Here is a 69333-nt window from a genome sequence, read left to right as displayed (position 1 = left end):
TGGCTGTGGCCAGGACCAGAGAGCAGGAGATGGGGGGGGGAAAAATCATGTTTATAAAGGTCAGTGTGGCGTTCCAGCACGGCTTGCTGTCTGCCCTATTGTGCTATGATGGGATCTGTAAAGTAGCAGGTTTGCTCTTACCAACATGCTGCCTGAGCCTTTCTGGGTGGGTGATGGTTCTCCGGTGATGCGGGTTGAGCTTTTGTAGGGCTCGGGCCGGATTTTAGGTTGAGTTTGCAAACTTCTCCCTGCTGGCCATGGAGCTCTGGATAAGCGGAGCCATGCTGAGTTATGTCTCATCTTGCTCTCCTCCAGCTCACAGTGTGGAGATGCTGCTGAGAGCAGCCTTGAGCTTTGCCCATGGGTTGTACAGCAAAATACTTGGCTCTTCTGAAATCTGTCTCAAACAGCAGCTTACAGGCAGGGCAGATGCCAAGTTAGGACTAGCTGGGAGCAGGGCAGGTCCCCCAGTTGTGTTTGTCAAGAGCTGTGCGCCGCGCAACTCCATCTTTGTGAAGATGCTGAAGTTGCGTCGCACAGCTAAGATCATCTGCTCCTGGAAATGGCCCAACTCGGATCAGGTTTTACTTTAAGGCAACAGCTCTCCTGGGCGAGGTGCAGGGTACGTACCGGCCCCGAGCAGCCCGTCAAGCCAGTGCTCCTCCATCACATGCATAGTCATCAGGATAACGGCCCTGGAGGGAAGAGCGAGGGCCGTTCTTGTGCATAGGGTGGGTCAAACTCATCAGAAACTTGATGGCTTCTGGTGTATTGTCTTTATGAGCTCCCCTGTTGAGAATGGTCTTTATTGAGGAGGATGGAAAGATGCTGTCAGCACTGCGCTGCGGTTGGCATCGGCAGTCGAGCGCGTGTACGGCAGCACATCTGGAGGGCTTTCACGGAGAGCCACCGCTGGCAGCAAGACATCCAAAGTATCAGCTCTAGACCTTCCCTCTAAACCCATCCCTCTCCCAAGCGTGGGGTACCTCTCCAAGCAGCGCAGGCTCAGTGGCTGGAGAGCAGGCTCTTTGGCCAGCAGGTCTACCCGGGTGATTTTTTTTATCCTGTTAATGGACATTTGAATTTTAATGAATTTTCTCATTAAATCTGTGATTCTGTGAATTTTAATGAATTTTCTCCTGCTGGGCCCAAACCAGGAGCTGTAACTACGGCAGGGGGATGGATAAGCCGGGACGCTGCCCTGGCAGCATGTGTGGCCCTGTTTGAGCAGGCAGCCTGATGGGGAGGATGAAACCGTCCCTTGGCGTTCTTCATGCTTTCAGCTCAAACCTGGATGAAAGGCTGGGATTTTCAAAGGCGTTGAATAGAGACCGCTGCAGAGCTTCATTGCTCTTGATTTCCAGCAGACTAGGGTAATGCCCTTTGAAAACCCCAGCTTAACCCAAGACAAACCACAGCTTGCTTTATTTTTTTAATTAGTGCTTTATCCATTTTCTATTTTAAATTGGAGGAAAAGTGAAAAATCTAAGGAGCAGCTGCGATGGTGTGGGTTGGGCAGGTGGGAAGGGGGGGCCAGCACCCCACCGACCCGGGCAGCTGCGGGGATGCACACCTCCGGCCTGGCATCAGACCGACGGGGACCCTTGAACAGGTGAACAGAGAACAGGTTTAATGGAAATACATCACCTAATTTTTCAGAGGATTATCCTTTATAATCGCCTTTTAAAATAATTTGGGTGAAAGCAATGCTGCTTTGTGATTTTTTTTTTTTAATTTATTTTTTTACCTTCCCTGCTTTTGGAAAATAACAAAAGGTGCTGTTCTTCTCTGAGAAGGTGAATCTAATTAATTGCCTTTAGCAGGGCCTGGAGAGCTTTTGATGAGAGATGAAGTGTGAATACAAGGGACATGGGTTTGATCCGTGGCTGCTGCTGCGTCGTCTTTAGATACTCGTCTGGATTTCAAATCAGCTTTATCCTCCATAGCTGGTTCAGTTTTCCACCATGGCAGTGGCCCATCCCCGTGTCGTATCTGCATGGTATATATGACAATTGCTTCTTTGCATGGATTTAGCAGCTCATGAGGAACAGTAAAGGGAAGGTGGCACCATCCTGGTACCCTGCATCCTCAGGTCCCACCGGTGATGGGGAAATGGGATGATTTCTGTGCTCCCACGGGGGCTCTCGGGGCCAGGGCTTGTCCATGAAGAGCCAGAAGGTTTGTACCTTGCTGAGCAAAACGTGTTTCATGCAGCAATGAAAGCTCTCGCCAGTCACAGTCACCCATGAACTCATCTGGTTGGGAAAACAAATTGCTCTCCATCCGAATAGCTACGGCCTCCTGCTGCCACGTCAGGTTCCTCCCCTGAAGGAAAGATGAGGACAAAATGCTTTTTCTCCAGCTGGAGAATACTCTCAGCTTGCTTTTGGTGGGAGTAAGTGATGAGGAAGCAAGTGGAAGTAATTCTCGACTGTCTTAAAGTTATGGACTTTGCAATGATGCTGTGATGATGATTATTTTTTAGTTAGGGATGAGAGAGGTGCGATCTGAGCTGACTGCAGATCCGTGTCTTCCAAGGGCCTGTTTGCCAGCCTGTCTTTAACCATTCCCGTCGTTAGGGCTTTACTTGCTTTTCCATTTTCCTTTTCTTTTTCTTTTTTTACAGGAAATCTCCCCCCCACCTTCAACTAAACTAAAATGATCTTTAAAATTGAATTGGTAAATGCCTAATTAATTGCACAGATTAATACAGTGAGCTGGAGGAAGCTTTATGTATAGAAGACATGATTTACATTGAAGGAGACTGTTGGTGTGAGTTTGTTGTTCAGGGTCTGTGATAAATCTCCAGCAGGAGAGAAGGGGGTAGGAGAGATCACTGGGAAGCACTGGAAGTTTCCGAAAGGGATCGGTGGACGGAGATGTGGCTCATCTGGTCTCTGCCTTGTGTCCCACTGGGTCCAAACGCAGAGGGACGAGGGCTAATGGGAAGGATGCTCCTGCTTTTGGGAATCGAGACCCTCCGCTTCACGGGGTGGTCCAGCACTGGGCACACCCCACGTGCCGCCTCTCCGTCCCCTCAAGGAGCCGGTTTCTGGCCAGTCTCACGTGGCTTTCTGCTCCAGTGCCACATCCTCTGCTTGGACTTGCTGTATTGCAGCGTTCAGGTCAACTTGTCCTCGGGAGCATGCCTCCGGTGAAAGCCGAGCACGTAAATGCAGCAGTGGTGGAGCCAACAGCGTATTTATGGGTAATTGCAGTGAGAGCGCTTGGATGGAGACCCGTAATGTGCATCCTTCAGTGCCCTCCCAGTGTCTGAGTCATCTCTGGAGGCCTCATCTAACCAAGCTCTTCTCGCACCCTTGCTCTGGAGCCTCCGTGTCTCTGAGCATCAGAGCGGGTGCCTGATGTGACACGTGTCCTTCATGTTCCTCTCTCCTGTTTTTGCCTGAAGGAGGAGGAGAGGGAAGCGGGGGAGGACCACCGACAGCCGCAGCATCTCCTCCAGAGGTGAACTGGAGGGTGATGTCCGAGTGTAAATCTCCCCAGGGAGGAGTGATGAGAGCATTTGGGCTTCACGAGCAGGCTGGCTGTGGCTGTAGCGGTTCGGGAGCACGGTGGGGAGAAGATGTGTTCCTGAGCCATCAGGAGGTACTGGCCTCGGGTTGTCGCTAACGGGCTTGTTGATGTGCAGAAATCAATCCCAGTTTGCGACAGGTCTCTGGGACAGGACTCGGTGTCTGGGCAGAGCTGGGGAGGGACGATGCGAGGATGGGGGTGCATTGCCATGGGGGTGCTGATGGGTCCTTGCTGCTCCCAGGACCTCGCACAGCGCAGGGGGCAGCGGATGCTCTAGGGCCCCAAAATCGAAGGTACCAGCTGAGCTTTCAGGATTAATTCCTCCTTCTGTCACAACGCCTTCCAGACAAGAGCGCTGATGAGCCGCAGCACGGTGGCCACCCCCTGTCCTCCTCTCCAAAGAGGTGACATTTGCAGCAGCCGCCTGGCTCAGGCTGTCCTATTATCCCTGCCCAAAGGTAAAGGAGCACTCAGGCTGGGTACAAAAGGGCTCATCAGCGTCAGGAGGAGTGTTTGCTTCTCCACCTGCGCCTGTTCAGAGACGTGAAGGTTTTGCAGAGGAGCAGAGGCTGGGGAGGAAGGTGCCTCTGCATGCCCAGAAGCACAGACCTGCTTTTTTGCTCCCTGCGATGCTGCTCGCAGGCTTGCAGGGGCAAATGCAGAGCAGAAGCTGGTTGCCCCATTATGCTGGTGCCTTTGGAAGAAAACCTTCTCCCAGGGGGGTATAAAGGCACCAGATTTCGAATGGATGCCGGGGCTCAGCCGGGGGCTCGCCCCTCTGCGCTAATACCCGGCTGCTGCCTGGCTGCTCCCTGCAGCTCCCCGCTCCTGTCCTTCCTCCTGCCACCCCCAAACCTCCTTGTCACCTTCAGCCACCATGAGGCCAGGCAGGACAGTGGCCTTTCTGTCCGCCCCCTGCCACCCGGGTCCTCCCGGCAGCCCTTGCATGTGGCTCGTGTGGCTTTTGTCCTGGGGCTGGTGCAAAATCCTCCTGCTTCTCCCCCCAGCTCTGAGGCTCTGGCCATGCTTTTGTCCCTGTCCTGCTGTTTTTCACCCCAAAGACGTCTCCAGGCCAGCCGTACGGCCACCACTCTCCTCCCCCTCTGCGGCTGAGAGCGGCAGCCGGAGCTTTTCATGCATCAACTGCGCTGAGCAGAACGATGCCTTTCACCCCCCCGGTGAAGGTTGTAAAGCATCAAAAGGGACTTTGCAAGGAGATGGGGGTGGCAGCCGGCCAGTACAGTGGCTCTGGGCTTCAGCATGTCCTTCCCTGGAGATGCTGTTGGAGGCGAGGGTGCAGAAGGCTCCCTGCAGTAATTAGCAATGAGGGAGAGTGACCTAAGCCAGGGCATCTCCTGTGTAGGGCAGCGACCGCTTCGGGCTGCGGTGGGTCTGTAGCTTGGGCTGGGACCGTGGTCATGGCATCCCCAGGGAGCGATGTCCCCAAGCCCGGAGCCTGGTAGCCCTGGGAAACCTCCATGCACGGGGAGGAGGCGTTGTAATACCTACGGTTTAGGTAAAAAAGAAGGGCGAGCTGGCCCTGGTGCGGCGGTGGGGCTGGGCGAGCCCCGTGCCCTCTCCAGGAGGGGAAACACGTTGGGACCAAAATGTCAGGGGCCAAACCCAGCAGTGCCCAGACGTGGGCAGCGCGGCTCTGCCACGTCCTGCCTTGCTCCCGCTGCCGCAGGGCGAGAAATGCCCCGTTCCCAGTGCAGGGTTTACATGTAACCTGTGTGTTGTCCAACCAGCACGTGGCAACTACCAAAAAAACCCCAAAAAAGCCCAGGTCTGTTGATGGCCTCTTGTTTTGCTGTAGTTCAACCTCTGTTTCCCACGCTGGGTGTCATTGGCAGCGTCTCTGCTGCCCCGTGTCTGCGCTGCCCTCGCTCAAAGCCTTGCGTGCATTTGGCTTTCAGATGAGGCAGGCAGCCCGATTTCCAGCACTTTCCTTTTCTGATTGTCCCAATAAGTAATTTTTTTGTTTTGTTTTGGCTTTGTTGCCTGTTGCAGAGCTTTCTACTAATTTCCCAGGAGAGGAATAAAAGCTGGAGCGCAAATACAGCATGGAAAATAACCATCAGCGGGCATATTCCCTGCGCTGAGGATGGAGCCCTGTTTGAAGCCTCAGCAACACGGGATGTGCGTGTGCATCCAGGCAGGGAGGGAGGCGAGAGAAACCCCTACGCTATTTTCACCAGATGTTTCCCCTTTCCCCAGCCCTCTGTATTAATGGCTTTTAAGGCCAGGAGGAATCTTTTAGCCTGAGCTTTGGTATTACCCCGGCTGTAAAACTGCTTTCCCTGCCTTCATTATTAGCCCTCGTTATTTAGTGACTCGTCAGCCGGCAGAGCGTCCCTGTCAGTGGCGATTCCTTCCTTTGCCTGACATTTGGGCAGCTGTGTCTTAACCAACTGTTTAGAGATTTAACAGGTTCTGTGTTGATTCCTATATTGTTCCAGCTTCTTCATCAAAATGTCACCCGCGGCTGAATCAAACACCCCGTCGTGTCGGTAAACTCATTTTGGAATCTCATAAAAAGCTCAGGTTGGTTTAATGAAATCTGCTTTTCATAAATATGTGCTGATTGGCACTAATTAAATTTCACTTCTTCATTAAGTGAGTCCTGTTTCAGCTCTTCTTTTGTTTTGCCCGGCTTCAATGTCAGACCAACAATTTGGAAGACTATGTGGATTGTTTTAATGTACAAGGAAATAAACGCCACTGTAACTTAAAGTACACTTTTAAAAATGACTTAAAAAGCAAAAAAATAAAAAAAAAAATCTAGAAATAACTCCTTGGCCAGCTCTTTAAAACCTCTTTGATTCAATTGCTCCAGATCTTGCTGATTTTGAAAAAGTTTGGCATTAATAATCTCTATTTATTGGTTTATTTTAGTTCGTGTTGCAATACAAAGTGTCTCATTGTACTATGGCATGAATACATCATCTAATTCTTCTTCTCCCGTATTAAATAAACCCAATTTCTCTGCATTATCGTCAGCAGTTCCACCCCGTCTGTTCATTATGGGGCTGACACCCCTGCTTGGGTTTCTCCGTGCCTAACCTGATTGGGCTCGACAGGGGGGACTGGGGGTTTCTTCCGAGCGCCGCTTGCTCTCGTTGCTTTTGCGCGCTTTCTAATTTAGCTGCTAGCAACTATCTAGTCCTATATATTGTATTTTTGGAAAAAAAAAAACTTTTGAAGCCTGATTATGCTTGCCTTCTGAGCGAGGCTTTTATGAATTTCTTTCTCTGCAGCTTTTTAAATAATTGAGTAAACAACTGTAAGCAGTGTCCAATTCTCTCTTTTCTTCACTAAATTCTTCTCCTAGCTGACTGGGCTCACCAGCATCTCCAGCTTTTATGTTATTAGTCCTTTTAAAGCGGGGTGTGTGTGCGTGAGACTTTGCCAGTTCAGATTTTATTGTGCCCGAGTACAACTTGAAAAGCCGATGCACAAACCAGCATCCCTTCAGACAGCTGCGGAAAGGCTTCGAGTACCTGTCGGCTGCTTTATTTGCCTTGAGAGAGACGAGAAAACCGAGCGATCGTTAGCTTAACTTGGTCTTAAAATGTAAATGGTGCCTCTTTGCTGCTCGTCGTTTCTCTCTCTGCTTTCCTTGGTTTAAATCTGCTTTTTGGATCTGCTTTGGTTTTCAGGGGCTGCGTTTGCTGGGAGCAGCCCTGGGGGGAGGCGCTGGGGGCTGGCGGTGCTGGACCGAGGGCTGGACCTCGGGGTCCCTTTGGACCGCTTGGAAAGCTGGCGGCTGTGCAAATTTTGGGAGGGAGAACAGCACAAGAATCCAACCTCACCTCCAGAGGTTTTGGGGGGCACCCACAGCCCCATCACCATCCCTGACCCCTCCGTGGGCGACTGCCCCGGTGCAGGGTGCGAGCGTGCAGGGGGTGCGAGCACCCCGGTGTGCGGGCACAGCAGGGGAGCTGTTGACAAACACATCCTACAGAATCTGCCTCTGGCAAGTGTTTTTATGCCTTTAGATTATTCTCATGTGGTGCATTTGGAGAGCTGCTAGTGGATCGTTTTATGGGGGGGGAAAAAACCCATCTCCTTTGAGAGGATGTGTTACATTTCTTAAACTGCGCCGGGAGAGTTTTAAGCGCGCTTTTAAAGTGATTTGCTCTGAAATATGCACTTGGTTTGTTCCCCTCTTATTTTTCTTTTCTTTTGGGGTGGAAGAAGAAAGAAGAGGAGGAAGAAATGCTTCAGCCTCGCGGGGCCATTTAGCTGGGAGAAAGGTACATAGTCCGTGACAGTCCTTCAAGGTTTTGACATCCTTTAAATTTCTTTTTCCATCCTCTCCCACAACTCTGCTATGACCTTTATACCCCCGTTTGATGGCTGTACGGCATGAGAGGTGTCCTGGCTCGCTGGGAGATGTGACTTCTGCTCCCTGAGGGCTGGGGACGAGCTGCCCCATTAGTTTGCAAAGTGCCGGTGCCCAACGCGTGTCCCCAAAATAACACTGACACGGCCTGGTGGCAAAGGAGAGCTGTCCCCTGTGACGTCCTGTTCAAAGGGAGCCGACTCTATCCGGCATTAAGAGTCGAGGAATATTTTTCCTTGTCCTCAGGTTGATGAGGCAATAAATAACCACATCTGCTGCGTTCAGCTTCTTTGCGGGAGCTGCTCGTCGATGGCTACTGGGAGGAAAGGTGGGTGGTAGCACAGGCTGGGAAAAAGAGAAAGAAAAGAAAGAAAGAAAAAAGAGAAGGAAAAATGAAAATCAAACAGCAGAAGAACCCAATTTGCTTTCCCGTCTTGTCTGTTGTCTCTTCTTTCTTGATTCTGGAATATTTAGCAGCTTCTTCTGGAATGTGTTTTTGGACTCAATGGGAATTAGGGAAAAAAGAGGGGAAAATCCCCAGGATCTCTCCTTCCGCCACGTGTTTTGACTGGACGACGTGCAGCTCAGGTGGGTGCCTATTCTCTATTGATCAGCGAGTCAAGGACGAGCACTTTGCTGATCTCGGTACCCGCCTGTGATGAATCCCACAGAGATGGGGTATCCAAAAGGATAACGCTCAAAGCAACGGTGCCGGAAGCAAACACAGCCAGACGCTTTGCTGCACTGGGATATATTTCTCTCTTGCCCACCTCCGAGCAGCCCCAGCCGGGCGAGGGCATGGGGCAGCCGGTTCCCATCGTGGCATGAGGAGCGTGTCCGTGGGGCCATGCCCCTCTCCCCGTCCCAGCAGTGCAGGACCCCGGGAGCAGCCTGTTGAGCTCAGCTCCATGCACAGCGGCTTGGCCGGCTGTAGCTGCCGGCTGGGTGGTGGGGAAGGTCCTTCCCACCCAGCGGGGAATGGTCCCCACTCCGACAGCTTCATTTCGAAGTGCAGCCCTGCCCGAGGGATGCTCTAGCAGACAAGTGGCCACTTGTCCTCTCCATCTCCTTGCCTTTAATCGAGGCAGCGTCCACCCCTGCCAGCCCGGACCTGCGTGTCTCCCTCCTTGGGGGACACCGGGAAGAGGGACAGGGGTTTCTTCCAGCTTATGGGAGGGTTTCTCCCACCCCGGGAGCACCGTCTGCCCTGGCAGGAGAGGAGTACCGGTGCCTGCCGAAGCCGTCTGCAAGAGGGATCGCTGCGTCACCGCGTCTTGATTTACTACAGCCCTGCTCCCGCTGCACTGCAGAGCAGATGGAGACATTCGGTCCTTCTGTCTTCGGGGCTTTGCAGAATTCCACAAACATGCTTTTTTTGGGGGGGGGGTCTTAAATCCTTTTGAGCGGGGAAGCTTCAATGAATTTTAAACAAGCTCTTGAAGCTGTGCATTAAAACCTAACGAGCCAGGATATCAATTATGCTGATGTAAATGAGGAGTAGCTCCAGGGAAGTGGTGGCTTTGGGTTGACACTGGTGTCAAGAGATCGGGACCCAGCTGGGCGACGGGGGTAGAATTAAACCCACTTTCTTCTTCTTCTTCTGATCGTCAGGGTCACGGCTGTGCAGAGGGAGCCTTAACAGTTAAACCCTGAAGGTGAAGAGAGTGAGGACCTGGCAGGAGATGCGGGAGGTCTCTGATCTCCTGGGCTGGGAAAGCCGAGGCTGTTGCATGCTGAGCATCGCCCTGCTCTGGGGCGCAGGCAGAGCCATTGTCTGCTTAGACCTGCATTGCTCGGTCCTTGCTGGCACCTTCGTGCTCTCTAACTTGTCTCGCTGCTTTGTCTTCGGATGCCTCAGTCCGTGCTAGTCCCTCTATGGAAGAGGAGTGGATCTGGCTGGGTCTCTGTCCTGCAGGCTGATGCACCAAAATCCTGATCTTCTCTGCAAAGTCCCTGTCTGCTCTGGCTCGTCCCCATCAACTCTGATTAGAAAAAAGGAGCCACCATTTTTCCTTGCAAGAATCCTGCCTCTTGCCAGCTTGATGGAGGTTATTAATGTTATATCTGTCCCGGCCTATCCCGTTGTTTTCATTTGAGCTTGATTTTCTCTCTATTAAGCTTACTAATGCTTGCTGTTTTCTTTCACATAGCAATTAAACTCCCCAAATGCAAATGTAGGTGCAGGTTGGCCAAAGGCTATGCCCAGCACTGTTGGCTCCAGCGTTTGCAGGCTCTGCCCCGAGCACCACGGTGCACCTCTGGTTTGGGGGTTACTGGTCACCATTTTAATGAATTTTTTACAGTTCTTGAAAGGAAACATCTTTTATAAGCCAGCTTTGATAGCGCAGAACTAAATCACTGGAAGAGATTGAATCTGGATGGCTGATGAGCTTGTGTTTAACCTCTTGGCTCGGCTCAGCCGGCAGCGGGAGGGCTGTGCTTGGCGGGTCTGGTGGCAGCCTGGGGCTGCCAAACGTCGCAGGATGGTGCCAAGATCCTCTCTGATTCAGCTGTGCTTCTCGGTCCTTCTTTGGTGCTGGATCCCTCTGGGATCTGTGCAGTGGGTGCAGGGCACGAAGCAGGAGTTGTCACCTGGGTGTGATGCTGATGCAAACCCTCTGTGTCCAAGGGAAGCAGTGACGTGTCCAAAACTGTCCTTGCTTTCTGCCGGTTTGATTTACGGAGCAGAGCATCTCTGTCACGGGAAGAGCCCTTGGGAACAGCTCTGGCACTTCACAGCAGCACCTGCCCAGGGTGTCATCATGCTTTCGGCTTTCCGCTTGCTAAGTGGACCAGACAAGCATCCTTCAGAGCTGTCCTCCGGGGACATGCCCCAGTGTGGTCCTGCCCCCCTCTCCAGGGGACTCCCAGGGATGGGGACCGTGTGTGCTGGCACCTTAAAGCCTTTTCCCCCGGGGTCTTGCTGCACCCAGAGTCCGCTGTGCCATAGGCTGCATCTCGCCTCGTCCGCAGTGATGTTTCTCCAAAAATCCTGATGCTGTGAGGAAGCCACTGAGACACGTGGTGTGCATCGGCCGGGGAGAGCACTGCGGGAGCAAGCAGAGAGATCAAATCCTGCAGAGAAAACCTGGAAGGAGGGGAGAAGGTCTAAACAACCGGCATTAATCCCGAGGCTGACACACGATGTGCGTCGTGTTAGAGAGGAACATGCTGTTCGCAGGGAGGAGACGGCAGCTTTTATCTTCTCCATGTAAACCTTTTTCCTTCACTCTCGAAGCGTGCATGACTTTTCCTGGGGCGCCCAATTTGGCGAGTGCAGGGCTGGGTTTTGACTTTGCGCTGAGACTCTGAGGAGCCCGGAAAATCCCCTTTTTTCATTGAAATCCACTGCTTATTGGCATTGGGTGGATATAACTTTGCATCACGGTTCTCTGCTGCTTGGCACGTGGGTTGGGAATACTCCTGGGGAAGGACGATGTCGCGGAAGGAGTGAGCGTGCACTTCACTCGTAAGAGAGAAGTAAAAATATAGTTTATTGATACAGAATAGGGAGTTAACAAAGTTCAATGCGACAGTGTTTTAACAAGATTCGATGGCGAGGCACACTTGATTATTTACTGCATAGAGGACAGGGTCAGACAAAACTGTCAGGGAGACCCTCCCGTTGAGTCATGAGGTTCGGAAGGATCCCCTTGCTTTCTAAACTCCTTCTCAGAGAGGAGTCTAGGTGCGGCTAGATCCAGTCCTAGTCCCAGACTTGGTCAACGGTTTATATCTAAAGGATTATATATGCGCAATCAATCCTTTATATCACTTAGCTAAGATTTCAAAGTTTAGCATGCTATTAGTCACTTACCGAGGATCTGTTGCGGCAAGGAATCTCTCAACCTCGAGGAGTAACCTTGAGAGGCGTCCCTGCTCAAGGGGAGATCCTGGCGTGCAGCCCGCTGCCGTGCAGGAGAGCTCAAAGGGCTCTTGGGCTGCTCACTATTTATGGGGATAAGATGATTGACCCATAGTCATATTTACATGCCGACCACAGGTTTTAATTTCTTCGGTGGGCGCGTTGCACAATAGCCCTAGGCTATTGTGTTGTTATCTGTCTCCTGAATTCACTTTGAGCTGATGCAGCCATCGTGACCAGATGCATCCATTACAATCACCGCTGGTGGTTATCACCTAAGCAGGGTTACAGGAGATAAAGGTCGGGGGCAGGGGGAAGCACACCGTCACACTCCACCCCGTGACTATAGTCAATTCATCTTATTCTCACAGAGTGGTGGTACGGTCACCTCTTGCCTCTGTGCCATAAATAGTATATTGATAATTTATGCACTTATAGATCCACAGTAAGTAGACAGTGAAACACTGCTATTTGTTATGCGTTAATTTGTATGTTTTGGGTGGTTGAAGTTGGGTTATTTGTTTTATCATGTGCCAAACCTTTATATACAATATAATTATAAGCAATAGACACACTAATGTTAGAGTTAGTAAAATAACAACTGGGTGAAGCATAAGATTAAACACTCCCGTTGCTGTCGGTGACCATCCAAGAAGAGTCTCCCACCAATGGTGTTCTCCATCCTTCTTTACTCTTTCCAAGACATGGTGTATCTCTTCTGCATCATGATGAACGGTGATCAGAGTTTTGTGTCCATTGTTTCGTATGCGTTCTAGCAGTTGACACAGGTCATCGTGTTGTAGTAGTTTCTTCACCAATGTAAGATTCATTCCGATGGGGGTAGGCAATAAATCTCGACTCAATGTATAGTTAGATTGTAACAATTGATAAGACGTAACAGGAGCTGAATAATTGAAGTCACATCCCACAATTTTAGTAAAGTTACAAACACAAATATTTGAGCGATTGCTTGTATCTACAGTAACGTTATCTACAAATATAACATCACAAAGGGTTCTCATACAAACACATCCTTTTCCAGTATACACAAGTACAGTTTCAGGGGCTTCATCAGGTCGTATTTCAAAATGACAAACATTTTGTTCAGTGTCAAGACAAATGTCTTGGGCTTTGAGGGTGTTACTCTCACAAATAAATCCTTGTTGTTCCCGTACAACGCATGCATTAACATCAACAGTTTGCCATTTGTTTCCATTTCGGTGGGCCCATACTCTATGTTCTAATGGATAGAGTACAGTTCCATTGTGATTCAATCCCAGCGCAATGATTGGGTATATGGTGTATACCGAAGCATTGTGAATTGTTAAGACAAAAGCTGTGGCCTTATTGCTAATGGGGTCATAAGTGAAATTGACTAAATACCACCAGGACTGGAATTCTTTCTCAAATTTAGTTGCATTATCCCAAATTACCTTTCGAATTTCAGTGGGTAAGGTGCCCTCTTCACCTTCTCTTATAATTGCTGCTACCATAGATTGCATCCACAGTTGAGCTTGGATACAACTAAGAGCTAGAGAAACATTGGTTTGGGCTACACCAAGTGCATCCACAATCAGTTGGTGGTCCCTTTCATTAATTCTTTTCCACTGAGGTAATATATCAGATAAGAGCCATTGGTTAGTTCCCAATGCTAATAGAGAAGACCGTAATGGGTGTTCTAATTTGTTCAAATCACTTGTTGTTGTGCTCAGTTTGTTTACGAGTACTTCGGCATCGATACTATTTAAGACTCCCAATCCTGTCCCTATGATACCGGTCACATCTCTCCTTGTTCGTCTTGGAGAGGTGAGGGTTCGCCCATGTAACCATGCTAACCATCCTGCATAGGACGTACCTAGGAATGGTGAACAGGTCGGTTTGATTGCAGACATATTAATTTGCATCAGTAGTTCTACTCGTTTAAGAGACCATGATGGATTAAATAACACTTGTTGTTGGCCTGTATTTTTGATCACATATGGTCCAACTTCAGAAACTTGTGGGGATAGAATTGTCTCATCCTTTACAGTCAGGGCGGATGTTGTGCTAGGCTTAATAATGTCTATTTTAAATTTAAAGGATAATCCCACACGATGGTGAGCCCAGAGGCAGACTACAAAAACAGGTTGTACTAAGGTAAAATTGTACCAACAGTCCAGTTTTTCAAAGGCGCAAAGTTTCGTATCTTTGGCTATTGGTTTTGATGTAATGTTGTACACAGAAATCTGAGATGCCTTCTCATGGGTAGACCCATTGATCATCCGGCATCCTATTTTAATTTCTTTCCCTGCTGTTCCTCGGAGCCGGGGAACTTTATCATCTTTATCCCAGCTCCATTCATTTTCTAAGTATGTTTCAGTTCCGTGCATGACCACGGTGGAAAGCTTTAAATCCCCTTACTAGAGTGTATTCCCATACTTCCAGTGTACTTAACACGAGCTTGGGACCATGGCCATTCTAGGGTTCTTTGACCACAGGCTAAGAAGAGCAGCATTGTTAGGGTTTGGAATAGTAACATGAACACAGCATTTCCATCTGCCATCTTGTGGGGTGCTGTAAGAGAAAATAGAGACTTGTTTCGGTGGGGAGAGTCCGAACAGGTTACCCCATTAAGAAGAAGGAAAAATCCATCGTGAACTAATTCTGTGTTTTGCACCACTGCTATCAGTAGCTTCCCAGGCAAGTGGGCCACGAGGTTTAGTTAAAGTCATAGGGACAGTACCGATAGATGGTAAATTAACCATCACAGGCTGTCCTGGCTGTAATGTCATTGGATATTCTCTTTTCCTAGTAGGTGGAGCGCTAAGCTCAGTTTTTGCAAAGAATGCTCGGCTTACAGGGCTTCCAGTAGGCCCATACCGATTGTTTAATTGATGGAGTACTTTGGGAAGTCTCGTATCCCATTGAGCTTCCTGTGGTTTGAGACTCCTTTTCAACAAGCCATTAGCTCTTTCTACCATCCCATTTGATTGAGGGTAGTATGGGGTGTGGAAAACCCATCTAATTCCCTCTTGTTTTGCCCAATCTTGCACTTCCTTACAAGAAAAGTGTGAGCCATTATCACTCTGGATAACATCAGGAGTAGGTAGATTTGAGAACCAAAATGGTAGCCCTCGCACTGTATTTCGCCCATCGGCTTTCCGACATTTAGTCGCCATAAGCAAGCCGGAGACTACTTCCACTCCTGTAAGGATGTATCGATATCCTGCAGAGGATTTGAATGGTCCGATATAATCAATTTGCCATGTAGACCATAAAGTTTTCCCTTCATTGATATGTAAAGGTGGTGCTTTAGCAGGATGATCTGCTTGTAATTTCAGTCTACACTGAGGACATTCTGTAAGAATAGTTTCACAAGTTTTTCTATTTATAGGCCAGCCTTTACTCTGTGCAGCAAAGTAAAGTGCTTCTTTACCTGTGTGGCCTAGGTTTTGATGTAACCATTCTCCCAGTCGATACCACTCAGGATTTAAGGTGATTTTCCTAATTTTAGTTAGCTCATCTACCTTTTGATTCCACTTTGTGGCTGGTTGATTATCTTTAGCATGAGCTTTTACCCATCCCATCTTGAAAGGTGTTTTCCTGGCTATATCTAGTAATAATTGCCAATCTTTGTTTCTCCAAACTGGGGATCTATTTACTTCCCAATTCAAGGTTTCCCATTGACAGAGCCACTGTGTGGCACCGGCCCACACAGCATAGGAGTCTACATATATGATTTTTGCTCCATTCTGTGCTGCCAAAACAACTGCTCTTATTTCTCCTACTTGTGCACTGCCTTCACCTTCTTCTACTACTTGTTTGCCGGTGGTAATGTCTAATGCAACAGCCTTATATTGCCATTTACCATTTACCCTTTTTGCTGAAGCATCTGTAAACCAAATGTTTTCTGTTGGTGTACCCTCAGTGAGGGGTGGTGCATCCAGAATGGGTGAAGGTTTAAAAGGTTGTTGTAAAGCTAAAGGGTCTGTGTTTATGGGCATCTGCAATTTGGAAAGCTTAGTGTGTCCTTCAGTTAGTTGCATATTTTCTGCAACTCCTGTTAGGTAGGCATACCATTTTCGGACAGTGGGTTTTTGTGCAACTCCTTCTGGGGAGCAGTCCCCTTTAGGATTGCTTCTAGTAAATTAAATGGTCCTCTAGTTTGCACAGGTTGTCCCTGATGTATTTTCTCAACTTGTTTAACTGCTCGGACTAAAGATAAAAGTCCCTTTTCCCATTCAGAGTATCGTTGTTCTGTTTCTTTAAATGCAGTTGAGCTAAACAATAAAGGTCTTTGGCCCATCGGGCCCAGTTTGGAACAGGTTACAGTAAGTAGCATGTTCGGCGAAACCCCATTCAGCTATAATAGGGTTATGGGGTGCACTGGTCCCAGTGACTGATATGTTTTTAACTCTTCAGTTAGAGTTTTGACTGCCTCTTTATGTTCTAATTTCCACTCCCAGGGTTTGCCTTTCCTTAAGAGTGAGTATAAGGGACGGGAAATGATAGAAAATCCAGGCACATGTTTCCTCCAATATCCTAAAGTTCCCATTAATTGTTGTAACTCCTTCCTTGATTGGGGCATTTGCAGCTCTTCAATTTTTCTTAAGGTATCTGGAGGAATCACTGCACTGCCTGCTATCCACCAAGTACCTAAAAATTTTACTTCTTTGCTTGGTCCCTGACATTTTCCGGGTGAAATCTCAATTTTTGCTTTATTTAGTGCTTGCCATACTGCTGCTGCCGCTTCTCCAACCTTTTCAGGGGAAGTTCCTCCAATCAGAATATCATCTATATATTGGTACAGTTTCACTTCTTGGGGGAGTGAGACTGTCTGTAAAAGTTCAGCAAGCGCAGCATGAGCAATCGTGGGTGAATGTTTATACCCCTGTGGGAGTCTGTTAAAGGTGTATTGTATTCCCTCCCAAGTGAAAGCAAACTTCTCTTTATCCTCCTCCTTTAAGGGAACCATAAAGAACATATCTTTTACATCTAGGGCTGCCATCCATGGGTGTGCAGCTGCTTGCAAAGTAGCTGTTAAGTTGGCAATGTTTGGCACAGCAGCTGTGAGTGGGGCTGTATTGGCGTTCAGGCGCCGATAATCGACTGTTAAACGCCACCTCCCGTCTGGTTTCCGGACGGGCCAGACAGGTGAGTTATATGGGGAGTGCGTTCTGGAGATAATTTGTCGTTTCTCCAAATCAGCTATGACTTCAGAAATTCCATTTCGTGCCGCAGCAGACATGGGATATTGCGGTACGTTAGTGATTTTTGACTCGGGGAGCGCAGGGGCTGCGCGCAGTGCCCGCACTGCAGCCTCCCGGCTTCTGCTGGGGTCGGGATCGATGTTCGAGCCGAAGGACCACACGCTGCCGTTCGGCAGGCGCCAGGTTCGTCCGTTTAAAACATCGAAACCTAAAATATTTTCATGGTGAGCTTTAATTGCAAAGCGAGTACTCGACATGCGCTTCTCGCCCGGGAGCCATAAATTGACCTTGGCAGTTTGGCACTGAACACTCACTCCGTTCACGCCGGTAATTTTAACTCTTTGCCGTCTGGGTCGTACACCCAGCTTCTCGGCATCTTGTTGTGTTAATAGTGAAATTTGTGCTCCCGTATCTATTAAAAACTTTACCAATTGTCTTTGAGGACCAACTGGAATTAAAATGTATGGGCCGTTATCACTCATCCACTGATAAGCCTCCACTTTCCGGACAGGCAGGCCCAATTGCCTTCCGGACACTACTCGTTTTTTGACTTCATGCCCTGCAATTCCTCCCTAAGGGGAGGAAGGGGTTGTCTCCCCTTCTGGGGTGTGGCGCAGGAGGAGTTGAGATACGCTCCTTCCTTTCACCGTTATCTCGTTTTTGAAATGCTTCAATTAGACTCAAAATTATGCCAGTAGGCTGACCTTGAATTGCAGCTCTGGGAATGCCTAAAGCTAATGCATTCCTCCACAACTCATTCCTCTGTTCTTGAGATTCCGTTTGGGGGTTTTTAAATTTGTTTCCCTTCGATCTAGTTTCTGTTCCCCGTTTTATGGGTCTTACTTTGTGATCTCCTCCCCGGGGCTTCAGGTTTTGTTTTTCAGCTGGTGCATCGTCCCAGCCCATCTCACGGCTGTAGTTAACAATGCCGTGCATCAGTTCTGCCCAGGTAGGGAGCTGCTTGTGGGCATTTTGAGCGTTATCACCTAGTCCCTCATTGTGCTCTGTGTCTTTCTTGATCTCATCTCGTTTTGCAACTAAATGGGATTTAAGAATTGCCGGGGCTCCTCTAATCAGTGGTTTTAACATTGCAAAATCTACTGTAGCAGACAGTGGGACATCATGGGACCCTCGTTTGTGCATGGCTTGTATACAGGCGGCTTTTGTGATGGCTGTAGAGAGCTCACTTAAAGATTTAATGGGAATTATGGAGGGTTCACCTCGCTCCATGCTGTCTATTCCTCCAGCCCAATAAGCTACTCGGCTGGTGATAGAATGAGGTGTATTTGTCGGGTCAGGTCCTAAATTTAAGAAAACTCCCGGACCCCAATAGCCACTTGCTTCATCCTCAGTCAACATTATTCGGTCACCGCCACTGAGGCATACTCGCCACAAGTATTCCGTTTCAGTTTCACCTGGTTTTCTGCTATATCTCTCTTGCAAATTTGTCAATTGCAACGGATCCCAGGGGATGGTTCGCGTAGTATGTCGCGGATGACCACCCCGAGGACCCACAGTTCTTTCTGTTTTAACAATGGGTCTGGCTTCATACTCAGGAGGATTTGTGGGGAACAAAGGGTCGTCATCTTCTGGCTCGCTATCATCGGGATCACCCCAGATGTCTCCATCCCAGTCTTCAGGGGATACTATTAGTTTCCTAATCTGTACGATGTCGGGGGGGCGGGGAGCCTGTATAAGCATCATCTCGACCTTTTCTCCCAACTTTTGTCTTTTTTCCTTTTCCTCCTGTAACTGTTTCTGCAGTTGTTCAATTTTTAAAGATAGTAATAACTCAGTTGCCTTTCTACCTTCTATTTCTTTCTCTAGGTCCTGCTCCTTTTTATTTCTGTTGTCTCTTTCCTGATGTGCAGCTTCTAAACAGGCACCTAGCATCTTGCAGATAATTCCTTTCCCTTTTCCATCTTTTGTGTGGCCTCTAGTTACTTTTAGGTGTTCTTCAATGGCTTCCCAATTATGCCAATTGTCACGAGTCCATTCTGCTGAGAATTTGGGACTCGGATTCACTCCATGCCTCCGTAAATAATCAGTGATACTACTTGCTATCCTGCCGACTACGCCAATTTGTCGCGGAAGGAGTGAGCGTGCACTTCACTCGTAAGAGAGAAGTAAAAATATAGTTTATTGATACAGAATAGGGAGTTAACAAAGTTCAATGCGACAGTGTTTTAACAAGATTCGATGGCGAGGCACACTTGATTATTTACTGCATAGAGGACAGGGTCAGACAAAACTGTCAGGGAGACCCTCCCGTTGAGTCATGAGGTTCGGAAGGATCCCCTTGCTTTCTAAACTCCTTCTCAGAGAGGAGTCTAGGTGCGGCTAGATCCAGTCCTAGTCCCAGACTTGGTCAACGGTTTATATCTAAAGGATTATATATGCGCAATCAATCCTTTATATCACTTAGCTAAGATTTCAAAGTTTAGCATGCTATTAGTCACTTACCGAGGATCTGTTGCGGCAAGGAATCTCTCAACCTCGAGGAGTAACCTTGAGAGGCGTCCCTGCTCAAGGGGAGATCCTGGCGTGCAGCCCGCTGCCGTGCAGGAGAGCTCAAAGGGCTCTTGGGCTGCTCACTATTTATGGGGATAAGATGATTGACCCATAGTCATATTTACATGCCGACCACAGGTTTTAATTTCTTCGGTGGGCGCGTTGCACAATAGCCCTAGGCTATTGTGTTGTTATCTGTCTCCTGAATTCACTTTGAGCTGATGCAGCCATCGTGACCAGATGCATCCATTACAATCACCGCTGGTGGTTATCACCTAAGCAGGGTTACAGGAGATAAAGGTCGGGGGCAGGGGAAGCACACCGTCACACACGATCAACATGTGCTGGCAACGGGCTGGGCTCCAGGGAGAGAGCTGGGTTGTGGTGGCAATGACAAGCATTGCTGGGGGTCCCGGGATGCTCTCTGGACAGCGGGGTGTGGGGCGAGCCAGCGCTGTTTGCCACAGCCTCGCTGGGTGCGGTCTCTGACTCCAGCTTCACCCCTGCAAGCCAAACCGAGCGGGGATGAGCTGATATCTGAAAACGGACGAAGTGTGTCCGTCTGGGATTCACTGTGGTCTGGCAGGACTGGGGTTAGTTACCTGAACCATCAGTGTCTGCAGCCCTGCTGTGGCATTGCTACGGGAATGGCCCCGGGATGCTTAACCCTCCCGAGTGTCAGCCCCGGGCACCTGCAGAGCATCTTTCCTGAGCCTGCTTTCCCCAAAAACGCAGGCTCGCGTGACCGCTCTGCCACCTTGTCCCCGTTCCTCAGCATGATGTGACCTGTCGGGCCACTGGAAAAAGCATGAAGGTTTCAAAGGTAATTAAATTCCTAGAAGTTGGTGTGCTTAAACAGCAAGGCAGAGATAAAACACATCCACCGGAAAGAAGTTGGAGTGGGTGCTCAGTCTTTATTGGACACTAGAGAATCTACTTGGGACCCCACAGAAATGGCGGGGGCGGGGGGGAAGTCTGCAGTGCCACGTGGTCTCCGGGGGAACCCCAAGATTAGGAGGGCTAGGGGGACCCCGACCTGCGGGGAATCGCTCCTGGAGCTGTTGCATGGGGTCTGCACGGGGCAAACCCAGCTGGGAGGGAGGAAAGAAAAGCAAAATGTGTATTTAATCCATTTTGGGGGAAACCGAAGCTGACTGATACTGTAAGGAGGAATGAATGGAGGCAGGAGAAGTGGGATGTGGGTGGGAGAGGGCCGGCGCACATCTCGGGTGTTATAAAATTGCCGTTTCCAAAACATCCTGAACTTTTGTATTTGTTAATTTAGTGGCTGACTCTGCAGCAGATAAATCCAGGGCAGGTTTGTAAATGCTGCATTGCTGGCAGCCAAAACACAAATACAACCTGAACGGCTGCCAAACAGTAAAAAGCAGGAAAAAAAGCTCTGTGTCAGGATTTACAGCCCTAGAAAAGAAAAGGCTACAGCAGCCTGCTCGGGCGGGCTGGGAAGGGGCTGGCCTGGCCCCAAACTTCCCTCCTGAGGGCAGATATTGGGAGGAGAGAAAAAGAAGCTGTTTTCAGGCTACCTGCAGCACCAGGGGGTTACTGGGAGGGGATCTGGGCATTTCTTGGGTCTCTGGGATGCTGCAGGCTCAGAGAAAGCCACGTTTGGGAAAGTGGATGGGTACAAAAATATGTAAAAATCTCTTTGTGGTTGCAGGTTTGGTGATTCCCATCCTGGCCGGAGCATCACCGCCGCCCGCCCGGGCACAGGCATCCCGCTCGGCCACCGCCACTGCTTCTGCCTGACTTCGGCAGCCCTTGAAGCACACCCAGAGCCCAATTTTTCTTGTGGTTGGGGTTGGTTGTGCTGCTCGCTGCTCGAGCTGCCTGGCTTTTCCTATGATAGGACCTCGGTTTTCAGCTGTTTGCCACTTTTTTGCCAAAACTATTGAGGCTGAAACTGTAGCACTCTTTCCAAGAATAAAGGGAAAGAGGAAGGTGAGCTCTCACCTTGCAGGTTGTTGCAAACAGGCAGGAGTCATCAGCGCCAGCCCCTGCCTTTTGCTCCCCTTCCACAGAAATGGGAAAACGACCTCGTGTTTAATTAATGCCGCACATCACGAAGTATCACTGCTTGTCTGTGCAAAGCTCCCTGCTCGCAGCTGGATAAGCACCGAAACACGGTATTGCTGCTGCTGCAGTGGTTCTTTGCCCACGGTCATGCACTCTTTCCTTCCTCTTTCCTTCCTCTTTCCTTCCTCTTTCCTTCCTCTTTCCTTCCTCTTTCCTTCCTCTTTCCTTCCTCTTTCCCCCTTCTTTCTTTTCTTTTATTCTTTTTTCTTTTTCTTTCCTTCCATTTTTTCCCAGCAGGTAGGTTTTACACTCCTTGAGTGTCTGCTGTCTGGTTGGAGCGGGGACCTGCCCGGTGCCTCCCATCTGTCTCCAACAGCTTGGGTGACCCCATGGGTTTCTTGTGGCTGAGTCAACGTCCAAGGATGGGCTGGGTTGGACCTTCCCCCAGCTGGCAGCAGGACGGAATTTCTCCACCTGCCCCATGGGGAAAGCTCCCCTGGCCCATTTCATACGTGGGTCCAGAAGTCAGAGAAACCGAAGGACATGAAGAAATCCAGAAAAAAGCAGAGGACCATGCAGGACCAGAGTTGACTTCCAGTTCTGGGCATATGTCGTCTTCTGGATTCGCGCCTCGGCCTGTTGGGACGGATAAGGAGGTGTTTTGTCCCACGGCACAAGACTCGACACTGGCTGATCGGTGTCCCGCACGTCTAATTTATGTCACTGCAAAGGCACACAATGATGCAGATAAAAGTTATTGATCTGGCAGTGCTGGCAGCAGCCGCCGAGCACAGCCGCACCGCTCGGTCCTGCCTGTCCCCGGTGCCACCCCGGGGTGCTGGGACAGGGTGATGGGAAGCGGCTCAGGGTGCTGAGAGGGTGCGCGGCCCCACTGAGCCCGCGGGAAAGGACAAGGAAAAGCGACGCTGCCGAAGCAGAGGTTGAATTCACCAAAACACCCGGATCTGATCCTTTGAATTGCAAATCGCAGTCAGGTTTCGCATGGAAATTCAGGTCAGGTTTTGCAGGTGGATTTGTCTGCACAGTCCTGTGGACTCAGGCTGCGGCAGGGGGTGTCTGGGGGGATAAGCTCATCCTGGGTTATTTTAAGGTCTTTTTTCCTGCTGTCTTAAGAGGAGGCGGCTCTGGGACAGGCTGGTTCTGTTCGTGCGTGGTCTCTGCCCGAGGGATGCTGGCTGGATGCTGACGTGGTGCCGTGCCGGAGCTGTGAGCCTGGTGGCACCATGGCACGTGCCGCTGTGATGCAGTTACGGTCGCCCTCCCTACCCTGACCTGGGCCTGGGGACAGCCAGGCATGGGCGCAGGACCTGGCGCTGGGGATGCTTTTGCCAAAGCCCCCAGGGGCTGGGTGACGTCTGTGTCCCTAGCTGGGTCACCTCCCGCCCGTGGCTGGGGATGTGCCAGAGCCGGAGGGGGACCGGGAGAGAGATTTAGGCCGCCCATCAGGATGCACCATCCGCCGCATGTCGGAGCTGTGGCTGAGGTGTCCCTGAGATGTCATTGGAATACTGGGGCTGCAGCATGGCCACAGATTTATAGCTTTTGGATGAAGATTAAGGAGGACATGTAACTCCCTTTGCTTCCTAAGCGGGGAAGAGGCCGCTCAGCTCTTGCGCCGGTGATCGCAGGCAAGAGGTGGCTGCATCCAGCCATAACTGGGAATCCCTCTCTTCCTTCTGCAAATGCTTTCAGACCAGCTGTGGGGACGAGCAGAGGAGAGGAGGGGGCTGCAGGGCAGCAGGATGCAGCCAGCAGCAGCTGTGCAGACCACAGCCATGTGGACAGGGAGCTCAGGAAATAATTAACCAGCAAAGTCCATTCAATGGATGATTTCACGTGTGCAGGCGCATCTGAGCAGTCTTGGAAATGGGGTCACATTAATCTGTTCCTGGAAGAAAAATTAGTTTTAACAAATGTTTCCTGATACTAGTGGCTGTAAGCAGAGTTTGGAGTGGTCAGAGGCAGCTCCTGGCCACCACCAAGGGACCTGCGGCTACAGATGTAGGCAGGACATCTTTTAGGAGGGCTTTGCAGGAGGATGGGACAGATGATGGAGCACGTTGTAATGTGCACGTTTGCCTCTGCTAATTTAGTGAGAGGCCGTTCCTGACTGTCACTTCTCCAGCGGCAGCTCGGAAATCCCTCCTGGCTGTGGCCATGCTGCCGAGGGTGATCTGGGCACAGGGACCAGGGCAGGGGGCTGGCCTGGGGGCTGCCCCACAGCTACATCCAGCTCCCCTGCCCTGGTTCCTGAGCTCTCAGCAGTGCCGGTGTCTCAACCAGCAGAGATGCCTTCTCCATTCCACTCTGTGCAAGCCTGGATGGCATCTTGCTGTGCTCAGTGCTGACTTTCTGTAAGGAGAAAATAACTGGGATGGAGGTAGCTAGTTTTTCTTGCAATGAGGCCAATCCATGCCATCCTTTCATTGGTGCCAACCTTCGAAGCTGTTAGCACCCAGGTGCTCGCTGGAAGCACTGCATGCAAAACCCCAGGCAGCTGCTCCTTGCAGCTGAATTTCTGCCTCCTGCTGTATCTCCCATTTCCCAAGCAGGGATGCAGAGATGGGTCAGCTTCTCACCTGGAAGCACAGGCTCATGAATCTCTGCTGGCCTCTGTGGACATGCAGAGATTTATAGCTGCAGGGCTCTGGGCCGTCACTGCTAATCCGTCAGCCGGGGCGGTGCTGGCACTAACAGGATACCTTCTCCTGGCACTGCCGGGGCTGCTCAGGGGACCCTGTGCTGCCTCCGGCCAAATCTCCATGGCTGGGTGCGGGCTGTAGCTATTGCAGTCACTTGCTCTTCCTTAGTTATCTCTTGGTCCAAATACAATGTGTTTATTATCGCTTATAATTTTCCAATGCAATAGTTGGAGGGGAGCATCCAGCTCTGACCTTGGCTGCATCTGCTGAAGCAAAGGTTGAATTCACCAAAACACCCAGATCTGATCCTCTGGGAGAGAACTGTAAATTGCAGTCAGGTTTTGCATGGAAATTCAGGTCAGGGTTTGCAGGTGCATTTGTGGTCCCATTGGAGCGCGGGGTGGGAAGGTGCTGCCCATGACCGTGCAGCCAATGGCCAGCCCAGTGCCGGTGGCATCACGCTGGAGCATCCTTTGGGGAGTGGGATCGAACGAGATCTGTCAAACCAAGCACTGAGCTCAAGCTGTCTGCATCTTGCCTTAACCCTCTTGCCTGCAATCGTCCCTGCTGCCAGTGAGCCACGAAAATCTGTGTTTGCAGCGTTACAGCCCGAGCAGCCGCTTGGCTGAGGAGATGCTGCCCAGAGTCAGGGCAAAGCCTGGAAGTCCCCACACAGGAGATGGTTCTTGGGCAGCAACGCAAAAATTAATCACTTGCTGTTGTGTCTGGGAGGGATGTTGGCCGTGTGTGTCTGTCCGTTCGGCGAACGCTCAGCAATACATGTTAGTATGTGGCTTCCATGCTGCACCCCTTTCTTGGGTCACAAGTCCAGTGACAGCATTTTATGTTCAGTAGGAAACCTCAGAGCTATAGATCTCAACTAACCGGCTGCAGTTTGCCCAGAGATGGGTAACTTGTATTTATTGGTCTGATCTGGGTGACTTTCTCTGACCTTCTGCACATTTCTCCTGGAAGAGGAATCATACAAGTACCCTTCTGTGAGGATGCTCAGGTTGAACCTGGGGTTTTTCACTAGGACCCTCTTTATCCAGGTTAACAGGATTGAGTATGAACACACTTAACTACTAGGGAGAGTTTCTCAGCCTGCTGTTTTCTCTGAGCGTTTGTGTATTCAAGAATATCAGAGCCCTCGGAGGTTGTTTTTCCTTTAAGCAGCAGCAATAAGACTCCACAGCACTAAAGATCAAAGCAACTAGTTCTGGCATATCTCAAAAACTCTCCTCTCCCCTCCCTGCGGATGAGATGCAGGTGTTGTCGAGAATATTCATGCAGGGATACTCCAGGTTTAACCCTTCCCAGGTGCTGGGAGATTTGCAGAGGCTCCAGCTTGCTCCGCGGCCAGCTGCGAGGAGCTGCTTGTCCTCGCTGGGCGAGCGGAGCATCTCGGCAGGCTGCTCGTAGCACGGTTTGCTGCCTGGCTTGTGCACAGGATGAGGGATGTCTGCTGGGTTTCTTCCCAAAGCAGGGCACGCTGGTAGCGAGGGCAGCCGTAAATACACCATCCGCGTGTCCTGGGAGCTCCAACCAGCCAGTTTTCAGCTCCCGAGTTAAAGCCTTGCACTACCGGCTGAGCAACCTTTCCGCTTGCAGCCCCATCTCCATGTCGTGTGAGAAACTCAGCTGCTGCTGCTTTAATTTTTCAAAGCAAATCATTACGCTCAAGGCAGCGGCCTGAGCAGCGATCAATACCCTGCAGGCTTTGCTGGGAGATAAAACAAGCTGGAAACCAGCCCTTTGTATAAGATGGTTGCTGGTGGCTTTGGGCTGAGCGTGTCCCGTGGGTGGAAGGGGATGCTGAGCTGGTGCCTTGGGGACCCAAACTGCAGCCTCTGAACCCTCCGCCTCCCCTGGGGCTCCCCGTCTGGGCTGGGATTTGCCCTTGGGATTGGCCCCAGCAAATTGGTCCGTGCTGGGAAGACTTGACAGCAAAATCCCTTTGCAGCGGTGTCTCGCTCGTTTGGATAGGTCTTGATGACAGTATTGATTTCTAAGCTTGTTAAACAAGCTGCACTTGCTGGAAAAGGTCCTCTCCCGCTCGGTCCCCATGTGTGTGAGTATAACGCGTGCTGATTTAACCTCTTAATCACCATGTGAAGAACAGAGATTTTGGGGTGTTCAGATTTGTCAAGACTTTTGCTGTGGATTCACATGGAAAAGGGAGCACGTAACGGCATGGAGATGGGTCCTCACAAAACCTGCTGTTCTACAGCCCTGCACAGCCATGTCCCCAGTGCCAGCGCTGGGAAGGGACCTCAGCCCTGGGCATGGCGGATGCGGCAGGGCAGAGGACAGTGCTCCGTCCTGGAGCACTATAGCAAAGCCTCCATGAGGCTCCTTGGGGGGTTTATACATTACTGTTTTCCTTTCTTGAAAGAGGGAACCTTCTGCCTGGGTTGACATCTTGAAACAAGGGGCTGAGCAGCATACCCAGGTTGGAGGAAAAGGAGCGTTCTAGAAATCAAAGGGAAGAGAAATAATAACAAATGATCCCAAGAAGGTGCCCTGCCAGGGAGTCCTTGAAGGGGAAACAACCGGCAGCCATGGTCACCACCGCTTGAAAAGACCAAGTAATTATTTATGCCATTGGTCCAGCTCAGGGACAGCCGAGGCGTCTCCGGTGTCTCGGAGAGGAGTGCGGCGGTGAGCCGGCACTGCCATCCCCGCCACCCCAGCGGCCTTTCTGCTTCCTGCCGCAGGCCTGCGTGCAATTCCCCGGCCGGGGCGGGGTGGGGGAGCCGCCAGCTGAACTCTGCCTGCGTTTTTTGGCAGAATGGGAAGATATTCTTGGAGTCGGGCTGGGGAGCGAGTGGACACCTGCGGGTTGCCGCTTGCTGCCGGGCTGGGCTTTTCTTTTCCGGTGTAAAATTTCCATTTGGAAGCTGCTGGGGAGTGAGATAAGAGGGGGATGATGCTTCTCTGCTTCAAAGCGGAGCAACCCACTTCTCCGCGGGAGAGTGTTTCCAGGTTTCTGTGCCTGGCTGGGAATGTGGCCGCCTGCCTGGACATCGCTATTTGCTGTGAGTTAATTATTGCAGATTGAACAAAAATCGCTGCTGGAGGCTGCACCTCCCAGGCTGAGCTGGGGGCTGGTATCCATTATATCTGTACATAAAGTCTGGCACGGGGCGGTTATCCTTGGTCACTGGCTGGGGCACAGAGGTGAGACCCAGTGCCGCGGGGATGGGCTGGGCACCAGGTCCCTGTTGGTCCCTGTATGGGCTCCCCAGCCCGCCTTGGTGACGTCCCCATGCACGGGCACATCTTGCTGCGCCCACCCCAATGCCCTTGGAGTTGCTTATTTTGGGAGCGCAGCGTTCCCTCCCCCAGCCCACCCCGTGCATTGCTGCGGGCGCCCGGAGGAGCGAGTATGGGGCGTGCACAGACCCCGGGTTTGCAGCCGCCCTCTCGCACCCCTTCCCCTTTGGCTGACGGCTGCGGCAGCCCAGGCATCTCAGCCTACGGCCGTGGGAAATGGGAAGTGGAGAGACTCTATTTTAATACACCGCTGTGGGTTGGTGACCTAGAAAAGCAGCTCGGAGAGCAAGAGTGTGAAGTCCAACCTCCCCCGCTGCAAGCGTGGCTGCCGTGCCGCCGAGCACAGGGTGACCTATATAAAGCGATGGAAGAGGTGTCGGGGGGTGCCGGTCCCCCAGCCCCGGGGCTGTGGTTTGGGACCCCTCCGTGGGCACCCCGTGCCCATGAGCACCATTGCCCTGGGCTGCAGAGGGGATGGGAGATGGATAAATGACTAAAACCCCTTGTCTGGCGAGGATGCAGCGTAGCCGGGCGCGCGGGATGCAGCAGGTTGGATGCAGGACCACCGCAGAATGGAGCGGGTCCATCCCAGCGCTGGAGGGTGTTACCAGCAGCGACAACCGCTGTTATCGAATATATATTGGCAATGCTGTAGTACAGCCGATGCTCCGTGTTCGTGGATTGAAGGGGACATAAAGCTCCTTCCTCCCCTCTTTTTAATGTGCCCTATCAGAAATAATTTAAATAATATAAAGCTTACAGGTGTGTGCTCTTTGCAGTTTCTAAAATAAAATGAAGCCCAGTTATTCTCAGCTGAAACCAGTAAGTTTCTGAAATGCTGTATTCAGCCGAGTGGAAGACACACCAATTAATTAAATCAGTAAATAAGTTATACTAATCCCATTAACAAAAGAGGAGCTGGAGATTAAATCTTTTATGACACTTACTGAAAAATTAATGCAGGCAGTCTTTTAGGAAATATATTCTTCCCCTCACCTCGCCAAGGATAATAGTGCAGTTATATAGGACAGAACGTTATCAGAAGTGAAAAATGAATGTAAAACTAGCACATATCTTATTAAAAGAGTGTAATGAGCTGCTTACACGATTGAGCTGGGCCTGCTGAGCTCGGGGCTGTGCATCGCTGCTGGGACCGTGGGCTGAGCCCCCCGGCTGGGCTGGGGGTCCAGGTCCTGCCCGTGCCACTGCAGGGGCTGCGGGAAGGGGAGATGGGGGTGCTGGCGAGGGATTTGGGGTCCCCTTGGGTTTCCTCAGGACTTGGTGGCCCCGGGGTGAGGTGGTAAGTGGGCTGGGGAGGGGGATTTTCTCCTGAGGTTGCCGGCACCTGGGATGAGTGGGAGTGGGGTGGGATGCTGAAGTCCCCTCACTGCAGATGCTTTCCTGCGTCTCCAGCAGGGACGGTGCCAGGATGGGGCCAGCGAGGGCTGACACACTGCAGAGAGGCACAGAAGCACGGTTAAAAATGTCCCGGCATCCTCACAAGGTGCTTTTCCTCCTCTGTTTCTCCAGGCACTCCTTCTGCAGAAGAGAAAATCCCCTGTTACCAGCTCTCGGAGCAGCTGGGTATCCCTGTGACACCCTGACACCCAAATCAAGGGACAAGGGGGAAAACTTGCTTTCCTTTCCTTTTTAATGTCTTTTTTTTATTATTCCGGCACTCTAATCGAGGGGATTAATCGAGGATGTCTCCTCTGGCTTGTGCCTTGCTCATTATTTTCTGAGACAGCAGGAGGTTGGGCTAGAGGGGGACAAGGCGTTAATTAAATGGTGTAGATATGGTTGCACCCTGCACAGGTGCCGGGGGAGACTCCGAGGGACGGTTTGCTTCTGCTCTGGCCTAAATCTTGGCTTGGCATTTTGTCCTCTTGAAAAAGTAGGTGCAAACTCTCTGGTCCCCAAAGCACCGGGCACAACCTCCCCGGTTTCAGCTGCCAGGGTCCATGGTGCTGCTCGGAGAGCTCGGGCCGGTGCCCGTCATCCCCTTCTCCATCCTCCTCTTCCTCTTTTCTCCTCCACCTCTTTCTCCAAAGCACAATTTAATGGAGAGGAGTCATGCTGGCTGCACTGGGCAGCTGGTTATGGATTTCGGGTGTTGGGAGGTGGGTCCTTTCCCATCTCTCTTGCATGTCAAATAATTAAGTCAGCACTAAAGCACTCGGGTTTACTGTGGAGGAGAGCACGTGCTAAGGCGGTCGGCGGTGAGTTACGATGCAGCTGGCACGCGGTTTTTGCTGTCACGTCCCAGGGAGCTCCTGGGGGCATCCGTTGGGATCTGTGGCCAGGCAGGCTTGGGGAGGAGCAGCTCGGCTTTTAGTGATTTACAGAAGCGAAAAATGCTCTCTTGGGCGCCTGAGCTGCCATCACTCATTTTAATTTAACTCATGCAACCATGCTTGGAGCTGCGACTGCGAGGGGAGGGCTTGAAGTGCTCTGGTTTATTTTTCCTGGTATTGGAGTCAGTGTCAGCAGCTGTTATTCAGCCCTGAGCTTTCGTGTGCTCGAGCTCTGAGAGTTTATAGATTTCCACTGGAACGCTTTTAATTCTAATTAAAAACATTGAAGAAAAAACGTTTTATAAAGCTCATATTCCTTTTTCCATGGGACTGCCCGACTCTGCAGACATCGGAGGGATAACCCTGGCCTGGCGCTGGCTGACTGCTCCCTATCTCCTGCCCAGCACTTCAATTAGATGCGACTAATTAGGCTGTAAAACAAGGGGAGAGGTTTCCTCCCAGAGCATCCGAGCAGCGAGCAGCGGTGCAAGGGTGGCAATAGCTGAGTCAGCAGTAAGGCATGTACCATGCTTTTGATGCTTTAATTTGCCAGTGTGGCCACGTTTTCAGCACCCTGCCATCAGGCTGTGCTTGTGCAGCCGTGCTGCCCCGGGGAAAAGCGCTCCATCCCCGGCTCCATCCCGGCACTGGCTGCGGCTGAGGATGGGAGATGGCTGGAGGTGAAGCAGAGCCCTGCTCCGCTGCCTCCAGGTCTGGTGCTGATTTGATGCCTGGGGCTGTCTGTAGCCATGAACTCAGTTTTATTCCTTGATTACTCCCATTGAAATCAGTGGGGTTGCCAAGACCGTAGGTACCGCAGGATGGAGGCTTGCTCTGTACAGCGGTGCCCTGGGTGCATCCAGCCTGAGCTTCTCCATCAGCGAGCAAGGAAACGCTGCTCTGCTCTAATAACCTCTGGGAGTTTTGCTTCCACGCTTGAACTTGAATGGGTGGGCAGGACATGCCGGTGTGCGGTGCCGCGGCTGAGCACCGCAGACGGGCTCCGTCCAAGCAGGAGCTGCCGGTGTGCGGTGCGGCAGCCGAGCACCGCAGACGGGCTCCATCCGAGCCTCCGGGCAGGATGGCTCTGGGGTTGAACGGAGCGTTTTGCTGCGTGCTGAGTCGGATCACAAGGGGAAATATAACAAATCCTTGAGAATTAGAGGGCTTGCGGACATAAAAATAAACCTGAGAGGAAATAAATAAATAAAACTCCTATGCTTTGATCTGCTGCAGGAGATGCCAGACTGCCAAAATGTATTTATAATTCAACAGAAATCAAACCAGCTCTTTTATTTTTAGAAGATGGGATAAAAAAGGGGAGTGAAAGTGCCAGGTATTCAGAACAGAGAATTGCAGGTGTTGCTTTATTCCTTTCTGGAAAGGGGGTTTTAGATCTGATTTTCCTATTTCTGCACATGCTGCTGCTTTTTGTGAATCTCCAAGGAAGGTGTCAAGACATATCAGCTTGAAAGTACTGTGCTCGTCTCTCCAACTACTTTGCATAAGCGAGGCAGTCTTTCACTAAATAAAAATACATAGTTGAGCCTGGAAGAGAAGAAGATGTCCATCAAGCATCTACATGAATGCCAATCAAGATTCAACCGTGAGTGGTGGAATACTTTCCTCGCTGAAGGCAGGAACATGCTTCATCCTTCGAGGATTTCTGTCTCTTCAGGGATTTCTTTTTAAATCCAAAAAAGTAGGATTTTCTTGAAAGGCTTACTTGCAACTGGTTAAAAATCTTTTATATGAAAGTGGTGAAATCCAGCTATAGGAATGAGAAACTTTCCTTCCCCCCTGACTCAGGCATTGCATCCTTGTCTGCGGCTGAGCGTTGCTCAAAGCCTGTTGGTCTCCTGCTCGCAGGGGCAGCCCAAGGCCATGTCTCACCCCCTCCGCTTCATCTCACAGCATCCTTTGATCAAACTTTTTTCTTAACTTTCCCTCCTCGGCTGCTCGTGCCGAAGTTTGGGCCCAGCACTGATTTCCATCCCCTCCTGCCAGCAGATGATCCATCTACCTCTCTTCACCTGGCGAGAGATGATGCGGGAGCAACTGGCAGGAGATCTTCTGGAAAGTCATGAAAGCCCAAGGGTGTTACGGTTCCCCGCTGGAATATCAAGAGCGGGGCAGACAGGGCTGCTAGAGTTGACGAGCTTGGCACGAAAGCACATTTGCGAGCTGGGCTCCATCCCCACCCGGCTCTAGCTCACTCCCGGCTGTGAGCCGAGTCCCCCACCCTCCGCACAGCAGCTCTCCAGCCGGGAGGTGGGCTCAGGCTGCTGCCCCTTTCGGTTTATAAAGCCATGGGTGCATCAGCTCGGGAACGGGGTTCCCTCTGTGCTCTCAATCACCTGCTTTCCTGGTTCCCTGCAGTAACTGTCCTTGCAGGCAGGATCGGTGCTCTCCTGAAGGTCCGAGCAGTGCTAAAGTCACTGTGGAGCTTGGCCAGAGGCAGCGTGTTCCCCGCTTGAGCGTGGGGCTCAGGTTGGGCTTTAGGGTTAATCCGGGCAAGGGCTACCAGGCTGTGGGCTCCCCTGTGCTGCTTAAACCCGAGTGCACGGGCCGAAACCCCAGCGATGGGGGGCCCGGCCAGGCAGGCAGCTCCCACAGCTTCTGGCTGATGCTGCCGGCGGTGCGTGGGGGAAGCGGCTGCCCCGCTTCGGGCCCCCACGCGTGGGTGGGGAGATGCTGGTGCAGGCAGCTGGGGGGCTGCGGGCAGGGCTGGGGGAGATGCCCAAAGCCCAGTCTCTCCCGGGGGGGGTGTGCGCGAAAGACTGCTGTGTCCTCCGAGGGTGGGGAGGGAATGGGAGGGAGAGGGGACGGGGGGTGAGGAGGGGAGAGGGCTGGGGAGGAGGAAGAGCGGGGGAGGGCTGGGACAGGGGAGAGGATGGGCAGAGGGGCTGCCGCTGCCTCTCGCCCCCCCGCAGCTGGCTGCGGGAGCCGGGGGGGACCCGCCCCGCTTTGCAAAGGGGCTGCGCCCCGGGGCGGGGGCGGCTCCCCGGGGCGGGCAGCGGAGCGGGGCCGGCCCCGGCCCTGTCCCCTCCCCGCGCCGCCCCCGCTCCGCTCCGCTCCGCTCCGCAGTGCTGCCGCCGGAGCCGCGCTGCGCCCAGCCCGGCCCGGCCCGGCCCTGCGCGGAGGAAAGGGCGGCGGCCCCCGGCCCCGGCCCAGGTAAGGGCGGTCGGGACCCCCGCGGCGCTGGAGCCGTGTGCGGGAGCGGGGAGAGCGGCAGCCGGGGGGGCCTCGCCGCTCCTCTCCCCCGGGCTGGAGCCCCGGGACGGGCGGGGGGGGGAGCGGGGGCGGCGCCGGGGGTCCCCGCTCCGGAGGGGCAGCGGTCGGGATTGCGGGTGCGGGGATGCTCGGCCGAAGGCGAATCCCCTCGCACCCTGCTCGCCTGCCTGCGGGGAGCAGCCGGCCGGGGAAAGTTGCAGCGTCCCGGAGCTGTGCGGGCGGTGGGTGACCTCCCCGCGGCCGCGTCTCCCGTGGGAGGCCGGTGACAGCGGCCGGAGCTGGCACCCGGCTTGGGTATGGAGCTGGCATCGCCCCTTCGGCGCGTTGTTGCGGGCGGAGGTTTGCTCTGGTCGTTGCTTTGGACTTGGCCGTGCGCAGGCAACTTTGGAGCGTGCTGGGCATTTGGGGGGTTTTAAGCCCCTGAAATTGTCCCCTCGTGTCCCCGTCCCCGGAGTGCGAAGAGCGAGAGCTGCGATGGCAGCGGGCGCCGAGCCCCGTCCCTGGGCTCGGTGGGATGCAGAGACCGCCCGGTCCCCGGGGCAGGGGGCGGCTGCTCCCGGGCAGGGCTCTGGAAGGGCATCGCTGCCCGGCGCAGGGCTGGCTCAAGGGCTTCAGCAGGGGTCTTCTCTGCGCCTTTCCCAGGACAGACAAAAGTCTTGCAAACGGCATTAAAAGCAATTTGGAGTCGTAGCCTGAAACCTCCTGGAGGCAAAACCAGCCACCTCGGAAAATAGGCTGAGGCTGCTAATGCTGCTGTTCCCAGGGACAGGTTGTTTCAGAGAGGGGACCTGATTATCTTTCTCGCTGGTGTCTTTCTATTAATTCTGGTTTCAGATATAAACTGGAGCAGCAATTTGTCTTTGAGCAATTAACACTTTTTCATTTCACTGCTAAAAAGCTCTGAGCAAGGTGGCTGCCCTGAACGTGGCTCTGCTTTGGGCTTGGTCCATCCTACACCGTTCCTGGGATCTAAAAAGTGTGTGTGGATCAGCCTGATCCCCCCCTCCCCTTCTCGGGAGGCTGCAATAAAAAAAAAAAAAAGATAATACAGGGCTTCAAAACACGGACTGTTGGCTTCAGGGATGCAAAGATGATAACAGATGAACCATTTGCTTTAATTACTGGTATCAAAAGCCCAGGCTGCAGCTTAGACTGAAGATAAATATTGTTAATGTTGTGATACTGGGCTTTATTTGATGATGCATCATTCATCTGGTAGGGATTTAGCGAGCTGCTCGCTTTTGCTGTAGGGGCTGACTCAGGAGATCTGCGTTCAGCCCTTCCGTGGGGATCAGCCTGGGGTACGTGGGGCCGTGGGTCTGAGCCCCACGTGCCGAACTGGGGATCGCTGTTGCATCCTGTGGGCACTTTGCAGGGCAGCCCCCAGGAGAGCAGCGCTGGCTGGGCGATGCTTGTCCGCAGCAGCCCCGCAGCCGGGCAAGCGCCAGCCGCCTCCGGCAGAGCTGTGCCAGCTCTGTGCCATGCGGTGGGAGCTGTTTGCCGTCACCTGTGTGTGTGGTCTGCAGGATGGGCTTCCAGCAAAGCCCCCCTGCACACCAGACCCACCAACCCTGTTAGGAGCACCCCACCTGGGTACAAATACCGTCCCCTGCTTCGCACTGGCTCCAGCCTGCTGTTCTGCTTTCTCCTCCTTCTCAGTCTTGCTTTTGCGCTGCCCCGGCTCCCGCGGAGAGCCGAGAAGCATGCCGAACGTGGACAAAGCACGTTTTATTTGTGGAAGCACCCTTTGCAGCGAGGGTGAAACCCAAGAGCCCATTGCGGGACTCTGCTGTGGCTGCGTGGGTATGTGCGTGCTGGTGTTAAATGTTCCCCGTTATTAGAAAGGGCAAGGGAGGAAGACTGCCGAAGGAAGGGTGAGGGGACTCACAGCTCCAGAGTCTCTTTTTGTGCTTAAGTTTTGAGGGACTTTCTGGGACCTGAGAACAAGATGGCCCTCTGTGCCCGCTGCGGGTCCCGGGGCTGTGCTGGCAGCGGAGACCCTCTGCTTGCTCGCCAGCGCTGCTGGTGGCCCCGGCCCGGTGCCCTCCTCCTGCCTGCAGACAGATGACGATGTCACTGCAGTCACTGCCAATTAGTGATAATAGGTAATGAATCGCTCCAGGTGGTCCCAGCCGAGCACTCAAGGTCTGGGCAGGGAGGGGGGCTCTGCTCCCCGAGGCAGTGCCCCCAGGGCAAGCCTGATTAATTCCCCCGTCCTCCTTAAAGCTGGAGACTGGGGAGTGGCTGGGGCTAACGCCCGTGATGGTTTATAAGGTTCCTGTGCTGGAAGATGCCCTGGCTCTGTCCCTGGCAGCACCTGCGTGGGTCTGAGCAGCGCTGCTCTCCTCCAGCCCTGGGAGGTGGGTACGGACTCTCCCCTTTGGGCTCAGCGCGGCGGTGATGGGGGGCAGGTCTGGCTGCGTGAAACCAGATGCTTAATGAGGGGGTGTGGGGGGAGAAAGGAGCTGGATTTAGTGACTGGGCAAGCTGGGAGCCCAGCATCTCCCAGGGCGGTGCAGATGCCGAGCTGGGCGGCCGTGTGCTCCTCTTTGCCGGTGGCTGGGCCCCCCGTGGCTCTTGGGGAGGGTCAGGCTGCGGTGCTGGGGGGACCCCCTCTGCACAGGCGTGTTGTGGGGTGCCTGGCTCCACGTGGCTCCTCTGCCCCGGCCTGGCCCTGCCTGGGCATCCCTGCTGTCCCCGAGGAGGGCAGGTTTGCAGCCGCGAGCATCCTTTGCCCAGGGATGTGGTCTGGGGATGGGGCACATGCCCACCCCCGGCTATCGCTTCTGCGGCACAGCCACCGCTGGGGCACCTTGTGAGGACTGCCGCTGCCTTTGGGAAACTGCTCCCGGCAGCGGGCAGGACCTGCCACCTCCAAGCATGCTTTGCATCGCCGGGCTCACGGGTACTTCCCAGCCTTTTCACATCGCTAAACTTCCTTCAGCTGCTGTCGCCCTTGTTCCGTGGGGTTCCCTGTGCTGGCACCCCTGATGGGGCCGGTTCATCCTGGTGGCTCCGGCCCCGTGCCCTGTCCCCGGTGATGCCCAAATCGAAGGCGGCATGCCGGATCGGTGTGCCGGAGCAGTGCAGCGATCTGTTGCTAAGCAGCCTTCGGAGCAGCTCTGCCGCGGCGAGAGGAGCGATGGCAATGCTGCCGCTGCGTTTAATAGCAGCGGGTAGGCTTGGGGTGCACTCGGGCATCACCTGGCCGGAGACCTCCAGCTCCAGCAGCCACGGGTAAGTTATACAAACCCAGAAGGTTTTGGGTTTTTTTTTTTTCACCATTGTCTTTCCTGCAATTAATCAGAGAGAGTAAATCCTCATGACAGCATCATAACAGTGTTTGGTTTGTGAAGGAGCTGCTGGAGGAAATGTCAACGTGCTGCTTAAATAAAATTGACTGTGCGCTGCTGCTCAGCTGCCTTGGGATGGATCTTTGTCTGGAGGATAACAGGGAGCTGGGAATTAAGGGGGAGGGAAAAAAAGGCAACTCAGCACCTTATGTGAATTTAAAGGCAGCAGAGGCATTGGCCAAACCAAGGGCATTGGCATTCGGGAGGGCTCCTAGCCCTGTTGCTCTGGGCTGGGCTGCAGTGTGGATTTAGCTGGAGGGCAGCGGAGGCAGGAGCAGCCCCGTGGGCTCCTGCGTGCTGCCTGGGTGAATGCCCCGTGCTGTCGAGCAGCGTGCCGGGTCGTGGCGGTCCCGTCCTGGCGTGCCATGGGGCTGGGTGGACGGGTGCTGGGGGCAGGGTGCTGCCGGGTGGGCTCGCAGGGGCAGCCATGGGATTGGGGCACTAGAGGATGGCCAGGACTTTCATTGCTTTGTGTTTCTTCTACACCTCTGATCTGTGGATCGCTGTCACCTGTGGACTGCGGCCATCACCATCGGTTACCTGCGGGGCCACATTTAGCCTTAATTAACCAACTGGTGCCAAGCTGGCCCGGGAAGTTGCGGGGCCTCAGTTCCCTGTAAGGGTCTGGCATGGGGACAAAGGATGAAACGACCTGGGTTTAGGACTCGCTGGTTCTGGGTCTTTCCCGAAAGCTGAATTTCCATGACCCCTGGCCCTCGCTTTGCTGCAGTGCGGTTGGAGGGCTCTGCGCCCCAGGGTCTGATCCCACCTCGTGCCGTCTCGCACCGGAGCGGCGTTGCCGGGCGGTTGGGGTGCACGGGTCCCCATGGGAGCACGGGCAGCGCGTGCTGCCGTGGCTGTGGGTCACTCAGTGCTTTGCCTGGTGTCACAGGGTGGCTGTCCTGCTGTCCTGTGCCCCAATGCTGGATCTGTCCAGGTGTCCGTGGGCAGCTCCAGGCGAAGCAGCTTCAGTTTGCCGGTTACACGCGTTTCTGCCACCTGAGATCTGCCTCTCTCCTTTTCTTTTTTTAAAGGGAAGTCTTGAACGTGGGCTGTTTCCTTAAGCACCATCCATAAAACAGCTTGCCCAATTTTGCCTGAAAATTCTAAAATGATTTGCATCCGAGATGAGACAAAGCGTGGACGCTGGCTGCCCAGGGATGTTGGGATTCGAGGGAGTTTCAGTGCGTGGGACCCTACGGGGCTGGGCTGCCCTCCTGTCCCTCCATCTGGTCTGCTGATTGTTTTGCAGCATTACACAGCTGCTTCAGCAGCTGTTTTGGGGCTATTTACACCTTTTTTCCCACCTCTGCAGGTAAATCCGTTAGTGTCAAGTCCTGCCTGATCCTGGAGGGGAGCGAGCACCCCGCTGTCTGCTCAGGCAGCTCTCTGTGGCCCCTATAGCCATGCACATATGCCATAGGGGATGCTGTGGCATGTGTGTGGCTCCTGCACTGGGCAAACTCCTTTTCCTGGGAAAGGAAGAGCCTGGGTGTTGCGAGATGCTCGGGGCAGAGCTGGGCGCAGGGTGCACAGTGCCTGCACCAGGGCTCCAGTCGGGACCCGGGGTCCCCCGCGGCTTGCACAGCTCTCCTGGGTGCCAGGCACCGGCCCCAGCACTGGGGCATGGAGGAGGGCAGGATCCAGCCCCGATGGACTCGTGAGGTGGCAGCAAATGTCGCTGCTCGCTGGGAGGGAGCACCACCTAAAAATGGTGTCTGGGGACGCGTGTGCCCGCTGAGAAGCGGGGAGGAACAGTTCCCATCCTGGGGCTGCTGGCGCATCCCGGCTTCTGCATCTGCTCTTCTCGCCGCTCGGCTGGGGGGTTCCCACTGGGTCCTTGTCACCCCAAAATTTGCAGCCCTTCTCCCTGGGCATGGGGCTGGGGAGCCCCATCAGGCGATTGCATGCTCATACCCTATTTTTCCCTCCCCATCCCCAGCTCCGCCATCCAACTGGGGAGCGTAAATCGGCTCCCATGCCTGGACTGGCCTTGGAGCTGGCGTGAAAACCCCATCAGCCTGGTGTTTGGATCCATTCAAGTTCAAAACCTCCTGTTTGGTGATGACATGCAGAAATAATCTCTCACTTGGCATCTGAGCAGCAGTTTGGGTTATTTGTTTGGGGTCTGGCTGCTGGCGGTGAATAAGAGCTCCGTCTGATCTGGCGATGCTCTGTCTGCAAGTGTGTTTCACCGAGTGAATGGACGGGCTCTAAAACCTGCTCTTTCAAACCAGATTAATCGCATTAGGCTTTGTCAATGCAAAAATTACCTCATCATTGGCACTGGCAGGTGGTGTAGAGCAGCAGACTTATTCAATATTTAAGAAAGCTGCATTGCAGAGCTGAGAAGGCTGGAGAAATAGGTTGCCTGTGTCGGTGTCTTTGCTGGTGGAGATGATCTCTGCAGGCACCGCCAAGTGTGAAATGTTGAGCTTACCATAAATACCTGATTATTGCACTGGGAGTCTTTAAAATACTGAATTTTCTGTTTTCTACCCTGGTATGTTATTTCCAGATGGCTAAACCAGTGCAGCTGGGCAGCCCTGTAATGGTTTCTCTTTGCAGATGCCCGGCTGGTGGTGGCAGTGTGGGTCCCTCCGGTGGCTGCGGGTCCTGCCCAGGGCACCCGCCGCCCCATGTCCCTCCTGGTGCCCATGGGGAACGATGGGCTCCTGCCGTGGGGCTCGTGCCGTGGGGCTCCCGCTGCCTTTCCCTGCCTGCCCAGGGTGAGGGGGACCTGCCCGTTGTTGGTGCTGCATCTGCCAGATTTTGGGTGCGGGCAACGGGCCCGTGTATAGGCACCTCTCGGCTCGGAGCGAGCGGTGTCCGCACGTGGAGCGACAGTGCCGGCGGCTCGGGGAGAGGCAGAGTGATTCATGGAAGACATTCAATCCCTTTTTATTAAGGCATGATCAAATTCATGGGCTCCGTCATACAGAAGTAATGGAGCGGCGTGATTAGAGTCATGTGGCTCTTCCTTAAGGCCAGAAATTAAGACCTCGCTTCTATTCCTGGCTCTGCCCGGGACGCGCCGTCTTCGCACCGGTGGGAGCTGCTGCCTCGCTCCTCCTGACCTCTGCTTGCAATCGGGGAACCTCGAGCAGCCAGCACCGTGCAGGGACGAGAGGGAGCTGGGGTGGCAGGTCCTGGGACTCTTCGGGGACAGCCAAACCCTGGAAGGTCTTGGCATCCTCCTAGCGTGGGATATTTCCATTTCATTAACTAAATGCTGCTGCATCCCATCAATCACGACTTGGATTGCTACATCCTTTTGATTGTGAGCAAGGATTTGGTGGGGGGAAAAAGCCACCGTAAGCTGTTATTTTGTTCTTTACTGTGTGCTAAAAATGCAGAACCAAGCATTAGGACAAGCAAGAGTAGTTGCTGGAAGTAATGCAAAGTAGATCTTCAAAATCTATTATTTATAGGCAGAGGGAAAGGCTTGTGTATTCCTCCAGGAGCCGTCCCCCGGCTCTTCTCCATCCGCAACAAAGCAAAACACCCGTGGCCTCTCTATTATTAGCAGAAAGTTCTAGTTGGGGGAAGTTTTCCTCCCTGCCGGCTGAAGTGCCGGTGATTGCTCTACCCTCTTCGCTAGGAAAACCAGAGATTTTCCCCTATTCTTTGTGGGGCCGGGGTGGCCACTGCTGTTCTGCGTGACCTTGGGCAAGTCCCTTATCCGCCTGTGCCTCCCCAAAAATGGGTGCCGGCGGCATGGTGCTGCCCTTGCAGGGCACCCCATTAAATCTGTGTGCAGCCCCGCGAGATCCCCTGCTCCCGGCCGTGGTGGGACCCTAAATCCCCGGCAGGAGTTTGCTGCTGCAGTGCAGGTTGTGGAGGTGGTGGTGGGGTTGTAAATGAAAAAATTGCTTATTTAACTGACCTTGTCAGTCAGAGCCTTCTCGTGTGGCACAGGAGTAGTCGCTGTATGAAACCAGCGGAGCACTAATTACCCCACGTGCTTAATTTTTATATATATATATATCTCTCTCCCTGTATGTTTGGAAGTTATCAGTGAAACAAAGGTGATCCTCAAATCTCTGCTGACTCTTCAGAGACTGATGGCGAAACCCCTGCAATATTGCAGAGCAGAAAGTGGAGGATGGGAATTATATTTTTCCCCCTTTCTGGGAATGTTGCACATTTTTTTGTGGCTCAGAGTTTGTGATTTCAGTGGGGTGGTTTTGCAAGCTCCCGGTTTCCATCCTCTCCTTGGGACAACCTCCCCAGTGCTCGCATTGGAGTTTTGCTGAGAGCTGGAGTTGCTTTGTGCTCTACAAAGGTGCGTTTGCTGGGTTAGGGCTGAGCTCCGGTCCTGCTGGGACTCACTGGGAGCTCTGGGACGCTGGCTTCAGTGCTGGGACCCGGAGGGTCGTGGGCAGCTGAGCGGCCCCTTCCAGCCAGGCTGGGCTCTGCAGAGGGGTTTGTGGTTTTAGGTTTTGGTGGGGTTGTGGGTTTTTTTTGGTTTTTTTGCTTTTTTTTTTAGTTCTGCTGCAGGCAGGAGAAAGCAATTCAAATGCATGTGCTGCAAGCGACGCAGGCTGCTGCTGCGGGGGATCCCAGCGGGTACCCCGTGCTGGCTCCACTTCAGCGCTCTGCAGAGGAGAGGGATGGGGGGAAAACCCGCAGGTGGGAAATAGTTGAGCTCCCAAAAACTTCCCCCATCAGCGGGGGGTCCTAATGAAGGGGTGATTTGTACCCTCCTCGGTGCCTTGTGCTGTCCTTAGTGCTGCAGCAAAGCCAACCCCTTCATGGATGGATTGCCTTTTCTCTTTTATTTCCACCTTAACGCCTGTGAAGGAAGGCTCGACCTGAGCTTCTCCCTTTGCAAGCGATGTCTCGTGGGCGATGCCGTCCGTGGACCCACAAGCTGCACCCTCTGCTCTTGGGGACCATCCCGAGATGGGTCCGGGTGCGACAGTGACTCGCAGCGTAATCGCAGCATCCCCCAGCACCCCGCGGGCTGGGCAGGGGCGAGGGGCTGCTCCGGGGGATGGATCCTGCCCTGCCCTTGGCAGGGGGACAGTGCTCTGCCTGCAGTGTTCGCCCTGTGTCAAAGCACCGGTTTTCCCCCAGAAGAGGTGATGGGACGGATGGATCCGTCCCCGTGCCGTCGGGTGACGCTGGTCGGCATCAGCTTGGGCTTTGCCGTCCAGTCCCCGGCCCCATGCAGTGAGTAGGGGCAGTGGATGGAGGGGGAAAACACCCCCAGAAAGTGGGGATAAGTAAGCACTCAGGTTCTGAATTTTACATCAGTTTTAATAAAAACGGTCAGTTTTGCTGAAAGGAGAAGGGTTTGCAGAGGTCCCTTTTTGATGAATCTTCTGGAGATGAGTAGACAGAATATTATCTTCAGGTCCTGTTGCCACATCCTCCTTCAGTGCCTCTCCAGGTTTCATTTTGCAAAAACTTTAGTAAACAAAAATGAAAAAGGAGAAGTTTTGTTCCCGGGGGAATGTGGTTTGGGGGAGGACAGCAAGACGTGCTGGGTTTTGGGGGGAAGGTTTCCTAGTTTGTAGATTTTTCTCTGAAACAGAAACATCCTCTGCCCTCCCAGCTCTGAAACCTCATAATTAATGTGAGGTCGGGTATCTCATTAATTACATCCGCACCGAGCGTGACTGCGTTGCCCTCCTGGGAGGGTGGCGGTTGTAGGCTCCTGCATCTCGTGCGTGATATTGAGACGGTGACTAAAGTGACATTCCTGTTCCTCTCCCTGCTCCCACTCCTCTTAATACCAAAAATAAAGCCCTGCCTGGTGTGATTTTTTGTTTGTTTGTTTTTGTTTCCTACAGCCTGGCTGAAAGCACCAAGTTACCTTTGTCGGCATCGCTGCTATCTGAGAGCATGGGCAGACGAGCAAAGTGATCAGCTTCCCGCGCGTGCCAAGTCGGCGCTCATCAGCAGAGCACCGGTGTGCCCAAGCTCACTCTGCCTGTCCCTGGGTCCCCTCGGCAGCCAGCGATGACCGACGCGGTGGTGGGCGGCAGCTCTGACCGGTGGATGTGCCCCAGCGACAGGACCATGTCTCTCCGGGCCAGGTGAGAGGAGGGGGCTGGGGTTGCAGGGATGCCGCTTGTGCGGGAGGGGGGAGAGTCCCCGGGGGCGGGAGGCGAAGCGGGTGCAGCCGCCCTGGTTCCTCCCCTGGGGACATTGGGAATGGGGTTTGCACTGGTTGGATGGGGACGTTTTGCCATGTTGCCTCCTAAACCCCCTGAGAAAGGTGGTGGGGATGGACCCGTGGGTGTGCACGCACCCCTGTGCCGACAAGGAGCCCCGTCCGTCTGTCCTGACGCCCTCCGATGTGGCCGCCGTGGAAGGTGATGCTGCATCCCACCGAGTGGCAGCTCTCCGTCCCGGCTGGATGGGTGGTGGCAGCACCCATGGATGGGTGCTGGTTTTGGTGCCCGGATGATGCAGGGGCTGGGCGAATCTTGTGTTTGGAGCTTGCTGCTCTGCACCGCTTTGGAGGAGCAGCGGGGGTCCGTGGAAAGGGACACGCTGTCGGGGACTGTCACCCCCGAGGCGGGGAGAGCGCTGGCTGCGCCTGGGCTGAGCTGGCCTCGTCCCTTCTCTCACCTAATCCTTGTTCCCTCTCTTTTCCTGTGCCTCCCAGCAGTGAGAAGGAGCAGTAAGTATCTTGCTTTTTTTTTTTTGTTTTGGCCTATTGCTCTTTACCTGCTACTCTAACCATCTTGAGAGAACAGGAAAAACCTTGCCCTGGATGCAAGAGAAAAGCAATTAATTTGAGGAAGTGTTGCACAGGGTTTTAATAAATTTTAAGGTTTAAGACCGTGCAGGTCTGCTCAGCCCAGGGGAAAAAGGTGCAGGAAAGGTCTTTGGATGGGAGGAGGGGTGTTTGCCTTTTGCCTCCCCTGTTAGCGTTGCCCCTCTGCCGCCTGCTAACTTGCAGGGCTGAGTGGCAGACGTCACCGTGTCACCAGGTTAAAGCTGCCTGGCACCCCGGCTGCGCTCGCTGTGCAAAAGGATCTTTGGAAATGATGTTAGGAGAGGAAAAACTCCCATGTTTGATGAAGTGTACCAAAAAAAACCCCGCCTGCTCCTGCGGCCATCGCCCCGGTACCACAGCTCACTGCAAACCTGGCGTTAGACGACAGAGAGCAGGGTGCAGAACTAGCCACGTCAGTCGATGCTTAACTTGGAAAGAATGAGAATATTTTTGAAAAGGAAATTGGTTTTCTCCGTATCCAACAAGTGTTTCCATATGACACACCACACCCCCACACACCCCCCGAAATGGGAATAAGAGCTTCTGCCTGGTGGGTGGGGGCCATTTGCAGGCTTCCTGCTAGAAGAGAGCTTGGAGGATGGGGAGGTGTCGTACCCCTTCTTCCCCGGGCTTGGGAATCGCTGCCTGGCTATTGCCCGTGCACGCGTGTGCACGCACACACGGGATCTGTGGACAAAGCCCTGGCCCCCCTCTCCCCGCAGGCTCCCCGCCGGCTGGGCAGCGCGGGGCGGCCAGCCCGACTGGCAGCGCAAGGGCGAGGAGCTGACGGACGAGGAGAAGGAGATCATCAACCGAGTCATCGCCCGGGCCGAGAAGATGGAGGAGATGGAGCAGGAGCGCATCGGGTAAGGCGGTGGTGGCACCGGCACCGCCGTGCTGGTGGGATGGGAGGGACCCTGCGCCTTGCCGGTGCCCGTCGGGGAAAGCGCTTTCTTGGCTGCTTTCCTGGCCAGCAGCTACTGCACTGCAGTGTTTCTCCTGAAAGGGAGCCTGCGGGGGATCTTTTTGAGCTGGCGTTGGTCCTTGGCCAGGAGGAACCTGTAAGCAGGGGAGGGAGCCGCTCGGCGTGCCGCTGCTGCTCGGTGTGCCACTGTGTTCTGGACCGAGAATTTATAGTCTCATCGATTTTTGTGGTGTGTGGTGGTTTTTTTTGTTTTTTGTCCAGAAGGGATCATTAATAACATCTCATTTTGGGGAGTGAAGCTGGAGCTGCTTGCAAGCAGGAGCTGCTTGCCCAGTCTCGAGCCCGAGCACCTGTGAGTGCGGGCAAAGCCGTGGCTCACCAAAAGGTGTTTTGTCTTGTTTTGGGAACAGGGATGGATCCATCACCCCCTCCAGCCGCATGTCCCGGTGGTTAATCCCTCCTGCCACCCAGAAATGAGCTGTCTGTGAAGCTGAATAGGTCTGCGTGATGCCCAGCCTCGGGGCTGGCCCCGTGCTGGGACCAGCTCCTGGGGGGGCTGGGGTGCTGGCTCTGGCCCAGCCGCTTCTGCCGCTGTGGTGGGGGACCCACGATCGCTGGCGGGTGCTGGGGGTGATGACCGGTGCTGGTGCACCTGGCGTGGAGCAGAGGGCAAGAAGTGCCCGTGTTTGCTTTTACCGCATCTCTACCCTGCCTGAGCAAAATAATGCTAATAATTAGGTATCGACTTGCTGTGCTGGGGATGGTTTTCTGGAGGGGATCTCCATAATCCCGTTTGTCAGGCGTCATGCCTTTTTTCATTACAGAGGAGCATTTTACTCTTGCTGAGCTTAAGCATCGCCTGTTTTTTTTTTTCCTTGCAGGGAAAATACTCAGGCCCAGGCAGGAGCCATGCTCTCCGCTGCCTCGGAGAACGTCAAAGCCCCTCTCGTAGCTCGGGGACAGCTTTGCTCAGCAAACAGGCGCGTGGCCCTGCAGGGCAGCTGCTTGGTGAAATGTAGAGAGGACCCGCCTGCACCCACAAAGCCTCGCGCCGCAGCCGGAGCTTTAATCTGTCACCCTGGCTGCTTAATAACCCTTAAATATTGAGTGTGTGTTTGTGATGCAGGCACGGGGTGCTCCAGCTGCAGCAGGCGGTCTTCCTTGGTGGCTGCAGCCCGTTGCCTCCTAAGTGGTGGATTTATTTACTCATTTTTAGAAATACTTTGTTAGGAGCGGGTCCGTGAAGAGCTTAGGCAGGTATCACCTTGACAGCAGTTGTTTGTGCTGCCTGGGCTCGGCGTGTGCCCCATGGATGTGCTGCTCCCCTGGGCTCGGGGCGGTTCCCCGGCTGCTATCGCCTTGCGTTACAACGTGCAACGCTTTCCTCTGCCGGCTTTCTGGCAGAAACCAGGTGAAAGTAGCTATGAATGGTGGTGATTCATTCCTGAAAAGTGCTTACAAACAGCATTTCCCCAGCTTTGCACATTTGCAGCCCAGTAACAATTACCTCAAAAGTGATGCTCTTTGGATTATGCTTAAATCAACTTTAGCAGTGGGGGAGAGAGGTTTGTTTTGTTTTTTTTTTTTGCATCGTGCATTCCTGCAGCTGTTTGCAAACCTGCAGAAACTCTCCCTTTTACCTTCGTTAGCTGAGTCGGAGGAGGTTTTCTCATCCTCATTCATGAAAAAGCCGGGCGGAGGACTTCGTGCCGTACTCGGAGTAGAGCAAGGGAAGGCAGGCGGATGTGCAGTCACAGCTGATTTGCCTCCTGCGTGTAGGCGTAGCAGGAGCCTTGCCAGCTCCTTTGTGTTTGTTGGCTTGCACAACAAGAGCCGTAGGATGTGCAGCTACAGAAATATGGGACAGCGTCTATATCAGCCTTGTACAGAATCCAGTCCAGGAGCTGCTCGGACGTTATCCAGGATAGCTCCTTATACTACAAAATAATCCGGGTTTGCCAGGCTGGCCTCTGGCAGGGATGCAGCGGTTGTGACAGTGTCCCTCGGTCGGACAGGCTGCTCTAGGGAGGTGCCCCTGGAAAGCCTGATTTTCTGCAATTTTTCTGGGATTTTCTATTCCTGTAAGGGCAAAACCAAAGGAAGATCCATTAAAAACCTGGTTTTGGTTAATATAAGGAATAGCTTACATGAAGTGAATGCGCCTTCCAAAGGGGGGACATACGGTAAATACTTGGAGTTGTCTTAATAAGTGGATGAGTTTGAGGGGGTGCGTTTGAGCTTTACATGTAATACTTGAGCTTTACATATAATACTTGAGCAATCATGAAGTCTACGGCTGGGTGCTGGCTGCGAATGAACCTCCTCGTGCCTTGAAGCCCCATGAAGGTTTAGTGCCATCCATCTCCTGCCCTCTCGTGTCCCTTCTCCTGCATCTGCCGTCCCACGAGCCCCTTACCTTGGCTTGCCAGGGCAGGGTGGGAACAAATCGATGCTGCTTGTTGAGATGATGTTTGTAGAGTCGGACTTCATGTCAAACCCAGCTCAAATTAATCTAGCAAAAGAGTATTTTTAGCACCGAGGGTGGATGGAGGCCCGTGGGATATGTGATCTGGATGCTGATGAGGATTGTAGGACAGGGACACTTTGGTGTTTTGTTTTTTGTGTGGTTTTTTTTTCTTTTTTTTTCTGGGTCATTGTCTTGTAGCACAGAGGAGGATAATAGGAGCTGAAATAATCTTAAACAGTGATACAGCAAGAGTGTGTCAGGCGTGAGTTGATGAAGGACTTTACAACCGCCTGGGGATTAGGACAATCCTTTGGGCCAGTTTAGGGGCACAGGGGCTGAAAGCTGGTGGGCAAAGGCCTCGGAGGGCGAAGAGGACCTGTGGCAGGGAGGGACTGATCCATTCCCATCCCTTCTCCCTCTCTGCTTGGCCAGTGCTTGTGCTCAGGGGGTCCCTGTGGCAGCTCTGTGCCATCTCGTGCCACGGTGCTCTGGTGGTGGTGGTGATGCTCTGGTGGTGGTGGTGATGCTCTGGTGGTGGTGGTGATGCTCAGGCTGCAGTCTATGAGGAGCCTGTTCCTCCCAGCTGATGTGGGAGCACCTGCAGGCACTAATTGGCTCCGTTATGCACCTATAATTGGGTGCCATCAATAACCCACCAAGTCTGCTCTGCTGCCTAATGAGGTCCATCATGCTCTTGGCATCAAAGAAATTATCTTAAACCATCCAAAGTTAGAAATTGCTGTTTCTGGAGAGCATCTTGCAGCACGGAGCCGATTCTCCTGGGGTGATGTGACACATCGCTCCTGGATCTGGCTGTGCCCCTGCCTTGGGTGCGGCTATTCCCTTCCTTCTGGTCCCCTCTAAAAGTGCGATGGTTTGCTGTCCCCCCGTGGGTCACAGCCCCTCACCTTTCCTCTGAGAGGACCAGCTATCAAGCAGGATTGCATTTTAATTTGGCTGCTTATTGCTGGGATGACACATGCATAATGCTGGAGCAGATGGCTGAAGTCACAGGGGATTAAGTCATTAACCTCAGTGGCCAGCAGCAGAGATGCTCTCTGGGGACCACAGTCTCGTATTTTCTTCCTTGTGTTCAGGCAACACAAAAATAAAAACAGGGGCCAGGAAGGGCAGGGTAGTTGCTGGAGGCAGACAGCAATGTCTCCTGAGATGCCAGCTTCTAGAAGAGACGAGGTTAATTCATGGCCAGAAGACAGCCCACGTGCTGCTTGAATTTTTGTGGGGTTTTGTGTTTTTGTTTTTTTTTTCCCCAAACCCCCCTGCCCTCTTATTTCTGAGACTGGGATGAGCCTGCAAAATAACAACCCTCCTGTAACACATCACAGGAGGCAGCAAGCACCTGGAGTGATGCAGGAGCACAGAACGGGATACTTTGAAATGCATGAATCCCCCTGGCCTCCTTGGGCATCTTCCCTCCATAGTGAGGGCTCTCAGCAGAGGATGAGCTTTGAAAGTCGACCTATAAAAGCTCAAAGGATGTTTTAGCTTTAGTTACCTGTGCACTTGTAAGGGAAGAAAATTGCTTCTAATTTTTCATCCTGATTTTAATTATGTTTTCTTTAATCTGTAGCTTGGCTTCTTTTCTTGTCTCTTTTATACCATTAAAATTAGTCTTAATTTAATATTCAGGCCTTTAAGGCACATGATTTCCCCACGGAGGCAAGTTAGTGCTTAATTCTGGAGGCAGTTTGTGACCTCCTTTGTGTTTTACTTGAAATTTTTTGCCACATAAGTGGTGGCTGAATCTGTGCCTGCTGGTTCCTGCATGGGGCTGGGGAGCACCCAGCTCTCGGTACCCCGGATCGGGTCCTTCCTCGCAGGTCAGCTCCTTCTCTCTGCTCCTGTGCAGCAGTTCATTGCCTGCTGCATTAAATGTCCTCCCCGACACGGTTTAAAACCCATTAGGCACGTCTTTAGCTGTTCATTTCTGCAGAGTGGCAATGAATATTTAAACACAACAAACTCTTGCGTGCCTGCCCCGCTGTTAAGTCTTGTTTCCCGAGATCATCAGCACTTAATGCCAGTGGCTCTCTGTCCCTCTCTGGATTGCTCCGGTCCTAGCGCAAGAGAAAATGCCAATGCCGTAGCACTGCGGGTTTCTATCCTATCTAGGATTCAGCCCAGCCCGAGATGGTCCCTCAGCCCGGCGAGCAGCCTTCACTGCGTCCCTGTGGGACCCTCCGCCTGCCCGAAATCACGGGAGATGTTTGCAGGTCTTCCTCCAAACGCGAGCCCTTCCCCTGCCTGCGCTGGGGCTCCTGGGTGCGGGCAGGAGGCGGCAGGGGAGGTCTCCCACCAGCCCTCGCTGCCCCGGGGCTGCTCACCTTTCTCTTCCAAACCGTATTTATGGGGCCAGGCAGATAATATAATATCAGGAGACTGTTTTATTGCTGTTATCATCTCAGGTGCATGTTAAGCGTTTCAGATATAGCGTATCGCCTGGTTCTTATATCTTGCTCCCATCAGTGACTAATACGTATTTCTTTGGCAGATGACAGATGCTCTCCCTCTCCGCAGGACTGTCTCCGGTAGCGGTGATGCTCCCGGGTGCCAGGCTTAGCCAGCTCCCTGCCACTGGCTTCAATTACTCCTCTCTTGGTTTTTTTTCCCCCTATTTTAACAATTTGAAGCATATTTCCTGCTCTTTGAAGTTAGTTTGACAGAGGCCAGAGGGATGGGCACTTTGAAGTGCGTATAATGGTAAGGAAGATGTTGCTGTAGTCCTAGAGAAGCGCAAGAGAGAGTGATGAATTGGATGGCTATTTTATGTGCAATAAAAATGAGAAACAAATGATATCTAGGGGAGAGGGAGAGAAAAGCTTTTGGGAAGGCAGACAGCTTGTTCCTGGCTGCTACCGGGGCAAAAGCAGGGCATCCCTCCGGTTATTGGTTAGCGGTGGGTGAACAGCCTGTGCACGGGGCTCCGGCATGCGTGTAGGGTGGTGCTGGATGAAGCTGAAGAGAAATCTGGGCTTTCTGCTCCCAGTTACCACTTACTCAGGAGCTTCCTAGCCCGTGGCTCTTGGTGCAGTACCCCCTTTCCCAGGTCCTGCCCTGTTTCTGCCAGGTTCATGCCAGGACTTAGATTTTAACTTTTTATACAGTCCTCTCACAGCAGAGTTTGAATCAGAAAAAAAAGCCCAATTTCTTCAGCTTGAATGGGTGTTTTAATTAGGCAAATGTGCTTCGTTTGAAACTGGTGCCACAGGTGTGTGTACTGGCTGCTGAAGCTCTTCCACTGGTTAAAAAAAACCCTCTTAAGGAGCTGCTTCTGGTAAATGAGAGACTGGGAAAGATTTTGCAGCTAAATAATGAATCTCTTGAAATGCAAGGGCTTTTTTTTTTCTTTTTTTTTTTGCTTTGATTGTGCCATTTGTTCTAGTTTCTATAATAAGTTTGTTTGGGCTTGCAGATTTCCAACTGGAAGCTGCTTCTCTTGGAGCAGAGCTCTTGCAGCACAGCGGGGGGAACTGCAGAAGATATGGGCTTGTACATGTGCTTTGCTGCTAGGAAAATAAAGGTTTTGCCCCAAAAATGTTTTCCCTGCCCAGGTGGGAGCAGTGTGCTGCGACAGAAGCTGGATGTTGTTGGTTATTTTCTGTTGGGGGCTTTTCGTGGGGACCCTGCATTGCATGATGTGGGCTGGGAGCAACCGTGGTGTGATTCATTCCATTTAAATAAGCAATGTTTGGGGAACAGGCAGTTTCCAGGTTTTAATTGGAATACTGCTCATTGCTGGCTGGGTGTTTATCGGATGATGCAGCTCTCTTGAAATCAGTGAGACCTCCCCTGTTTGCAGCAGGTTGCATCAGCCACGGAGCCTGGGAAGGCACCAAGGGTGGACGATGGCTCTAGCAGCTGACTTACTCTGTAGGAAGAAATCACCTATGGATCATCTGCAAAGCAGTAAGCAGATGCTCAAGGGCAGGGGTAGACAGCCACGTCTCTCGGGAATAACACCGGAACAGGGAGTTAGGCTAGCAGATAGCAAAGTTAAGAGCAAAGTGGAAAGGCATTAAAGCACTCCCCTGCTGTCCAAGGATGTTATTTTTCAACAAAAACTGTTTCATCCAGGAAACAAACTAGCTCAGGTTGACAACCAGAATTGCTGTATGTAGGGACCCCGTAGTCGTGTCCCTGCCAAAACTTTAGGCAATGAAAACTGAAGGAACTTGCAAGCTCGCCCATCTGCTGTCTGGTGACACCGTAGCTGTGGAAATAACAATTTCTCCTGACTGCTGGCTCCGTCTGGCTCCGCTGGCTGCCCGGCCGCAGCCCGGCTCTCCTGTCTCCTCGCTGGGAATGGGCTTCAGGTTCATTAATAACCGTCAGAAGGCACCTCCACGTCAGCAGCCACCTTGGCCCTAAGCACGCTCGAACCCAGGGAGGTCAGCCCCCAGGGACGTTCTCCTGTGGGTTTTAGCACGGCCTACATCTTCTACCTAAATGAGATGATGTTATAACACGGCTTTGGTCAGATAACATACGCTGAGTCACGGAGCTGTGTCCCCTCTTTGGGCTTGACTCGGTGTCGGATGAAGTGCTTCGAGATCCTCCTGTTGACCGCAGCGAGTTTCCAATGGGGTGTTTTATGAACCGTAATAGGTTGCATGTTCCGTGATGCTTTATTTTTCCCCTCTTGCTGCTATTCCTTTATCAAGAACCCATGTACGATAACGCCGTTGCATTTCCACGTGTGGTCCACGGGATGCCGGCCGTCCTGCGAGCAGCTGGAGACCAACCGCAGAGGCACCTTATATAAAGGGGAGCTTATATATTGTTTATGAGCGATTCCAAGGTGCTGGCGGCCGAGCTGTCATAAATCTGAAGCTGTCATCAGACATGTGGGGAAATGTCTTTTAAACGTCGGGTGTTTTTTATGGCATGCCATGTTAGCGGCTTTGTCAGATTTGGGTCAGGCTGCCATGGGAGCGGATGGCAGCCCTGCAGGCGAGGGGGGCTGCTGGTCTCTCCATTGGGCTTGGGTCTCCTCCTCCCATTCTTCATTCCGCCTCCTTCCTTGCTGAATGGCATAAATAATGCATCCTTTTTCCCTTCTAGTGCTATTTTTAGGGCCAGGATTCTGGGTTAACTGAGCGTACAACTCGCCACCAGCTCTCGGGTGCTTGGCAGGCAGCTTGCTCCTGCTCCTGCTCCTGCTTTGCAAACTGCTTTTGCCAGTGCTGTTTTTTTCAGAAGTTGCTTAACTGTTTGTTTTTTTTTTTACCTTTCCAGTAAACAGATGTGTTTTTATAGCCTGTTCTCCAGTGGGCTTTTTGCATTTTACTCAAAGGGCTAAGAGTTTCCATAAAGTAAATTATATGCAATTCTTTTCTTAGAAAATGAGAAAACTAATTAATTCATTCAGTCCTCCTGCCAGAGCCCTTCCAAGATCTCCTCTTGCAGCTCTTCCACGGGCAGTCGCTGGGACTGGGTGGAAAGGTTTCCATTTGGGGAAAAAGCTGCTTCACTGATGCCAAATCGCTTTGTGCAAAAGCGCTGACTTGGATGAATTTTATGCATGTGTGTGTACGTGGGAGCTGGGGCCAGTATCTGCTCTCTGGCAGTGTCAGTGGAAGTGAACAGTCGTGCAATATAGAGCTATAGGGGAATATAATACTCCGACATGTCCCCTGGGATGTGTCTCTTCCCCTGGTTGCATTCCCATAGCTGGAAGAGGAGAGGCTCTGCTGGAAGCTGCACCAGGAAAAGGAGCCGCTGGACCAACGGCAGCAGCTGCCCCTTGGGAGCGGGACCCCGCATCCCGGCCGTGTGGTGCCTTTCCTGACAGCCCCTGTCCCCTTTCTGCCAGGCGACTCATGACCCGGCTGGAGGACATGCGCCGGAGCGTGCTGGGGGACGGGGTGAACCGCTGCATCCTCTGCGGGGAGCAGCTGGGGCCACGGGGATCCGCCTGCGTCGTCTGCGAGGACTGCAAGAAGGTGAGGCACCTCCCTGCGACCCGCTGCCTGGTGCAGCCCCCTGGACCCACACATCCCCCCCGGTGCAAAAACGGGCACCTTGATCTTTTGGCGTGCATTTCGATTGCCCCGCATCCCTCTGCCCGTGGCACAAAGGGACGTCCCCGGGGGTTTCTGCAATCACCCATGTTTGTGCTGGGAGAGCTCTCGTTAACCGTCTCTCGTTAACCTCATGCTCCCGAGGGGTGGTACTGGTGCGGTGGGACCTTTCGGTGGCCGCGACGTCCCCGCTGCCACCCGGTGCTTTGCTTTCTCTGCAGAATGTCTGCACCAAGTGCGGGGTGGAGACCACCAACAGCCGGCCCCACGCCATCTGGCTCTGCAAGATCTGCAGCGAGCAGCGGGAGGTGAGCGTGGCAGCCCGGGCGCTTCCACTGCCCTGGGTGTTCCTCGTGCCGGAGTGGGGACGTGGTCCCTGCCCTTGGTTTCACCCTGTGCACTGTCCCCACCCCAGACCTCCGAGATGGGACCAGCTCCAGACTGGGGGATGCTCCCAGGGACTTTCAGCCCCAGCACCATTCAACCTTGCCCAGCTACATGAGTCTGGTTCTTATAGGATGTTATAGGATGATCTTGTTTTCTAGATAAAATGCCCTTTTTTTTTTTCTTTCCTCAAAAACAGAGTCTTGGGGTTGAAGAGGCTGTTGTGGCCAGAGATCGGCTCCCTGCCACCTATGGTGTGCAAAAGCTGAAGAGTTAGTTAATTAGCAGGACAGGCCGTGGGGTCGCTGCGGGACGGGGGGTGCGGGGGTGCATGTCCTCAGTGTTGCCTGCTGGAGGCAGACCCTGGTGATGCAGGGGCCGAAGGCTGCCAGGTCTGCACTCAGCATCCCCTCGAGACATGGGTGCCACCCCACTGCCTGCACCCCCCAGGTGTGGAAGCGCTCCGGCGCCTGGTTCTTCAAGGGTTTGCCCAAGCAAGTGCTGCCCCAGCCGATGCCCGTCAGCAAGAACAAGGGACCCCAAGCCCCGAGCGAGCCCAGCCCGTCGGAGCCGCTCACCCAGGACCCGAAACTCCCCTCCCGCACACCCATCCGAGGTAGGTGAAAGCAGGTGCTGAATCCCTCCCTCTGCCCAAGGGCCAGGGGTCTAACCAGCGAGGCATTGGGTCTCCTCCCCATCATTTGCAAGGGCGAGCCCTAGCAGAAAGCAGCCAGAACAGTCGTGTAGCTGCTGCCTGTTTTCTAAAGGGCACAGAAATCGCCCCGCTGCCCTCCCTGCCTGCTGAGGCTTCCTCTGGGCTGTCCGAGTCAGGATGGCCAGGTTTGCAGGGACATCCTTGAGCCTTGAGCAAACCAGCCCTGGGCAGGGAGCTGGGGCACCTGGCCAGGGGTTTGGGCAGTGCCTGGGTATGCACATGGTGATGCAGAAGCCTAGAAAAAATAAGAATAAAAAAGGAAACCTGGGGAAGGAGTAGCAGCAACGTCCTGGGTTGGCGTTGGCGGTGCGGGTGGGCTGCAGCTTCACTGCTTCTCGCTCTGTTTGTGCCCCCAAGGCCAGGCGGACTCCGGGCCCGTGGCCGAGCAGGACTCCGATGGTAAGCACCGGCGTTTGCACCCTCCCCTGTGCCACTGCCTCGGTGCTGCCTGTGCTGAGCCCCTTCTCTCCCTCCCTCCTTTCCCCATGGTTTTTTCCCGCGGGAGGCAGCAGCAGCAGGACCTCTCCTTGCTGCTGCCACCCACCGCGCGTGGACCGAGTTATTCTGGGGCTTCCCCACCTACTGCACACGCCTGGGCTGAAATGCTGCAATTTAGAGTGCTGAGCAGAATTACCTCTGTAGGTGTCATTTCCTGGTGCTGATTGACGGGTGTTTTTCTGGTTATTTAATGGCAGTCCTTACGAAACCTCCCATGGAAACTTTAGGAGGCTTGCAGGATGCTTGTGCATGTCTGCGAGGGACAGAGCAGCCGAGCTGCTCTGCTCTGGCCACGTTGGGTTTCCCCCACCAAAGCTCTCGGCGCTGGTGCCCTGCACCCAGGCTTGTGCCGTGCACGGGTATCGGAGCAAGGCGAGGATGCGGCGGTGGTTTTTTATGGTTATGCCTTGCCCCCTCCAGCGCTTGCAGCCCCCTGAGGCTCTGCCTGCATCGTTGTGTTTAACAGCGGCAGCAGTCGGTGCCTCCTGCTTACAGGGGTGAAGCCACGTTCCTCGTCAGGGCTCATCTTTCTAACCTCACGTACGCCCTGCGCTGCTCTGGACCCGCATCCGCCAGACACTGCTGCCGGCACCGGCAGGAGCCGGAGCTGGGGGTGCTCCCAGACCGGCTGTGTCACCGGGAGTTAATTTTGAGGAATAGCCCCCATTTTCACAGTTTGGCATCGGAGTGCTGAGTGATGAGATTACCTGACCCCCCTCCAGCACTGGCTGCTCCCGGCTGGGCAATGATCAGGCTGGGAGCAGCCCAGTGGCTGCAGACCCTCCTCTTCCTCTCCTCTTCCTCGGCTGCGTGGAGGAGGCAGTGGGGGTCCTCCAGAGCGGTCCCCTCCGTCCCTCCCTTCCTTTAGCCCAGGATCTGTTGTGGCAGCGATAACCCAGCTGGCAGACGGCTGTCAGTGCGCAGGAGTCTTTAACGGCTGGTTCCTGGGGCCATGTTTGATTTCCCAGCTGTGGCTGCCTGGGGCTTCGCTGGGTGTTGAGTGGGCTGTGGGCTGCGGGCAGGGAGCACCTCAGTGGGCAGGGTGGGTGGCACAGCCTTGTGCTGAGCTGTGCTCCCTCCACCCTGCAGCACCGCTTGCGATGGGGATGCGTCCTGTGTGTCTGGGTGGTAGTGTTGGGGTGAGCTCCATGGGGGGTACCCATGGGGGGGTACCCAGGCTGGGGTACCCACGGTGGGCAGTGGTACCTGGACACAGCCGCAGCCCATGCTATGGCTGGCGGTGCCCAGCCCGGTTGTGCCGAGTGATGACCGTCTTCCCAAGCAGCTGCAGTTGGGGAAACCACTAAATTAAGACGATTTAATCACGATGGTAGCTGGAGCCGTTAAGCTTCCCGGCCTCACAACAGGCTGCTGTTATTAAGCCACCGGCTCGCCTGTGAGTCGGGGAGGGTTTGTCGCAGCTCCCTCCTGGTGATCAGCATGCTCATGACGTGCCCATGATTTTCCTAAAGCTCCCTTAGAAAATTATTTATTGCATCGCTATTTCTGCACCACGGGGCTCCTGGTTGTGGTTGCTCAATTCCCCTCCTCCCTCCTCTTCAGCATCGTGGCGTTTTCACCCCCCTCCTCTCCCCCACCTGCAATCTGTTGCATTTCACTTTCTCCTTGCGCCCAGCGACCCTGAGAGCCCAGCCAAGGATAAACATCCCATTTATGTCACAGCAAAGATTTATACCTGGAGTCTCCGGCACAAGCCAGGTGAGCGCCGAGACCTTTTCCATCACGTCTGTGGGTTGCAATTTATCACCGCGAAGCGGTCTCGGCACCCTGGTGCGTGTGGCTGGGATTTATCCGCTGGGGTGGCCGCTGCTGGGTGGATGGAAGTGAGAGGCAAAGGCAGCTGTCACCGTTGTCTTGCTAATAAATGGAAGATGGTCAGCAAAAAGAAAATATGATCCCCCTGTCCCGGGGACCATGGAGCTGTAATGCCATTAGAGGTTTGACGGGCACTGAGGACTGGCTGACGGATGCTTCTGGCCTTGTTTTCCCGTGGGGCTCTCGTGTCTCCTGGTGTCCCCATGTTTTGCCGTGTCCTTTGGGCTTTCCTGACCACTGTGTGCAGGTTTGATGGTGCAGAGCTCTCCTGCCGCCCCGCAGGTGCCGGATGGCTGGCAGTCCCAGTGCTTTGGGGGTGATGCTGCAGCGGCCGTACCCATCCTCCTCCTCCTCCTCCTCCTGCTCACGCCCAGGCTGGGCATCACCCAAGTGGCTGCTTTCAAGGCTGGCTTTGGGGACGGATGGGTGGCCGGGGTGCGAGCCTCACTGCTGCCTTTATCGCTCTTCCCACAGGCAGCGATGTGATGGCAGCTGCCCGAGGGAGCTACGCGGCGCCTGGTCGCAAGCCGGCCGAGGTCAGGCCGGGTCCGTGCGGCAGCGAGCACGCCGGCGGGGACACCGACAGCCGCGACTACGCTGCCGAGAGCGGGGTCAGCAGGAGCCCTGGTGAGAGCTGCACTTCTGTGTACTTGTGCACTTCTGTGTGCTTGTGCACGCTTCTGCGTGCTTGGAAGGAGAGAGCTGGGGGGCACGAAGCCAGCAGCCGTACAAGGGTTGTCTCTGTTCGACATGCAGCACTAAGTGATGCTGAGGGATTTCACGTTGCAAAGCATCGGCGCCTGCTTCCCGCGCCGCTCGCCTGCTGTTTTACGCTGCTCCGTGGGGTTTGCTGATGGGGAGGTCCAGGGTGTTAGCGGGATTGGGGGGAGGCACGGAGGGGGATCCCTGTCCCTTCCCCTGTGTGCAGGGAGGAGAGGCAGGATCCTGCTGGGCTTTTCGCTGCAAAGGGTCATCTTATGGCCCATGGAAGGACGTGAATTTGAAAAGCCCTGTGCATGATGCAAGAGCTGTAAGCGAAGAGAGGAGTGGGCTCAGCGCTTACCAGGCTAACTTTAAGCAGAGATGAAATGCAACTGAGTTGGGACTCTAAGTAGAAGCATTTTTCATGCCGCTATGCCCCTGCCTCGCTGCCGGGGTGGGCACGAGTCCCATGAGGCGCTGCCAAAGGAGCAGGCATGGGCCAGCCCTGCCTGCAGGAGCCCATGCTTCGCTGGCAGGGGCCTGGCTGGGGATGTTGTTTCTTGTTTCATGAAAATTTGATGTGCTCCAAGCTCTTGTAAATGGCTGTGATACGAACGGCTGGCTGACAGCATTCGGCGGGGCCTGGATCCTCCCCAGGTGCCTCCAGAAGGGGAAAGGCACTTGCAGAGACCACTTTTCATCTAGGAGCTGAGCTTGCAAATTTAATAGTGAAGCTAAAAATGTCTGGAAAATATCCAAATCCTCTTTAATTCCTTGGGGAAAAAAAGGAATATTCAATGGCAGGATAGTCAGGTAATAGCTGGAGAGGGGCGTTCAGAGGGGCTGCCTGGGCTTCTGCCACGGGGACCTGGTGTTTTAATTCACGTTTGGGTGGGTAACCCTTGAGGGTGCACCCGTGCCCCATCGCTGTCTCGGGGGACGCCGTGCAGCAGTGGCCCTAGGGCGTTCTGGGGGTGTGATGGGCATCGCAGCGATGCTCCCGGGTTAGTTCGCTTTCCAGCACGTGGCCACCCCCCATATCAAGGTCAGGTTGGACGGGGCTCTGAGCAGCCTGATCCAGTTAAAGATGTCCCTGCTCTTGCAGGGGGGTTGGATGAGATGACCTGGAAAGGTCCCTGCTAATCCAAAGCGTTCTATGATTCGACGATATCCATCCTCCTTGTTCCACATCTCCTGCGTCTCCCTCTTTTGCAGGCGGATCAGCGCAGCACGGGGTCCCCCTAGTGAAACGCTCCCTGCTCCAGCCCGGGCTGCACCCGCTCCCCACATCACTGACCCCAAAAGTGTGCGGGGCCGAGCCGTTATCTCGGCCACCTCCATCCATCGGCCAAACCTCTCTCCTCTCAGCTGCCTCCGGCTGCCTTTCCCCAGCCGATTCCGGCTGCAACTCCCTCCTTGACACAGGCAAAGTCCCTGGGGTCCGAAACGCTGTTGCTGATTCTCTTCTCTCTTTGCAGGCGTGAAGCGGACCAACTCCCTGCAAGCCCCGCGGCCGCCCCCGCCAGCCGCTGCCGGCCCCGCTCCTGGTCCCGGTCCAGCAGCACCCCCAGGTAGGATGGGATGGGGATGCAGCCAGCATGCTCGGTCCCCGGGGGACACACCCCGATGCCCTGCCATGGGCAGGGATCCCTCTGCGTGGGACAGTGCCAGTGCTGGGGTGGGAGAGGGGATGGAGGGCATCGCCCAGGAGAACACCCCAGTAATGCTGCATCTGTCCCCAGCGCCACTGGCAGCGGGAAGACCGGGTCCTGGGGCGGCCAGCCGGTTCCCGGAGAGACAAGGTAAAATTCGGCTGCATGTGGGGGGCTGGGGGGCAGAGCACGCCAGGGGCTAACGGGGTCCCTCCCACAGCGAGCCCACCGCTGGGACCCCCAGAGCCGGCCCGCCCCGCTGCTAGGGAGGAGCGAGGAGGGGGCTACGCCGTGCCCCCCGCCAGAGAGGAGAGGCCAGCCCGGCAGCCCCCCACCTTCCCACAGCCCCCTGCCATCCCACCGGCGCCTGCCGCCCCACTGCGGCAGCCACCCCAGGAGGAAGAGGAGGAGGACGCCAACAGCTATGACTCTGATGAAGGCAGTATGTACCCAGGGCAGCCGGACGGAGGAGAGGGAGCGTTTTCTTTGGGAAATGCAGAATTTTGAGGAGGTGGTTGCTGCAGGACTGTGACTCGCGCTCTAAGGTCATGGGTCTCTGGTAGGGAGAGTCCTCGGGGGAATGCTGCTTCCCCATGGGGCTTGGAGCTGGGGCAGGGTCTCGCAGGCTGTCCCTGCTCAGTCAGTTCAGCGCAGCTCATGGGACCTTCAGTCGGTTTTGCACCAAATTACTGAGCTCTGACACGTGATGGTTTAGGCTCTGGTCTCACACAACCTTCCCATTTCCAAATTCGAGTCCTGAAGGCGGCTGCCTCTTTCCATCAGAGCATCCTTCGCTGCAAGCAACGCCACTGGACCTGTCTGTAGGAAAGGCTTGGTGGCTTCTGTACCTTTACACCGTGAGATCTTGGTGTTCAGTCGTTTTCTCCCCTAACGAGGGAGTTTGCTGTGTGAGGGTGAGCATCCGTGGCAGGGCAGTGCTTTGCCTGTCCAGCCTGTTCCCACCCAGGATGGGAAGAGCTGCTCTGGGCCAGGAGCAGATGCAGAAATGGTGCTCAGATAGGAGCAGATGGACCTAGCTGAGGTTCTGTGCTAACTCTTCATCCCTGTGATCTTTTCCTGGTGAGCACGTGAAGACAAGCGTGAACTGGTTTCCAACAAGTCAAAACAGCCCAAATGCCGAGCCCCAAGTCTTGGGAGGAGATGCTGGCCACCTGAGCTGAAACACCTTCTCAGGGTGGTCCTGGGGTGGCATTGCCTCCCCGAGCTGTGCCCAGAGAAGGGTTTGTACCGTTACATCCTCCTTTGCCTGGTGAATATTAAGATCACCCCCAAAGCCCCAGGCTGCCCTCCCTGTACCCTGGGCTGGTCCAGCTTTGTAAAGCTTTGATGAGCAGAGCTCGTGAATCTGGCTGGATTTGTACATGGCAGTTTGGCCAATGCTGGCGCAGACCCACGTGCTTTGAATGGTTTTACATTTGAACTGCTAATCTTTCTAATTATTACTAATCAGGGCTGATTAAACAGTTATTGGCTGGGGTTTTAACGAGGTCCTATTTCCAACTCCTCTCTCCCCCCTCCACTGTCAGCTACGCTGGGAGCGCTGGAGTTCAGCCTGCTCTACGACCAGGAGAACAGCTCCCTGCACTGCACCCTCATCAAGGCCAAAGTAAGTGGTCCCCTTTTTCCCCTTCTTTCACCTATTTAAGTCCTCTGGCTCCCAGCTCCCCCAGTGCAACGGGCTGGGAGCAGCGTGAGCCTCGCTGGCAGAGGCTGCTCCCCTGGGACACCCAGCCCAGCCTTGCTGGCACTGCTGCTCCTGGCTGGGAAGAAGTCCGTGGGGCTTTTCCTTGAGTGGGTCTGATGTTTCAGCACATCATGGCACCCATGCCTGCTCGGGGCAGAGGACAAGGCTGTTGGCTTGCTTGAATGCATTTTCTCTTTACTGAGTTGCTTCATGGGTAGCTCTTTCTCTTCCCTGGCTCTGCTTAAGGAGGATGCAGGCATCGTGTTTTCTTTATTATCTTTTAGGGCTTAAAGCCAATGGACTCAAACGGCCTGGCGGATCCCTACGTCAAACTGCACCTCTTGCCTGGAGCCAGCAAGGTGAGGCTTTGCCTGGTTTGGGTGTGTTTGGGGCTGGGGATGGAGCAGAGGTTTCTCAAAGCCCCCCGAGGTCCCTTCCTTGTGTCAGACTTCCTCCCCTCGATTTCTCCACACTCACTGCCGCTGTTTTACACGGGAGGTATCTCAGAAAAGCAATGATGCTTGCAGATGCTCTCCTGTACCTGAGGAACAGCTCAACCTGCAGACAGGGATCTGCTTAGGGATGGAGGGGAGGTCCAGAGGAGGTGACACTGTTAATGAATCACAAAACATCTGACAAAAAGCCTAATTATTACTGGCGTTCGAACGATCCATTTGCTTTGAGGCTGCAGCATGTTCTCGTTAGAGCTGTGAAGAAATAACCATTGAGTAAACTCTGACTCTCCCCCCCACAAGAAAGCTCTGGAAATACCACTCCCCAGCCCAGGTAAGCTGATCTCAGTGGGGAAACCTTTGAGGAAGGAATGACCACCGCTGGTCCAGTGCCCAAGGGGTGCTGGCTCCTTGCCCAGGGGCTGCAAAGCTCTTCTGTGCAGCAGAGTTTTGCTCAGAGGGCCTAAGTGTAAAACAAGGGGAAAAACTGATAATAAAACCATGGGATTGATATTTACAGGTTTACTTTATGTGCGGGGACTCTCTGGTCTTGTGCAGAGTAAATCGAGGTGTCGTGATCTTGGGAATTGCTTTGATTTCTATTGCTCTCTTGTTTGCTCATCTTTCTTTTAATTTTGTATTTTGCACGTGTGTTTGTGAAAGACGCATGAACGAGTGACAGAGCTCCTCATTTCCCAAGCTGTCATCTCCTTTAGACCACGAGAGCCGTTACCCAAGCCCCACGCAGCCTGCCCTGTGCAACTTTTTCTTGTACAAGTGTCCTTGAGTGAGTAGACCCCAGACAGTCAAAAAAGCCGTGTGGTGAAGGCTGCCCTGGCCACTGCAGGTGATAGGGTCCCCAGTGCTTTCATAAAGGTCCACCTTGTCGGGTCGGTGATGCTCACCTGGAGTTGACGGCTTGCTGGCGCGACAGCCTCAGCAGGCAGCGGTGATGTTCTGCAGAGTCCTCCATGCCCCAGTCAAACCACCTCTTGTGAGCCAGAGGTGATGGAGCGTCTAATTTACACTCCTCTACCGGGAGCCTAAATTTAGGCTGGGAGGAGTTCAGGGCTGTAATGATGCCATGTTTTGTTTTGATGCCAGTCAAATAAGCTGAGGACGAAGACGCTGCGCAACACCCGTAACCCTGTGTGGAATGAGACCCTGGTGTACCACGGCATCACGGATGAGGACATGCAAAGGAAAACACTCAGGCAAGCAGGGCAGCTGGGGTATCCTGCAGCATGGTGGGACGGGGACCGCGGGTCTCCTCGCACGGGGCGTAGCAAGCCGGCCTTCCTCAGGAGGGCACCGGCAGTGAAATGCAGGTGTTGATAGAGCACCTGGAAATGCGGAGTTTTTGGTCAAAATCAACATGGTTCACATGAACATGCTGATTTTGATGGTCCTTTTTAAAAAGAGAAAGAAAGACATTTTGACCCTATCATTTAATATTAAATTATTGCCATTACTATTATTCTTATCAGCATAGAGATTTGTACATTGCATGTCTGGGCATGATTTGACAGTGTCCCAGCAAAACGTTTAGATGTCTCTCAAAATGTTTGAATGCTTGACATTTCCTTCCTACAGGAAATTTCTACCTTTTGATTTCTTGCCCCATCGCAGAGCACATATTAAAAATGTTGATTTTTCTGGCAAAACAGAAGTTCTGTTTTCTGACTGCTTTTAGTCAGAGGAGAGCCTGGAATCTCAGGAAAAAAAAGGAGAGTTTATGACCTTTGGAAGAAGGGGCAGGCAACTCAGGAGGACTACAAAGATGTCATGAGGTTATGCAGGGAGAAAATTAGAAGGGCCAAAGCCCATCTAGAACTTAATCTGGCTACTGCTGTAAAAGACAATTAAAAATGTTTCTATAAATACATTAGCAACAAAAGGAGGGCTAAGGAGAATCTCCATCTTTTATTGGACATGGGGGGAAACATAGTGACAAGGGATGAGGAAAAGGCTGAGATACTTAATGCCTTCTTTGCCTCAGTTTTTAATAGTAAGACCAGTTGTTCTCGGGGTACCCAGCCCCTGAGCTGGAAGCCAGGGACAGGGAGCAGAATGAAGCCCCCATTATCCAAGGGGAAATGGTTAGCGACCTGCTACACCACTGAGACACACACAGCTCTATGGGGCTGGATGGGATCCACCCAAGGGTACTGAGGGAGCTGGCAGAAGTGCTCACCAAGCCGCTTTCAATCCTTTATCAGCAGTCCTGGCTAACCGGGGAGGTCCCAGTTGACTGGAGGTTATAAAATGTGACACCCATCTACAACAAGGGCCAGAAGGAGGATCTGGGGAACCACAGGCCTGTCTGGCCTCGGTGCCAGGGAAGGTTATGGAGCACATCATCCTGAGTGCCATCACGTGGCACGTACAGGACAAGCAGGTGATCAGGGCCAGCCAGTGTGGGTTTAGGAAAGGCAGGTCCTGCTTGACCAGCCTGCTCTCCTCTGTGACAAGGTTGACCCGCTTAGTGGATGAGGGAAAGGCTGTGGATGTCATCTATCTAGACTTTCGTAAAGCCTTTGACACCATTTCCCACAGCATTCTCCTGGAGAAACTGGCTGCTCATGGCTTGGATGGGAGTACGCTTCGCTGGGTAAAGAACTGGCTGGATGGCCGGGCCCAAAGAGTGGTGGTGAACGGAGTTTACTCCAGTTGGCGGCCGGTCACAAGTGGTGTTCCCCAGGGCTCAGTACTGGGGCCAGTTCTGTTTAGTATCTTTATCAATGATCTGGATGAGGGGATCAAGTGCACCCTCAGTAAGGTCGTAGATGACACCAGGTTGTGCGGGAGTGTTGATCTGCTGGAGGGGAGGAAGGCTCTGCAGAGGGACCTGGACAGGCTGGATCGATGGGCTGAGGTCAATTTTACGAGGTTCAACAAGGCTCAGTGCTGGGTCCTGCACTTGGGCCACAGCAACCCCATGCAACGCTGCAGGCTTGGGGAAGAGTGGCTGGAAAGCTGCCCAGTGGAAAAGGACCTGGGGGTGTTGGTCGACAGCCGGCTGAACATGAGCCAGCAGTGTGCCCAGGTGGCCAAGAAGGCCAATGGCATCCTGGCTTGTATCAGAAACAGTGTGGCCAGCAGGACTGGGGCAGCGATCGTCCCCCTGTTCTCAGCACTGGTGAGGCCGCGCCTCGAATGCTGTGTTCAGTGTTGGCCCCTCACTGCAAGAGAGACACTGAGGGGCTGGAGCGTGTCCAGAGAAGGGCAACGGAGCTGGGGAAGGGTCTGGAGCACAAGGCTGATGGGGAGCGGCTGAGGGACCTGGAGTTGTTCAGCCTGGAGAGGAGGAGGCCGAGGGGAGACCTCATCGCTCTCTACAACTGCCTGAAAGGAGGGTGTAGAGAGGTGGGGGTCGGTCTCTTCTCCCAGGTAACAAGTGATAGGACAAGATTAAACAGCCTCAAGTTGTGCCAGGGGAGGTTTAGACTGGATATTAAGAAAAATTTCCTCACCAAAAGGGTTGTCAAGCATTGGAACAGGCAGCCCAGGGAAGTGGTTGAGTCACCATCCCTGGAGGTATTTGAAAGCCGTGTAGATGTGGTGCTTAGGGATATGGTTTAGTGGTGGACTTGGCAGTGCTGGGTTAACAGCTGGACTTGATGACCTTAAAGGTCTTTTCCAACCTAAACGATTCTATGATTCTATGAGCCAGCTGGATGGAGGCTTGAATGGTGCTTTGCTTTGTCCACCCTGAGTAGTGCCCTCGCAGGAGTGGTTTTGTGCGCCGGAATCAGGTATGGCTCCAGCCTGGTTGATGTTCACCTTTCCTGTTCCCTTCAGGATCTCCGTGTGTGATGAAGACAAATTTGGCCACAATGAGTTTATTGGAGAAACTAGAGTTTCCTTGAAAAAACTCAAAGCCAATCAGAAAAAGAACTTCAACATCTGCTTGGAGAGAGTAATACCAGTGAGTTTTTGTGAAATTTATTTCTGCTACCATTAATGTTGAGGTTGTTAACAAATGGCATGTGAGGGAGTTAGTGGTGAACTTGGAGCTGGAACCAGCCAAGAGCAGTAGGTGCTTGACTTCACTGGCATCTTAGGAGCTGGATTCCTGCCCATGTCTGGGCTGGTGCGACACGTCAAGGCCAGGAGATAAAAGCGTGGTGGGAATCCAGGGGAAGTGACTCTGGGGAACTTCCCTGGTGGCCACGGATCTGCTGGCATTGCCAGCTTGTGCTGATGTATGTCACTGTGGAGGAGAGGGCAGGTTGTTCCATCCCTGAGCTCTGCTCCCCAGTGCTGTGGGTGAGGTGCTGAGTCTGCTGAAGTGGAGGTTGTTGGAGCAGATGAATGTACCTGAGCCCCCTTCCACTTCAGAGGCCAGCGAAAGAGCTGGGCTGGGCTCCTGGGGGTGTTTTTGCCATAGGACGGTGCCTCTCCAGCTGTGGTCACTCACGGCAGTCTCTCTTTTCCCCTTCCCCATCCAAGATGAAGCGTGCTGGAACAACCGGCTCATCCCGTGGGATGGCACTGTACGAAGAGGAGGTAAGAGTTCTTGGAGGACGACATGCTCCATGCATGTTTCACCCATCATCTCTCATGTACAAGCCCCCTTTTTTCCCCCCTCATGGCGATACAAGGTTCCCTTGTATCCATCTCATCTCATCGTCTCTGCAGTTGACAGTCTTCCTCACTCAACCCCCGTGTTTCCATCTCTGCTCACTTCCTCTTGCAGGTAGATCGTGGCGGGGATGTGGAGGAGCGTGGGAAGATCCTCGTGTCCCTCATGTACAGCACCCAGCAGGGCGGCCTGATTGTCGGCATCGTACGCTGCGTGCATTTGGCAGCCATGGATGCCAACGGATACTCAGATCCTTTCGTTAAACTGTAAGTGGGAGCTGGGGCTGGCATAGCGCAGTGATGCATGGTCGTGGAGCCACCCACTGTCCTTGGGCAGTAGCTGATGCTCTGAGATCTCCTTCCAAAACCACTGGAGAGAGGAGAGTGTTTCCCAAGCACCTTGAGACCTCATGCAGGACTGAGCTGCCCACTGGCGATGCCTGTGCAAGGTGGTCACCCTCTGCTTGAGTGCCCCTGCCATGGCTGAAGCTAAGTGAGACTGACCCAGCCCTTAGGTCCATCCACTCCCCGTAGGTTCCCAAACGCACAGACCCAACAGCCACCTTGTAGGTGCAGAGCAGGAGGACAAGAGAGGTCCTTCTCCCTGGCTTTGACCCACCGTGCCTGCAGGGTGGAGGGGATTTCATGTCCCTCTGTGCATGACCAAGAGCACGTGCCCCGCTTGCTGCCCCATAAGCCCACGTGCTGGTTGTTGCTGGGAGCCCAGGGATCGCCCTGCCGTGCCTGTCCGTGTCCTGTGCCATGTCTCCACTGCAAACAAATCAGCTTAATTAATGCAGACCGTGGTGTTTGCTGCAGTTCATGCTGGCGATGCCTTGCTGTGACAGGGAGCGGGTCTCCTCGAGCGGCAGCGCACCCATCGGTGCTCTCAGCCGCGGAGGCAGGTGATGGGGGAGCGGTGCTTGTCGAGTGGCTCCTGCGAACATGGGGGAATAAGATCATTTTAACTCGAACCTCATAAACTGCGATACGGAGAGAACCCTGCAGTCATTCCCGGTTGTGGTTGTGGCTGCAGATGGGTTTCCGTTGCTGTTTTCGCTTTGTCTTCAGAAGAAAAACCCCTCTATTCTCCCTAGAAGTCATTCAATAACTCTTGCGTTTAACATTTTGCACATCTTTTTGTGGCTGAGTGGAACTAAATAGTTTTCCTTCTCAGTCTCTTATTTTTTATATTTTCCATTCCCACAAACAGAAGATGGTGGCTTTCCATTTTTAAATCAACTTCCAACACAGATCTAATAAATGCCAACTCTACAATTTAGTTCTGGGTCTGCAGCCAGGCTGCAAAGCCCGAGCCGTAATTTTTCCCACGTTCTCTAGGTGAACCTACATTGGCTGAGTATATTAATCTGCGTGGTATTAAACACTAATGGGCTATTTTTATCTCCCCCCCCCCCCCACGTTTTTCCCCATCTCTGTATGCTCTCACATGTTCTTGGCTGGGTTTTCCAGCAGCCAGGCTCGGTGACTGACCATGCGATTGCCCTCGTCTGCTGGCGACCAGCCCGGCTGCTCGTTTTCCATATTCCCTGACCATTTCAGCTGCTCCCCGCTGTCAGCCTCGGCAGGTTCCCCCCAGCGAAATGCACAGTTCGCCCGCTTTTGCTCAGTAAAACACCTATAACCATTTCTTTTAGCATGGGTTGAGGAAAAAGGACTTGGGACCAACGCGTGGTTTGGAAGGACATGAAGAGTGCATGTGCAAGCTCTCTGCTTTCTGGTGGCTGAACGTTACCCAGCTGCTCTGAGCAAGAGATGCTCCCCCAGAAAGGGCTCTGCTGAGCTCAGCGCTCTGCGCAAAGCAGGTCTTCATGGTTTCCTGTGTCTCGTCTGGCAATCCAGGGGAAAAAAAAAAGTATTCAGGATTTTACTCATTTTACATTTATTTTAGATAATTTTAGAAGGTGGGAAGGGAGACTGGCTAACCCATTTTTTTGCCTTAAATATCTTCAGTTGCTTTTTTTCCTAGCCCAAAACCTCACTTTTTTTATGAACTCACGCTGTTCTTGCACTTGAGTTTTGAGCTGTTTTCTGTTGCCCCCAGTTGGCTGAAACCTGACATGGGAAAAAAGGCCAAGCACAAGACACAGATTAAGAAGAAAACATTGAATCCTGAGTTTAATGAAGTAAGGACAGATCTAATTTTTGTATTATTAAATCAACTTAGCCAATTACTGTGTTGTGCGGAGGAGGTGGAAGACAAACTCCCCGAGGTTTGGTTCTCGCTCAGCCTCCTTTCCCCTTTCCGCACACGGGAATGTTTTAGGAATGACTTTGCCACGGGAGCCCTCACCAGTTCAGTGCCGGGCAGCACCGGTACACACCGAAACCTCTCTGCTGCCGACTCCGTGTCCCCGTGGCCAGGGGATGTGGGTGGGACAAGGATGCCGGGGGAGTCCCGTGGCTGGTGCTGCCTTGATGGGACACCTGCAAAGTGCTCACTTAGATACAAGGGGGGAGCTCAGCTGATGGGTTTGTGCAGCATGCTGTGATCCTGGGAGGAGAGGTGCCGCAGGGAAGGAGCGTTTGCTCTTCATTAGTGTATTTTAAATATCCTCTCACTGGATTTTGAATTCAGGCTGTACAGAGTGATCGTTTGCAATTTCTTAACTGCAGTTTTCGGGGTGTATTTTCCTGGGATGCTTGGGGTGACGTGGGTGTTCTCCTTCTGCAGGAGTTCTTCTATGATATAAAACACAGCGATCTGGCCAAGAAGTCACTGGATATTTCTGTCTGGGATTACGACATCGGAAAATCAAATGATTACATTGGTGAGCTGCAAGTCTCTGTGCTCTGGGGTGCGGTTTTGATGCCCAATATAGTGCTTGCTGTATGGGAGGGACATGTAGGTCACCTGCCCTGTGAGGAAGCCCAGGCTGAGCTTTGAGGTAGGACCGTGCAGGTTGTTTGGGCGCTTGTATCAGGCCATCGAATGGCTGATCCAGCGTTGGGACCTACTGCACTGCCCCATCTCCAGCATCCCATGGGGTCTTCTGTGCAGGCAGAGCATCTCTAGTTGTTTCCATGAGATTTTAAATCCAGGAGGTGGAAGGAAATGCTTGCAAATGTGGGGTCTGTCCCCATGGAAGTGATTTACTGGAACACCAGGATCATCTCTCAATATGATGTCTCCTCTTCTCCCTTTCTTCCAGGCGGCTGTCAGCTTGGCATTACGGCTAAGGGGGAGCGCTTGAAACACTGGTATGAATGTTTGAAGAACAAGGACAAGAAGATTGAACGCTGGCACACTCTCCAAAACGAGAACCACGTTGCCAGTGATTAAAGGGAGCCACTGCCCAAACCTCCCCAAATGGCCCATCCTCTGCCAAGCCCCTGTAGATCTCTGATGTCCGTCTTCCAGCGCAGTCATGCCTTGCTACACACCTCTGGTCCCAGGGCAGCAATGCTCTTCTGCCTCCTCCAAGCATCCTCTGTGCCCTGTCCTCACCTCCACCTGAAAACTAACCCAGATCTTTTGTATTCACTTCCTTTGTTTGTTTTTTTTTTTTGGGGGGGGGTCATTGAATTATCCTGGTGTGTAATTTTGTCAAGCAATAGTTATCCTCTGACTGTTCCTCTTTCTCACTAGTCTCACGCACGCCGTGATAGCCTTCCTGTTGTGTGTGTGATGCTCTGTGTTCCTCCAGCCTCTGCTCGTGTGGCTCGTCCCGTCACCACCGGCTCATGGCTCCTTTGTCTCCCACCAGGATGTGCGGCCACCAGCCCGGCCGTGCTCTCGTCCAGCGCCGGGGGGGGGGAGTTGAGAGCTGGTGTCGGAGCATCGGCCCGTTCTGCTTGTTGTGATATCGATACCTCAGTTGCAATAATGAAAAAGCTGTTTGGCTTTGGTGTGGGTCGTAACCGTAGCCTGGTATCTGTGTTGTCGTGATTAGGCTAAAGCCTGTGTCACTGATGTAATCCTGCAAGTCCTGCTTGAGCTTTAGTTCTGATTTGGTACACTTGAGCAATATTGTGGTACATCCTTTGCTGAGAAGATCTACCAATAACACAATAACAAGAAATAGGGAGCCACTCTGTGCTCGCAGGGAAACAGAGATTGGGGTTGGTTCGTGTTCGCTTCCAGCTGCCACGTGCGGTTCCTTTCGCCCGAGGAACTCGCGCGCTCCGTTGCTGTAGGAGCACACCCGTGTTTCAAGCTTGTGACTACCTCCTCTTCACGTCCGAGCTGCGAAGTAGTGACTAGCTGAACCCCGAGGGGAGTCCCTGGGCCCTCCTCAGACTATCCTTTCCATTGCCGACCATTTGCCGTGCCATATGCAGGAGGGGAGCCGAGGGAGAAGATACTTCCCACCAACT

General features: G+C 53.4%; 1 protein-coding gene across 4 annotated transcripts; it reads left to right on the top strand.

The window, feature by feature from the left end:
• The first annotated feature begins 32791 nt into the window (after window positions 1–32791).
• RPH3A (rabphilin 3A) lies at window positions 32792–68500 on the top strand. Of its 4 annotated transcripts, XM_072880466.1 has the most exons (21): window positions 32792–32888; window positions 42100–42345; window positions 42921–42935; window positions 43757–43900; window positions 52260–52389; window positions 52689–52775; window positions 53302–53467; window positions 53924–53965; window positions 56375–56527; window positions 58081–58173; window positions 58345–58404; window positions 58475–58696; window positions 59802–59881; window positions 60244–60318; window positions 61516–61625; window positions 64213–64339; window positions 64864–64920; window positions 65111–65262; window positions 67061–67142; window positions 67691–67787; window positions 68169–68500. In XM_072880466.1, exons 2-21 carry the CDS (start codon window positions 42269–42271, stop codon window positions 68297–68299), a joined length of 2100 nt encoding a protein of 699 aa, XP_072736567.1. In that variant the 5' UTR covers window positions 32792–32888; window positions 42100–42268; the 3' UTR covers window positions 68300–68500. The 4 variants fall into 4 exon arrangements, with proteins under 4 accessions (XP_072736567.1, XP_072736570.1, XP_072736568.1 ...); XM_072880469.1 differs by lacking the exons at window positions 32792–32888; window positions 42100–42345; window positions 42921–42935; window positions 43757–43900 and adding an exon at window positions 50276–50353; XM_072880467.1 differs by lacking the exons at window positions 32792–32888; window positions 42100–42345; window positions 42921–42935; window positions 43757–43900 and adding an exon at window positions 50297–50835.
• Window positions 68501–69333: the final 833 nt, after the last annotated feature.

This window comes from Ciconia boyciana, chromosome 15, assembly GCF_034638445.1.
Source record: "Ciconia boyciana chromosome 15, ASM3463844v1, whole genome shotgun sequence".
In the NCBI taxonomy this organism is placed as follows: domain Eukaryota; kingdom Metazoa; phylum Chordata; class Aves; order Ciconiiformes; family Ciconiidae; genus Ciconia; species Ciconia boyciana.
Note: the sequence above shows the minus strand (reverse complement) of the source record. Positions and strands in the feature narration are given on the sequence as shown.

Coding starts and splice junctions, on each gene's coding strand:
- RPH3A (XM_072880466.1), top strand. CDS start 42,269: ATGACCGACGCGGTGGTGGGCGGCAGCTCTGACCGGTGGATGTGCCCC. Junction 58,697..59,801: donor CTATGACTCTGATGAAGGCA/GTATGTACCCAG, acceptor CTCCACTGTCAG/CTACGCTGGGAGCGCTGGAG. Junction 67,788..68,168: donor AAAATCAAATGATTACATTG/GTGAGCTGCAAG, acceptor CCTTTCTTCCAG/GCGGCTGTCAGCTTGGCATT.